Here is a 72,089-nt window from a genome sequence, read left to right as displayed (position 1 = left end):
TAAACTTCACAGGGATTGCATCCACGAAATTTCTCAAAAAGCAACATCTGCCTCCAAAGACCCTCGTATCACTGCTGCCAAAGTCATAATGGTAACAATAAACGTTTTAAACTTCACATGGATTGCATCCACGAAAATTCTGAAAGAGCAACATCCGCTACCCAATGCCCTCGAATCGCTGGTGCCAAAGTTATAATGGTAACAAGAGACGTTTTAAACTTCACAGGGATTGCATCCACCAAATTTCTCAAAAAGCAACACCTGCCTCCCAATACCCTGGTATCGCTCGTGCCAAAGTGATAATGGTAACAAGAAACCTTTTAAACTTTACAGGGATTTCATCGTCGAAAATTCTCAAAAAGCAACACCCGCCTCCCAATGCCCTCGTATCGCTAGTGCCAAAGTCATAATGATAACAAGAAACGTTTTAAACTTCATAGGGATTGCATCCACCAAATTTCTCAAAAAGCAACAGCTGCCTGCCAATGCCCTCGTATCGCTGGTGCCAAAGTGATAATGCTAACCAGAAACGTTTTAAACTTCATAGGGATTGCATCCACCAAATTTCTCAAAAAGCAACAGCCGCCTCCCAATGACCTCGTATCCCTGGTGCCAAAGTCATAATGGTAACAAGACACGTTTTAAACTTCATAGGGATTGCATACACCAAATTTCTCAAAAAGCAACATCCGCCTCCCAATGCCCTTGTATTGCTGGTGCCAAAGTCATCATGGTAACAAGAAACGTTTTAAACTTCATAGGGATTGCATACACCAAATTTCTCAAAAAAGCAACACCTGCCTTCGAATGCCCTCGTATCGCTCGTGCCAAAGTCATAATGGTAACAAGAAACGTTTTAAACTTCACAGGGATTGCATCCACGAAATTTCTCAAAAAGCAACATCTGCCTCCAAAGACCCTCGTATCGCTGCTGCCAAAGTCATAATGGTAACAAAAAACGTTTTAAACTTCACATGGATTGCATCCACGAAAATTCTGAAAGAGCAACATCCGCTATCCAATGCCCTCGAATCGCTGGTGTCAAAGTCATAATGGTAACAAGAAACGTTTGAAACTTCACAGAGATTGCATCCACCAAATTTCTCAAAAAGCAACATCCGCCTCCCAATGCCCTCGTATTGCTGGTGCCAAAGTCATAATGGTAACAAGAAACGTTTTAAACTTCACAGGGATTGCATCCACGAAATTTCTCAAAAAGCAACATCTGCCTCCAAACACCCTCGTATCGCTGCTGCCAAAGTCATAATGGTAACAAAAAACGTTTTAAACTTCACATGTATTGCATCCACGAAAATTCTGAAAGAGCAACATCCGCTACCCAATGCCCTCGAATCGCTGGTGTCAAAGTCATAATGGTAACAAGAAACATTTTAAACTTCACAGGGATTGCATCCACCAAATTTCTCAAAAAGCACCACCTGCCTCCCAATACCCTCGTATCGCTCGTGCCAAAGTCATAATGGTAACAAGAAACCTTTTAAACTTTACAGGGATTTCATCCTCGAAAATTCTCAAAAAGCAACACCCGTCTCCCAATGCCCTTGTATCGCTGGTGCCAAAGTCATAATGGTAACAAGAAACGTTTTAAACTTCATAGGAATTGCATCCACCAAATTTGTCAAAAAGCTGCAGCCGCCTCCCAATGCCCTCGTATCACTGGTGCCAATGTCATAATGGTAACAAGACACGTTTTAAACTTCATAGGGATTGCATACACCAAATTTCTCAAAAAGCAACACCTGCCTCCCAATGCCCTCGTATTGCGGGTGCCAAAGTCATAATGGTAACAAGAAACGTTTTAAACTTCATAGGGATTGCATACACCAAATTTCTCAAAAAGCGACACCGGCCTTCGAATGCCCTCGTATCGCTCGCGCCAAAGTCATAATGGTAACAAGAAACGTTTTAAACTTCACAGGGATTGCATCCACGAAATTTCTCAAAAAGCAACATCTGCCTCCAAAGACCCTTGTATCGCTGCTGCCAAAGTCATAATGGTAACAAAAAACGTTTTAAACTTCATATGGATTGCATCCACGAAAATTCTGAAAGAGCAACATTCGCTACCCAATACCCTCGAATCTGTGGTGTCAAAGTCATAATGGTAGCAAGAAATGTTTTAAACTTCACAGGGATTGCAGTAGCGGTGGTCGCAAATTCTCAAAAAGGAACACCGGACCCCTTTAATATGGACCAATGCCTTCGTATCGCTGGTGCCAAAGTCGTACTGACAACAAAACAAGTTATCAACTTCAGAGGGGTTGCAGCAGCGGTAACCGGAAAGATTATCAAAAAGCTGCACCAGAGACCCATTTCATACGGACCAATGCCCTTGTATCGCTGGTGCCAAAGTCATAACGGTGACAAAAACGTTTTAAACTTCGCAGGGTCTGCAGCTACGGTGGACGGAAAATTCGTAGAAGTAGCACCGGACCACTTTAATGTGGATCAGTGCCCTCGTATACCGCTCAAGTCAAGGTCATAATGATAACATAAATGTTTTAAACTTCACAGGATTTGCAGCAGTGGTGGCCACAGAATTCGCAAAAAGTAGCACAATGACTTCACCTTCAGAACCCATTGCCATTGCCTTCAGCTTCAAAGCCCATCACAGTAACTTCAACCTCAAAACACGTCATACTGAATTCTACTTCAAAACCCATCACATCACATCATAGCCCTTCATTCAACTTCAACCTCAACATCACATCACCTGATAGCCCACCTTACATCATTCTCCATGATGGGATGGTGAGCGAGGTCGGTGAAGGCCATCATGATGTATTCACCGACCTATATTCACCACGCCCTCCTGCTGCCCTCTCTTTATCTGACATTGCCTATAAAGCGCTCATAGCCACAGCTCCTTCGCAGTGGTGACACGCAATCACAAAGGAATGATAAAAAATGCCACACTGAATGCCACGGGTCGTACGTGCACAGCGAATCTTCACCCAAAGCAATCGTGATCAGCAAGGACGAGACATACGCTTGTGATGCTACTGCCTCTTCTAATTCTAGTTGTAAAAAGTTGTAAAAAGAGACAACACGACACGTTCTCAAGAGGACGTGTCGTGTTGGTTCTTTTTTCTGTTCCGGGTCTCGGGTTTTATCGTCGTTTTTATCGCCGTTTTTTTACAACTCACTGACAATTTTTCCTGACGGCTTAGAGTCAAGCTTCGCCCTTCAAGTCTGTTTCACGAGGTTCAGACAAGTTAGTCCCACGTAAAAGACGAATCAAGTAGGTATTCTACGTTACAAAATTCCGGCGAGATGACAGGTAACCCAGTGAACTGAAACAGTCTCAACAGAAGTCCTCTAAGGCTAACTAAGTCCTAAGGCTAACTGTCCTCTTCCAGGTAGGGGTGCATGCCTGCTAACACGCATGGTTTGCGTCAATCAGAGAGATATAACTCGGAACAGGGAGGAAGCAAGACAAACGCAACTTTCATCAACTGTTGGCATGACCGTCCTCGCATCGGCAATGTGCTCGCTCGTTCGTCATGCTTGAATCAGATTCGTTACTGAGAAGCGCTCTTCTTCACTATACGGCCAAGGGGGCGCACTGCTCTGTAGCGCCATCGACGTGTACGTCCATGTTTTATTGGATTGGACTGGGAAAAAAATAGGGAAAGGTTGACTTGTGACCCGGCGAATTCGAATTCATGTTTTTCATGTGCCTTAGCTGCTACATGACTTTTGGTAAAAGAGGAAGCAGTACTCGTCTTGAGCACACCGGTGCGAAGGTATGGTGAACTAGCGTACTGGACATGCGCAAAGTTACTGCACATGCTATGTGATTTGGAGCTACTTTCCAACAATACTTTTGCACTATTATAACGTGATTTGCCGAAACCGCGGCGATGTTACGAACGGAGGAGAGTGTTGCGCGTGCACATAGCAAGCCGCACAGTATACGCAGCGCAGAGTATGACGGCTCACCACAACTGTTGATGAGGTAACCGCCAATTATCCTGGCGGTTACCGTGACACAGGGAGCATCCTAATGAAGCTTATAGGTTACTGAAGGATGCTCACATGTTTTCGGTGGTGGGTAGTTCTTCTGGACTACCCGAATCTCAGGACAAGAGGGGCTGCACACCCTCTCCTTCTCCTATACCGCCGTCTTTCCCCCGTCACTTTTTCCCCTCCCTTGGTGCACCAAGCCGCCAACCCAGAGCAAGCTACCGCTCTTCCCCTCAAACATCATGCCCCCCGCCCCACACACACACCACCACCACCACCACAACCATAGCGAAACAGTTGACGAACGATAATGTTCACACGATTTCCTCTTTCTGATAATGTGAAGTAATGCTTCTCGCGGCCACTACCCATAACTGACCGCGTCCCCTCCACGTCCATCCTTCCTCTCTCGTCCACTTCTTGCTTATTGACTAATATGCGCGTGATCTGGGGCCTCTTGATACGTTGGGTCGCGCCAAGTCACTGGCGTACCACGCGGTGAGCGCTGACATCGTGATTGACGCACTCTCAACTCAACTCTCGCGCATCAACTCCATTTTTTTTCTTTTTTGGCTATAGTCGTGATGATGCCCACTCGTGTGCGATCAACAACGACAAGCTACTTCGACCCCCCTCCCGTGATTGACGTCATCGAGCACGGCGGTGACAGCGTCAAGTTTCTCCGCACGACACTTCAGCCGTTGCTTGCCGTGGCGCGTGGGCAGATGTATCAGTTTCATATAACTCAGTGCTTCGTTTAAATGATCTCGTGAGAAACCCGTTCACTTGCCGAACGCAAAGCTTCGCTTGTGTATTCAGGAATATGTCTTCTCTCAAACAAAAACCAGAGAATGTCGTTTCATAGTTCATATTGGAACGGACAGCTTCGACAGCTTCGAAATTGGGTAACGGTAGGGCATGGCCATGGGTTGTGCCGGACACAGGCCGGGCATGGCACCGTTTTTAAGGTTGCGCGTTGGGCCCGGCCGAAAAATGGTGGCCTTTGCCGAAACTCTAGTCTAGCTACTAATATCCAGGGTTGATGTTTCATTGATTTCGGTGATGTTTCACTGAAACCTGTCCCAGTTGCGGTTTCCTCATGGTGCGACGATCCAGCTCAATCGGTTTTCTGCCCTGGAGCCTCTTGAAACAGAGTGGGTGCGGCGCCATTATCGTGCAGCACTACGGACTAAATCCAGTGACTTCAGACTTCAGAGTCCTGCCGATTTTACACCATTGCAATCTACGTGTATCACACTGTGTATTCTCAAGTATACGTCAAGATACGTCGAAATATCATAAATTCATTATTTTCTGGTTTTGAGAAGTGTGACGTTATGGGGTGCCCAATCTGCAACGGGTCTGGCAACATTGCGCTTCGTAAGTGGATTTTCGTTCCCCCACTGCAGCTACCGGCAGTCATTCAACGTACAGTGGGGTGCAGAGACGCACGCTATTGCTAGAAGACAGAGGCTAACCCCTCGGTGACGTCACCTACTTTTGGAGAATTCGAAACTATTAAGTTCGCTGGTTCATTCGAAAAATCCTTGAAGCGCGTAGTGACGGCATTTATGTTTTGCGTACTGAGACTCTGAGTGAGGTTGATTTCTAGTACGAAATAGAACAACGTCACGTTTTCGTCCGTAGCGGCACTCCTGCTACCTCTATGGGTTCATAACTGAGGCTCCCGTTCCGTGCCTTTTTAATGCCCGTGCCCGTTCCGTGCCTTTTTAAACATTTTTTCCGTGCACTTTTAGTGCTTGATGATAAGTAGAGAGCGGATTTTAAGGCACTAAAAAGACGCGTTTTAGGCGCCTAAAAAGGCACTAAAAATGTCCCAAAAAGGCGTGAATTTTCTCGGAATAGGCACTATCAATATTGCACTATCGGCACTACAAGCGATGCCGCGCGCATTGGTTGCTTTACGGTAACATGTCACTCTATCATGTGCACTTCGGTGGCAATTGCTGCCCAGAAAAAGTAAGCTCCAATTATAAATTTTGATGTGATTCTTCGGTTGCACTGCAAAGATTCCATAAAGTCACAACAGAAATAGGAAGGACACTATTATGGAGATTTCAGTCCATTCAGCGTCCAGAAAACCGCTCTGATCGCATGACACTCTTTCTTTTGGAAAGCACCGTGCACGCATCTTCTTATTGAAAGCGTGAAGACAGTAGAAAACAAGCCCCAGTTCAACGTATTCCGGGGTAAAATTCTGTCTTCGAATTGTCCTGCATGCCTAAAACGGCCTCGCGACGTCGACCGATTTGACGATGCATGCCGGTACCAGCACGGGTACTCGTGAGGGATATCGCCGGGAGAAGGAGGAGCCTTACTACCAGAGCTGTAAAGTAACTCATTAAAGGCAATTGAGTTACTGTAAGTAACTACTTTTTGCGTAACTAATTATTGTAACCAAATACTTGCTGAAACATGTATTCGTAACTGTAACTTAATTACTTTTTCGAGTAACTCGTACACTTAGGGAAGTTGAGTTTCCATTTGTGTGTTAGGTCCTGGTGTGGAACGTGATTCCAATGATAACCTTAAAAATGTCCTGGTGTTAAGAACAAATTTATCAGCATTATCAGCGCGACTGCCAAGCACGTTGTGGGTCGTTCGAGAAGTTTGTTTTCAATATGTATTACGCATGATACACTGTATGTCAAAGTTTTACATATGGTCACCTTGAAAATGAGTAGCTGGAAATAACTGAAAAGTAACTCAATAACATTTCACGAGTAACTGACTAACTGAGGTGCATTTCTGTCTAAGTAACTTTTCCTGTAATTTCGTAACTTTTAGAGTCTTGTAACTGTCAGTTAATTACACTTTGTGAGTAGTTTATACAGCCATGCCCTGGTCACCACAAAGCACAGCTGCAAGGGCAGACGTGGTGTTGCACCGTGTACAAGGAATACAGGCGAAAAATAATCTATTTTCTGCCACAGGGGAAGACACTTGCATTCTGTGACGTAGCGCGGCAAAGCGTGTCCTTGTTTTTCGTTGCAAAAACTATTAAATAAACACGAAACAGCAAGTAAAGTGCCCATTTAGGCACTTATGGGTGTCCATTTTCAAAAAAGGCACTAATCGAAAAAAAAAAAGTCGAAAAAGGCATTACCATTGGGGTACTAATGGGTCCCCTTACACTCTAAATATTTTCACACCTTTAAAGGTGTAAAATTGGTGTTTCTCATGTATTACACCTATTTTACACCCTAGAACCTTGGCTTCAAAATTTTCGAGGGTGTAACTATGGTGAATTACACCCTTTTATGAGACATTGTCAGGAGGGTGTGATGAGGGTGCAACAGAGGGTGTATTTGGAGGTGGGACAGGCTCCATTTCACAGGCTAAATGTATTCCTGTTCCTGTGCAGTGTTGGAGTCCTTGTGGTACTCAGAACATAAGCTTGTGATACAAGTTGTGATATACAGACCAAATGCACAGTTACTCAACATTTGGTACACTGTCATATAACCCCTCGAGGTTAGATGACTGGAAAATATAAAATTACTACTATGTGATAAAGCTGTATTAAGTGATACGTTTGAATACCTTCATGCCTACGTAATGTAGGATATGTATGCTGCATGGCATAATGTCAACCTAATAAAAGCATAACTATTCAGTTCTTGTGATTGTGTCTGATATGTATGATGCCCGCATATACCCACATCAATAACCTATAACATGTGTGTGCTGTGCAACATGTGTCTGCAATGTCCTCTATTTTTGCTTCACACAGGGTACAGCTGAGTAGCGTACTTGAAAAGTATTACAAGTTCAGTGTGAGAAAAGTATATTCTTGACTTTTTAAAGAATATTTTGGCATGGCTGTGATCGAAGAGTGATGCCAAGATAGCCACAATGACACTCCAAACTACCAAGCATGTGCCTTCTGTAAAAACTAGAAACACTATATTTTCGCAGTGAAGCTATAATAATTTCCAGCTGCCTCTTCTATGGTCTGCAGGTTACATTACACCCTTCCATACAATTACACCCTTGATTTCTTGATGGTGTTCCGTTACACCTTAAAAGGTGTGCGCCATGCACATGTTCTTTTACACCCTTTAAGGTGTAAAATTATTTAGAGTGTAGACCTGATTCGTGCTTAGAACATCAAAAGGCATCATCTGTATGACTCCCAACGACAAGGCATATGCCTGAAAATCCGCTCTCTGATAAGTGACCTTTCGCAGTTTCTTCATCATCCTCTTCTGCTGGCGCCACTGCACTCCAGTGGTATAGCCATATATAGTGGTACGCCTTTTTGTGCCAATTATCATGTACCCAAATTGACACAAAAAGCGTACGTTCCCCTCTCTCTTGTAATCAATTTCAATAAAAACTCTCTGATGATCAACTTCTTCGTCAACTATACACTTTGTCACAACTGGAGAAACATACTACACTCTAAATCGTTTTACACCTTAAAAGGTGTGAATCAAAATGTTCATGGCGCACACCTTTTAAGGTGTATTTTGACACCCTCATGGCAGTTGGGGTGTAAAGGGTGTAACGCCGAATAAAACTGCTGGGTTCGTGGCAATGTGCTGGTAACTGTGTATTCACAATTACCAGCATATTGCATATAATCACATTGAGGTCCATATATGTATGCACAACAAGGTGATTAAATATGTGTGTAAACATGCACAGCCGACAAGTAGACAACCATGTATGGCATGGCACCTGTGCATGGCAATGAAGCATGGCAGCTGTATATAGCCTTTCGTGAAATTGTAGACCTTCTCATGAGCAGGCACCTCCCTCATATGCATGTTCATTACTTAGAACGTTGCATTTATTCGTTTCTTCAAGGTTTTGCAGTGTTGTACCCACAAATATCTAACCCATGTAAAATGCATTACATTGTTCATCATCCGCAACTCATCAGGGTGTCTGGTCCTCTCCTAGCTGTATGGTGTACGCGTTTCAAAGGGAAACACTCGCATTTTAAAGATGTTGCTAGAAAAACTCGAAATTTTAAGAACATAACCCTTTCATTAGCAAGAAGACATCAATTTTATCAAATGTATGCGTGGTCGCAGCCCTTCATCAGAAATGCCACATCTACTGATGGTTCCTAGGAGATACTACTTCAACATGCCCCAGAAGCAATTCAGAGTTACATTCATGACCGTGATATTCACGCAGAATCTATAGTCTATGTGAAAAGTGCAGTTGATAATGATAACACATTTGCTGTTGGCTGTGTTGTTGCCAAAGAATCTTCCGAGGAGGACTTACCCGTGTTCGTTGAGATTGCAGGCATATATGTTATTAACTCTGATACCATTTTTCTCATACAAACATTAACTGCAGTTGAGTATGATGAGCCCTATCATGTATTTGTTCTATCTTGCAATGAGGAACAACGCGTTTTAAGAAATTTAAGCACTATCTCAACAGATCTTCTAAATCTGCATACATTATCAGGTAGTAGACTTGTTGTAAATCCACGCCATGCACTTTTCTAATGTAACTTCCCGTTCCCTGTTGTTGTATATATTTACTTTTGTTCATGCGAGCGAAAGTAAACATACTCCTTTTATACACCCAGGCGACACACGTATTACCATATTTCACCTGAGGGTGTAGTACACCATTGTTACACCCTCAGGAACTTCCAAAACAAAGTTGTAGGGTGTGAAAGGGGTGTGATCTTTGTTAGTACACCTATTTTACACCTTTAAAGGTGTGAAACGATTTAGAGTGTAAGGCTCTTCAAACCCGTGCCAGGGAAGCCTGGAGGGTACCCCGTTGCCGAACACGATATGGGTCGCACATGCTACGCCACCAGCTGCCGTTCCTCTTAAACAAGCATGAGGAAATCTTTGTAAATCAGGATTTCAAAAACATCACAAACAGGCGTCTCCGGTTGTACTGGGTTGAAAACATGCAAGCATAAACAGTTACGATGTCATGGTATTTTAAATTAATTATTTTATTTAATTTAATTCAAAAATTGTAGCAAATTCTGTGCGATTTTTCTTTTACTCAGTGACCTGTATTGAGTACTTCTGTCTTATCTTTTTCTTTTTGTTCACTGTTCTTCTGTCTCAACATACTACAGGAAGTGTATGGGTAATGCCGTAAATTTTGCATGTTTGTTCTTTTTTCTTTTCTTCTTTTTTTTACTTACTGAGCTGCATTGAGTGCTTTTATTTGTACAATTTTTCTTTTCACTATTCTCCTGTGCCATATTTGTACTTACTATAGAAAGTTCATGTTTATGAGAATATGTAGCATAGGCTAATGTGTGTGATTTTTCGAGCATTATTTATCTCTACTGTGTACTGCATACTTCTGTATTGTGTACTGAATCTCTGCATAGTGCTGCCTAGTGTCAGTGCGGCCCCCGGATGTTCTCAAGCTACTTTGTTGTAGCTTTTTTTCAGGGGCCATCGCCATCTTTCCTTAGATGGAAGCGGGAACAATAAAAAAAAAATATCAGTTTATTTTTCCTCAATGGAGGGAGGAGGAGCAAAAAGCCACTCAGGCTTGACAAAAGCTCCTCCACCATTTGCATTGTGCAGCCATTATAGGAATAAAGAATTGGCATTCTTTTTATATTATACAGGGTGTCTCAGTTAAATCCCCGGGCTAAATAATTCGCGAACGGGTGCACTGACCGACGAATTTTCTGTTTTACAAGTATCTGTCCGATACTACAGCTTTTTCCGGCGTTATTAATCCTCTTGTCGTAATTTTAATCCTTATACCATGACATTTAATCCATTTGCCATCGGAATTAATCCTCTTTTCATTATTTTTAATCCTCATTTCACATATTTTAATCCGTTTCTCATGCAATTTAATCCAAGTGACTATGTGTGGGCTTCATGACTTTATTTTGTATTTTGGGACAATTCCCATGCGTACGCATATTGCACATGCTTTTCACTAATATTGTGGGTTTCTGCACTATAACGGGATACTGTGGGACTGTCAATCTGGATTACGGTGTTGTGGGACTGTTTCCATGTCTATGGGTATTACCCATGCTTTTCATTCAAAATGTAGGTTTCTGGAGTATAACGGGATACTGTGGGATTGTCTATCTGGTTTAGGATATTGTGGAACTATTCCCATGTGTGCGGGTATTACCCATGCTGTTCATTAAATATGTGGGTTTTTGCACTGTAATGGGATACTGTGGGACTGGCAATATTGATTACGATATCCTGGGACAATAAGCATGTCTATGGGTATTCCCCGTGCTCTTCATTAAAAACACGGGTTTTTGCACTAATGGGATACTGTGGGACGGTCAATCTGGATTGTGGTATTGTGGGACTATCCCCATGTCTACGGATTTTACCCATGGTTATCATTAAAAGTACGGGTTTCTGTACCGTAATGGGATACAGTGGGACTGTCAACCTTGCTTACGATATTGTGGGACTATTCCCATGTGTGCGGGTATTACCTATGCTTTTCATTAAATATGCGGGTTTCTGCACCTTAATGGGATACTGTGGGACTGTCGATCTTGATTACGATATCCTGGGGCTATATGCATGTCTACGGGTATTCCACTTCCTTTCCATTAAAAACGTGGTTATTTGCACTGTAACGGCATACTGCGGGTCTGTCAATCTGGATTACGATATTGTGGGAATATTTCCGTGTCTATGGGTATTACCCATGCTTTTCATTCAAAATGCAGGTTTCTGCAGTATAACGGGATACTGTGGGATTTTCTATCTGGTTTAGGATATTGTGGGACTATTCCCATGTGTGCGGGTATTACCCATGCTTTTCATTAAATATGTGCGTTTCTGCACTGTAATGGGATACTGTGGGACTGGCAATCTTGATTACGATATCCTTGGACTATAAGCATGTCTACGGGTATTCCCCGTGCTTTTAATTAAAAACGCGGGTTTTTGCGCTGCACTAGGATTCTGTGTGTCTGTCAATTTGGGTCACGATAGTGTGGGACTGTTTCCATGTCTACGGGTACTACCCATGCTTTTAATTCAAAATGAGGGTTTCTGCACTGTAATGGGGTACTATGGGACTGTCTATCTGGATCACAGTATCCCATTGCAGTGCAGATATTCGCATAATTAATGAAAAGCATGGGTAATACCCGCACACATGGGAGTAGTCCCACAATATCCTAAACCAGATAGACAGTCCCACAGTATCCCGTTATACTGCAGAAACGCGCATTTTGAATGAAAAGCATGGGTAATACCCATAGACACCGAAATAGTCCAAGAGTATCGTAATCCAGATTGACAGACCCGCAGTATCCCATTACAGTTCAAATAACCGCGTTTTTAATTGAAAGCAAGGGGAATACACATATACCCAGTAGTCCCATACAGTCCCAGGATATCGTAATCAAGATCGACAGTCCCGCAGTATCCCATTAAGGTGCAGAAACCCGCATATTTAATGAAAAGCATGGGTAATACCCGCACACATGTGAATATTCCCACAATATCGCAAGCAAGGTTGACGGTCCCACTGTTCCCCATTACGGTACAGAAACCTGTATTTTTAATCAAAACTATGGGTAAAATACGTAGACATGGGAATAGTCCCACGATACTGCAATCGAGATTGACCGTCCCACAGTATCCCATTATGGTGCAGAAACCCGCATTATTAATGAAAAGCATGTGCAATACCCGTAGACATGGGAATTGTCTCAAAATACCGTAATCAAGATTGACAGTCCCGCAGTATCCCATTAGTGCAAAAACCCGCGTTTTTAATTAAAAGCAGGGGGATAACCATAGACACGCTTATAGTCCCAGGATATCGTAATCAAGATTGCCAGTCCCAGAGTATCCCATTACAGTACAGAATCCCACATATTTAACGAAAAGCATGGGTAATACCCGCACACATGGGAATAGCCCCACAGTATCCCATTACAGTGCAGAATCCCACATATTTAACGAAGGTAATACCCGGACACATGGGAATAGTTCCACAATATCCTAAACCAGACAGACAATCGCACACTATCCAGTTATCCTCCAGAAACCTGCATTTTGAATGAAAAGTAGGGGTAATACCCATAGACATGGAAATAGTCCCACAGTATCTTATTACAGTGCAATAAACGCCTTTTTAATGGAAAGCACTGGGAATAACCGTAGACTTGCCTATAGTCCCAGGATATCGTAATGAAGATCGACAGTCCCACAGTATCCCATTATGGTAATATGGCAATATCCGTACGCCTGGCAATAGTCCCACAATATCGTAATTCATATACAGAGTCCCACAGTATCCCATTACAATGCAGAAACCCACGTTTGTAATGAAAACCATGGGTAATACTCGTAGACAAGGGAATAGTCCCACAACACCGTAATCCCGATTGACAGTCCCACAGTATTCCGTTATGGTGCAGAAACCCACAATATTAGTGAAAAGCATGAGCAATATGCGTACGCATGGGAATTGTCCCAAGATACAAAAAAAAGTCATGTAGCCCACACATAGTCACTTGGATTAAATTGCATGAGAAACGGATTAAATTATGTGAAATGAGGATTAAAAATAATGAAAGGAGGATTAATTCCGATGGCAAATGGATTAAATGTCATTGTATAAGGATTAAAATGTACGACAAGAGGATTAATAACGGCGGAAAAAGCTGTAGTCCAGACCTGTCAAAATTACTTTTCCAAAGTAATTGAATTACGATTACAATTACATGTTCACAAAAGTAATTAAATTACAGTTGCAATTACTCGTTTTCTATTGTAATTCAATTACGATTACAATTACTGAAAAGTAATTGCATTACACAGAATTACATTCACAAAGTTGACTGCAATGTGCAAGATTTGACGTTCACATTTATTGCACATGTTCTGAAAGATGGTGGTGGTTGTGCTTGTGGTAGAAAAATAAGTTAGAGAAGTCTTTCACAAGTTTTACACAAGGACAAGTCTCTTGCAATGTTAAATATATACTTATGTGTGTCACCACTTCACTTTGTACCTGAGGAAGCGTGGACCTCCACGCGAAAGCTTGTACAAATTAAACTTAAACAAAAATCTTCAGTGTCGGCTTCTGTATTTTCTTCAGGTATGTGAACAAAGTGCAGATCATGAATGCAGCTTGCAACGTCCATTGGCTTTCAAGAGTAAGGTATTCTCAAAGTTCTTGTCTGCAAGGCTGCCACGTCTCCTTATCATAACAAGACCACCAACCGAAAACAGACGCTCCACTGGTGCTCTGCTGGGCAGCCCAACATTGTACTTCATGAACACCTCGAGCACACAAGGAAGATCTTTCAAGCACTCTAACGACCCTGAAGTGCGGGTCAATACCCACAATTCGTACTCCTTTTCCTATGGTGCAAGAGCTTTGCTCCTTCCACATTCGAATGTAAAAAATCTGCACCGAAAAATGTACCGATCTGAATCGAGTCTTTGGGTAATCACTGTGAACAAAAAGAAAGAAAAAAAAAACGATGTGGAACTGACCCTAACTTTAAACATTGGGCCTTCCCAGATAGCATTCTAAGTAATTCCGAAAGTAATTCAAAATGTGTTACGCGTTACTTGTAAAAGTAATTCAATTACAGTTACAATTACATAAAACCTAATGTAGTTCCAGAAGTAATGAATTACTCAGACAGTAATTAATTACAGTAATTCAATTACTTGTAATTAATTACTTTACAGGTCTGGGTACTACCTACAAGCTACGCACCGCGCGAATGAGTGGGAGGCGCTCATTTAAATAAAAATTCAAATGAGTTTCGTAAAAAAACTAAAGCAGGGCGATTTCGGCATTAAAATGGGCACTACCCCTTTTGGGACCTTCAGTGGACACCCTTTGGAGAAAAATCTGCCACCGAAGCGGGTCATCTGTTGCAGTAATTAATTGGTTTCGGTTTACATATTTTTGTAGGAAAACTTTCACAGTCCGAACAAAATGTTCAGCCTGCCCTTCTGATGATACGCTGCCGTGGTGATATGTCAGATCTTCAGAAGCTCCAGCAATCTTTCGATATCGCACTAGCAAATTTAGGATCGTTGTCCGTAACGAGCACGACTGATGGAAGGCATTGAACTGTGAAAATATTGACGCAAATTTGCACAATAACCCAATGTCCTTGTCAGTTCTTGGTCACACTGCTCGCACTGGCAATATTCTCATTTTTGTCTGGCCTTTGCGACCGTCGTATACTAGACGGGAGACATCGTTGTGGTGCAGCGAAGGTACGATGACATTCACAACCCAGACGATGCCGCCGACCTCTCTTGTAGCTAAGAATCAAACTTCTTTGGACAGGGGTAGACGGGACAGTGATGAAACACCCCAATCATCAACATGAAAATGAAGTCGTTATCGTTCTTTACGCCAAAAATATTACGAGGGAGACCTTCTGAATGCGTGCATAATTCCTTTCCTTCTTTTCGGAAGACGTCAAAGTCTTCGTAGCGTGCGCCAGGGGCCTATTCTTGCTATTAATCTCTTGAGGATCATAGTTCCAGCGCCTATCGTGGACAAAGCATAAGCCGCAAAGTAGATAGTTTGGCTTCGGTCGAAATGTCGTTTGATCTCCTCGTACGCTTAGGCAAATGATGTTGACCATTTCCGACCGGCATCATTCCGCAGAAGCCGATCTAAAGGAGACCTGGTCGACAGAGCCTTGTCAAGTTGCCATTTGGTAACTTTTAGCTATGCCGTCCTACCATGTGAAATGATAAAGAAATAAATTGAATCGAATTTCATCTTGGACTACTATGCCATATTGTTCATACAACGAGACCTAGGGTGCCTGGAAGTTCCATAACGTTGCTCGTTGTGCCCTGCCATCTCTGTGGGGGCAGTCATTTTCTTTCGTGTCGGTTCGAAACGTTCTGTGGACGGCACTTGTCCAAGGTAATCGACCTCGAGGTAATCACGATTCATTTTCTTGGGGTGGAAGCAATTTCTCGAAGTCGGTGCAATACTTCTTGAAGATGAGTCATACATGTTCGGCCTCAGTTCTGAAGAGAGGACGATATCGCCACATAGGACACCATGCCGTCCAGTCCAGCAGTAACCTGCTCCATGGTCCTCGGGGAGATAGCGGGAGCAGTGTTGGGGGTAACTCCTTACTGCAACTAAGGTTTTTGGCAGTGATGGCCACTAACTACTTCTGCAGTAGTTTAACTATAACTACTAACTACTTCGCGAGGGAGTAGTTTAACTAGTAGTTCAACTACTTTTCAGGGGAGGTAGTTAGAACTACTTCTTTAACTACTGCAATGTATTTTAACTACATCTATAACCACTATAACTACTTATTAACGTTGTCCATCAACACCAATCCCATTCTATAGTGTTCTCGGGCGCCTAAATATGAATCACAAGCAGTCATAAAAGTGAAGATTTAGTACGCATGCACGGCACAATTGCTCTGCACCTCCGTTCTCATCAAACAAGTAGCTCAAGGTAAAAGTCGGAAGCACAGTCGTGCCGTAAAGCTTGCGGCAAAATCGGAAGTAGATGGGGCCTGCAGTAACCCAAATACTGTAGTTAACTACTCGAAATAGTAGTTTAACTAGTAGTTGCCACTACATTTCTGCAAGTAGTTGATAAGTACTTTTTAACCGCAATCAGGTAGTCTAGCCACTGGCCATCACTGGTTTTAGGTAATTTTTCGCTTAACTCGTTACTTACCTTTCTTAGGTAAGGACTTGTAATTTGGGGTTCCTGATGTAACTTGGGTGTATAAGTTCCAAGGTCCCGCTGCTCCCCCTGCTTCCCCGTTGAGTGGTGAACGCTAGGAATTTAGTTTTGGCTGTGTATTTGGACACTCAGGTATTGCTCATCACACCGGCGAGTAGCGTATTACTATTTTCTTATGACGAAGGGATACAATGTCACGCTCGGTTCTACCAAATATGCGCACAGGATAGCAACTCATCGAACACGAAATTCCGATGCCTGGTTTGTTCACCGTGAAGAAGTTTACTACTACACGAAACCCATCAAACGCCACCTAAGGAAGACCTAGCTGCTTCTTTGATGTTATGGAAGATTGGTATAATTTTGATATATCGAAACTATTGTAGAACGCCTTGCACCACCCATTGTGACATCAAGATGTGAACTATCTGCTCAAAGTTCAACTACTGAAGAGTACACGTTACGTAGCAAGTAACTTGAAAATACCCCGTTACTTTTACAATGTAACTTGACAACTTCAAGTTAATTTTTATAACGTGTAACTACATCAAGAATTTAACTATTCTTTCTCTTTTATTTTTGCACAGTAACAAGTTATAACGAATGCCTTTTGTCGAGTAGCTTCCTATCTCTGTGCGGGGATCATACCAAAGGCATCCCGGTGAACCGGAACAGACACTTGTGAATGTTCACTACTTCAACATCCTGGGCCTCTTCATCCAATTCCAGCTGTAGATATCCTTCCCAGAGGCTGAGCCTGACGTGCTTGGAGCTTGAGGTGCAAACAAGATTTCCACCGTTCAACTTTCTGAAGAACTCTTCCGGAGGAGGGTATACTCTGGATTTCCTGCAACGCCGAAGCCACCGCAAACCCTTACCGCCCCGTTCGGTTTTGTCACTACTACAATTGGTGTAGCCCGTTGCAAAAGTTCTACTGGTGTCGGAACTCCATTGTTGACCAGTTTTTCGACGTCTTTCTGTACCGTTTCACGAAGTGCGAACGGTATGGGCCTTGCCATATTTCGTTCTTGCTCCTGACTCAGACTGCGGATGAACCTTGACCTTGGAGCAATAGTCCAATCCTTCTTCAAACAGACCTTCCTACCTGTGAAAAACATCCTTGCGAATGCATTGCTCCATTGCATCCATGACCGTGGGTTTCTCCAGCAGTTACGTTCACCGAAGTACATTGAGCTGTTGAACAGCCGATTTTGGCTTCCCAAGCTCAAACCAGACATACGAGTAGCTTGCGAAGACTTGCAATAGCCCGTATCTATACTTGCAGTGGAGTCAGCGTTCCATCTATGATGCAAGTTAAGACATCTTCCACATCTCCAACAACCATGACACTTGTAACTGTCTCCACGTGTCGACGACCATTGGGCGTACGGGTAGTCGAGCTGTCGCTGGTAGTGAGATGACATTTCAGTCCTTTTATATCTCACCACTGACGACCAGTGGCGTATCTAGAGCTACCTGCGCCCATGGCAACATATGGTTAACATGATGTCCTTGGCGATGCGTTTTCGTGTGGTCCGCACTAGGTTCCACACTACAACCTCTCTAATGGCGGGTGCTTTAGATCATTTATGAATGTGCCAGGTTGAGCGCCCGACCTGACACATTAATTCACACCCGACCACTGTTCACCTGGCGCCCATGGCACCTGTCCACACCTGCCACACCCTAGATACGCCACTGCTGACGACAGCCCGACCTCCCTTGTTGACAGCATTTCAATAGCTTTTAAATCATGTACCAAGTTACTCAATTCTCCGCTGCTGGCACCATACAATTTTTAGATCTAGGTTTGGTTTTTGGTAGAGGTGATCATGTCTGTTGGACCTACATGCCGTAGATCAAGGAAAGCCCGTAGCCATTCGACTCCTCTCATCCGAAGCTGGTCAAGAGGGGGATAGCAGAGTCCAGCTTTAGGTATGCATTGCCTCAAAGCTTGCCCGCATATCATGTCCCAAGGTTTCAGCTTACAGGATAGGTACGCGCCACATTCCTGCCAGTCCAAAGTGTTGCCCTGTGTGCATACACTTTTAAAAATGAACTTCACCGCATACCACGCTCCTAGCCAACCATCATCTCGAATGATATCGTTATCAGCCTTGATTTGTCGAAAACGGGAGGCGTACGCCTTTTGTGTGACAATTATGAACAGCATAAGTGTCACAAAAAAGGCGTACGCCTCCCGTTTTCAACAAATAAGGGCGGATAACGATATCATTCGAGATTATAGTTGGCTAGGAGCGTGCTATGCTGTGAAGTTCATTTTTAAGAGTGTAGGGCTGCGCACAATATCAAAAAAGTTGCAGAGAAGTTCGGTGTAGATGTGGTTTTCTCGGGCCGCACAAGCTCGCCGCGCTGTGTGTGTTGTTAGCGAGGGTCCAGGGGAATGTGTGCTTACCACAAGAAACACACTCACATCAAGAAGTTTGTTCCCTGTGCAACAGCTGTCATCTACAGAACACCGCTTAGCTGTGGCCGAGTACAGATTGGACAGATTGGAAGGACGCGAAGTTTTATAGGAGGTGCACACCTACACTCTTAAAAATGAACTTCACCGCATAGCACGCAACTAGCCAACCATCACCTCGAATGATAATGTTATCTGCCCTGATTTGCTGAAAACGGGAGGCGTACGCCTTTTCTGTGACAATTATGAACAGCATAAGTGTCACAGAAAAGGCGTACGCCTCCCGTTTCCAACAAATCGGGGCAGATAACGATATCATTCGAGGTGATGGTTGGCTAGTTGCGTGCTATGCGGTGAAGTTCATTTTTAAGAGTGTACCTACCCACGCACTGCAGGACACGCGACGGTGCCCCTCAACTACACTCTTAAAACTGAACTTCACCGCATAGCACGCTCCTATCCAACCATCATCTCGAATGATTACGTTATCTGCCATGATTTGTTGAAAACGGGAGGCGTACGCCATTTTTGTGACAATTATGAACAGCATAAGTGTCACAAAAAAGGCGTACGCCTCCCGTTTTCAACAAATCATGGCAGATAACGTAATCATTCGAGATGATGGTTGGATAGGAGCGTGCAATGCGGTGAAGTTCAGTTTTAAGAGTGTATAGCTTGCAACCAAGTTATCGGAAGGAGCAAATATCATTTGGAAAGAGAGCACTCTTAGAAAAAAGGGTGGAGCAGTTACACCTTTTAGGAGGTAATAATCGTTGCATATGTTGTGCCTAAAAGGTTGCAAAGTTGTACCTGCTACCTACGAATGATAGGGTTACCGCTTCTGATTCAGTGAGTGAGGGGGCCGTACGCCTTTTTGTAGCAATTTGGATATATGATAATTGCTTTTACCACCCTTTTACACCCTTTATCAGACGCTATGTTGCCTTCGGTGCTAACCATAGAACTTGCCACCTTTTCACACCCTTTTTTCTGATAGTGAGATATAATCAGGGCGGCTTAAATTCGAAGAAGTGGATCACTCACGTTTATTCGCGGGGCTTCACTTCTGTTTCCCTTCTGGATAAAGAACTGGACTTTCTACTCGACTATAGTAGACGGAGGAATTCCTAATTCGTTTTGTTGTCCTACACGCTCGTTCTGGCATTGGTTAACGGTGTCCCTGAGATAGCGCTTGCGCACGTGGTAACCGCGGAAAAACCTGTCAATAAAACTTTAGTTGTAAATAACGTCCGTCCTGTCTATATCTGCTCTGTCTTGTGTCTTTTGTTACCTGCGCTACGTCATTCAAAAGTCATGTACCAACTAGCCCAACATCCTATACGCTTATAAGTTACAAGGTATACTTAACATGTATACCTTGTAAAGTACTTCTACTCGTTTTCTCATCATTTCTGTGTTCACGTTTGTGCGCATACTCGATGACATTGTACGACTAACTTTATGTGGCACGCACGCAACCATGCATTCACCAGAGGCTCGTTATATGGAAAAGGATTTCATGAACATTATTGATCAGGTGAAAGCACCTCACCTCTAGGTGACACTTGATGAAGTTTTCACTCCATTGGGCGCTTTTAATACTGCTTGTTTTCACTAGATGCTGCGTAGTCCACACACTCACAGCGAAGACGCCCTTTTCCGGCAAGCTGAAACCAATAGTAATTATTACATTTCGCACATAATCTAATTTGCAGCGTGCTATGCATGCGTACATATTTCTGCACGAGGGTCAGGAAGACTTTCTTCTCCTTCTTCTTCCTCACAGAGATACTTTTTTTTTTCGTGCGCCTTGGAACGCTAATTTCCTTTGCGCACCGTCAGCATATTATGACACATTACGTGACTATTCCAAATTGATCTATGCAACCGGCATCATGTGGAATTATTGGCCAATATATTGTACCACACGAAGAAGCGATAGCCTGAGACACAAATCTCGATCACACGACGAATTGAGGCTCAGAAGTAACACGAAACGTACCAGTGTCAGCTTTGGCTGAAAAGAATCCCATGTGGTCGAAATAATATCCGCAGTCCTACCCCGCGGCACGTGCAGCATGTCGGCACACTATAGGCTGATACACCTTACGTGTAAATCTACTCCAATTACTCAGACGTCTAATTGCTCAGCTTCAGTTCCATGAACCGTCCCCCACAAAAAAAATAAAAATAAAAATAAACAAAAGAACTCCTGTATACACGGTTAGTCCTGTTAATTATTAATCAATTATAGACCTCGCTAAGCCAAGTTTACATCCGAAGTATGCCTATACGTCACTGAAGAACTGTGGTACATTGGATACTCTGATCAGTGACGTAGCCAGGATGTGTGTGTATAGGGGGGGGGGGGAGCTCCCGAAATCGTACCTTTGGTAGAGCATTTGGGAGAGGGAAAACGAAAGTGAAATCCTCTCCCCATGTTAAGTTCCCTAGACTAGAACCCCTCCCGAAACACTTTTCTGGCGATGCTACTGACTCTGATCATTGACGATCACTTATCAAGGCAATGTATGCGAGGTGCAACAACAACAACAAATAAATTAATGATAATGAATGGGGAAATTCGCCACATAAGGTGCGGCCCACTACCCCAAGGCACAATGGGCAGGATAAGATGTGTCCTGATGATGAGGTGATGAACGATGCTAAATAGGGTCGATAGTCAGTGGAGTCAGTAAGACATCAGAACGGTAGGCAAAACCACAGCACACAAAAACGGTGCGAGGTGCAATCAGCAGCGTGAATCCTGAGAGCCTAGTGCATACTGTGATATCAGCATCCGCAGCAATGAAATTTTGCGTGCTGTACTCACCTGTTAGTTCCCCGAGGAGCAATGCGAAACGATGGAACCTCCAGCACGTCTCCGGCTAGCTGAAGCTCCACTGGTCTTTTGGCTGCGGCATGAACCGTGGTCCTCAAACGAGAGGCGGTATCGATCGAGGTTTAGCATCGTGGGTAGGGGCGAGCACCCGCCAATCAGCGTGGGAGGGCATGATGTGTCCTACCCATACATCGATCCGCAACTCTTCATCCGTCGTCCCCAGCACTCATTGGGTGATCTTCTGTGACGGCTACTACCCCGTAATGCTGCCATTTGTGTGCCGTACGATTTAACTGCAGTGGGCGTATTAGGGAAACTTACGGTGTCGGAAGTTCGAACATGCGACAGAGACACATATGCAGTGTACACTCCATGCAAAAATGAGGGATTTTATACCCTAGCCACACGGCAAACTTAATGCATTAAACAGAATGGGATTTACTTCATCTCCTAGCCAACCATCATCTCGACTGACATCGTCCTTTCCCCCAATTTGTTGAAAACAGGAGGTGTACGCCTTTTTTGTGACAATTATGCAGAACATAATTGTAACAGAAAAGGCGTACGCCACCTGTTTTTTTTTTATCACATCACATCGACAATTAAATCAGGGGAGAAAACGATGTCGGAGCGGCCCCCTGGTAGTTATCAGGAAGAAATCTAATAAGAAACAGCTCTCCGGCTCTTCTATCCATCTCTCGGTATATGTGTCCACTCCTGTTTCCGTCTAGGGTGTCGCTCCAATGGAGAAATGCGACACCCCGGTGTTCCGTAAACTTTTGTTCCCAAGCTGCACAACAGAATATTTCTTGGCACCTGTGGATTTCACGGGAGGAAATAAGTTTTAGCTCAGAATTTGGTCAGCTTGTGAACTGTGAAAGCTTGTCGTTTACAGCTTGAGAATCTCGCGAAGCGTTAATTCGTGTCTGGTATGTCCCCTAGATGAGGCCATCTCCTGCTTTTTCTTCTTTTTTTGTTTGTTTGTATTAGCACTTGTTGATAACGTGAGAAAAAAATTACCACACCGTCAGAAATGAGAATAAGGTAAAGGAGGACGTTGTGGCTGTCGATTAGACGTATACAAACTATATAGGTTGTACACAGCTGTAACGAAAACGAACAGTCGGTTGAAGACGTGCTGTGCAAAGGCATCCCAGAAGCCCTACCAGACGACTTGCCGACGTGCGCATGCAGGGCTCTGCCGTTTTGTCGAAGAGGACATGTACACATGTAGAGGACGATGGTATTCCTCTACTTGAGTCCTGACCGGCGATGATGGAATGTCCCAGCGGGCAGATGGACGTGGCCTCACGCTAGAACGGTGCCAGTAGAACTGGCTTGCATGCGCAGCGACACGCGCCAGCACAGGCGCGTCTTCATCGTCATCCACGAGCCGCCACATCACTCTCCCCCTCAGACGCGGAGCGGTGTTGGGCTAGCGGTTGAGGTCCGCGTCGATACGCGAAGAGGAGAAAGAGGGGCGACACGTGGAACAGGGACGGCTGGACTTGCGTCTTGTGCTGAGCGGGCAGAAGTGGCGGATGAATGGTGCGGACAAGAACTGATCGGACGGGTCCCAGTAGCGGGACGAAGTAGAGTGCAGGCAGGTAGGCCGAAGTGATCAAGAGAGTGAGGCGACAGAGCCGCGACCGGTTCGTGAGCGGTGAGCTCATAGTGTCGCCAAGGAGAGTGCCGGGGAGGACCATCGCGAAGCACGGGGAGACCGGGAGTAAAACTCACTGTGGCCTCCGTGCGTGTCCCCGGTGGAACGTTGGTCCCGGTTCCTTTTGGCCGCAACTGGATGGGCTGCCAGTGTCTTGTACAGAAGCCTGGTGGGAAGGCGAGGCGGGCAGGGTTCTTTGACGGCTGGCGTAGCAGATGCGGGTGGTGTACCGCGTACCGCGACCGCGTACAGCGGCGTACCGCGACCGGTATAGGAGCGTGAAGCTCGGGAAGGCGCTGCTGGTGGTAGCCTGAGGAGTCCCATCACGAAGCGTGTGGCGACTTGACGTGTGCGACCATGGCGACGTGAGCTGGGTAGATGGGTAAGGTGGGTAGAACCATGGTGTTGCGCGGCCGGGCGTTGCGATGAGTGGAACCGCAGTGGATTGACGTCGTCGCCTAGCGGTTTCTCGGTAGAACGATGCACCGTACCTTCGGAGATGGCTTCGGAGGTGGGCTTGCAGAAATTTGGGATGGTATTGGGCCGAATTACGCCGAACTTGATGTTCATCGTTCGGGTCACCAAATGTAGAGGACGATGATCTTCCTTTACATGAGTTCCACCGGCGCGGCCATGGAGATAGCCACCGTCATCGCCTCTCCGTGGCATTCCATCATCGCCGGTCGGGACTCATGTAGAGGAAGATCATCGTCCTCTACACACACACATTGCTCCCACCCTCGTGCAGAAAGGCAGACACACGGGACTGTGATCATGCATTTGCTGTTATACGGTCACTGAGACAGTCACTGAGCTATAGCTTTTATTATAGTATTTTTCTCTAATTTTAGCGATTGCATGCTGTATGAGGTGCATAGGGCAGTCGCTCGAGCGGTCGTGCGGACGCCGGGAATCTCGACTAACCAAGCAGTACCCGGATATCGGACGCGCGCACAACAAAACAGCTGGTAACGCCAACGCTTTTTTTGGCAAATGGTACGAAAGCAAAAGTGGTTGATTTCAATCCATCGTTAAATAGATCAAGTATAGCAGTGGATTATATCCAACCGCACGCCAGGGCAAATCTGTCGGAAGGGTTACGTCCCCTGCGTTGTACCAGGCCCTCGTGGACAAGTTCGACCAAACGCCACTGCAGCAGTGAGAAACAAATGGGGCCATCCAGATGATTCCCATTACTACATATACGCTTCGTGCATCTGCTTTGTACGTACGTCGGAATGCTAGTCCTGGAAAGGCCTACAGCTCCCTCAGCGCCAGCTGATGTAGCATAGCAACGCTTTTCTGCTGTGCAAAGCGTGTCACTGCTCCGGAGGAATACGCCTGGCATGCAGCCACAACCGAGCTGGAATGCAGCAGCCACATTAGTGTGTCTCCGTCACTGGTTTCGCTTTCTTACCAGAAGGTGATGGAGCGTCGCTGTTTGTCTTGTTTGGACAGTTGCCCGGCTGCTATTTATGACACCGCGAACTGGCAGTTGAAAGCCACGTGTCTCGACACCCACATTCGGGGCGCAGACAGATTGCTGACTGCCCTCCTAACACGCTTTCAACACACAACAATTTGCTACTTGCCTTTCAACACTTGAGTAAGAGAGTGCTGCACAAAACTATGATGAATAGGACTGAACGCGACAGCGGAAGTAAAATGGGGAAGGGACTCACACATCACCACCGCCCACAGATTAAAACTTCCTCGCATTAAATTGTATTCACTCTACTTGCAATAGCGTATTTCAAGGAAGAACCGTGCCTTAACAGACAACGATTATTGAATGCAGTTTTCTTGATCGGCGGTCAGCGACTTTTTAATCTGTTGAAACGATACTAGCAAGAATCGATGGGCAAGAGTTGGGGGTATCTGTTTACCCAGTTGTGGAATATGTGTCCGTAAAGAAAAAAGGAAGAAGAAAAGAAACAAAAGCAATTTTATTTTATATATTTTTTTTTGGGGGGGGGGGTAGTTTCATCGCCAGGGGCGATAGAACACAAGAAACTAAAGTGCAAAGTTCGGAAAAATTCAGTTGCAGTAGATCTACGTACGCCTACCGTTTTGAACAAATCAGGGCACACAGCGATATCATTCGAGTAGTTGGTTGGCTAGGAGCGTGCTATGCGGTGAAGTTCATTTTTAAGAGTGTAGGTTATAGTAAGTTACAAGTAATGTTTCGTAGAAGTTACACTGGCTGCGCGTTGGTAGTTGCCAAACATGAAGCGGGCAGCCCTGTTCTGAATGGTTTCAATGGCCTGAACAAGAACTGCTGAACTTGGGTCCCAGATCGAAACTGCATACTTAAGCTTCGGGCGAACAATGGATGTGTACAGGGCTAATTTGAGATGCTAAGGTGCCTGATGAAAGGTGCGTCTAACATATCCCAAAGTACGGTTAGCGTCGGTGATAATATACTCAATATGTGTTTTCCAAGACAAGTCTGATGAGATAAAAACTCCTAGGTATTTGCAGGAAAGAACAGAATCTAGCGTAGTGTTATCAAGAGTGTATGGCTGGCACTATCCATGGGTTCGTGTTATTCTCATGTGTTTACATTAGTTAACATTGACCTCCATGCCCCAGGTGTGGCACCGTGTTAGTACGATATTAAGATCGCACTGAAGAAGCTGGGGATCAGATTACTGTGAGATTTCTTTGTATAGAACACATTCGTCTGCGAATATGCAAATAGACGATGAAGAAATACATTGCGGCAAGTCGTTAATGTAGATTAAGAAAAGGAGAGGACCAAGCACGGAGCCCTGAGGCACACCGAATAAAACCCGGGCAAGACCAGAATAAATGTCGTTAACAGTTACGTACTGACTACGGTCAGAAAGGAAACAATGCAGCCATGATAGTACGTTAGTATCAATATTTAATGCACTGAGTTTATGGAGGAGGAGACGACGAGATGTCTTATCAAATGCCTTCGAGAAGTCAAGGAATATGCAGTGGGTCTGGGACCTCTTGTCAAGAGCAAGGCTCAAGTCATGTACGAATGATACCAGTTGAGTTTCGCAGGAGAATGATTTCCGAAATCCATGCTGACTGTGATGAAAAAAAAAAAAGGATTAGATTCAAGAAACAGAACCAAGTGGGAATATATGACGTGCTCAAGAACCTTGAATGAGATGCTGGTAAGAGATATTGGACGATAGTTAGCTGGAGAATGTTTGTCGCCGGACTTATGAAAGGGACCGACCTTTCCGGTTTTTCAATTGCTCGGTAGAAAGCCCTCTTCTAATGACTGTTTGAAAATCATCGATAAGATTAATGAAGAGTAACAAGAAGTATTTTTATTAACTTTGAATTGATACCGTCTGCACCGGAACTTGATGATAGATTAAACGACTGGATGACTTTTTTAACCCCGAAGGGGTCAATGGTAATGGGTCTCATAACAACGTAATTCGAAGCAGGAATGTGGGGTATGTAGGCTATTGCAGTGCGAGAAAATACAGCGGAAAACACATTATTAAACACCCTGCACACTCAGGAGGAGGAATGGTCTCCTCGGATGAGTCGGTTAGTGTTATGTAGGAGTTGCACTTCTGACGGCTATTCACTGTATTCCAAAACTGTTTCTGATTATTTTTAAGCATGTCTGGAAGTGAAAAGGCAAAAAAATGGGTTCTAGCTTCCTTTATGGCATCTTTGTATCGGGAAGCAGCTCCTCTCTTGTCTACTAGTATCTACTCCATTTGATTGCACATTGGGACGATTTAGCCGCTCTTAAAAGTACAGCTGCTGCTTCTTACAGAGCCGTAGAATATGTCTGCTGTACCACGGAGGCTTGTGCACCACGGTGACAAATGTGCCCCCGAATACACTGAGCTCATCGTTAATATGTGTTAAGTTAGCTCTGTTGTAATTCCTGATCGACTTCTTTGTCACGCGCCTCTGTATTGGAATGTTAGAATGACAGAAAGATCTCTAATCCCGTCTACGCAAGATAAATTAGTGACAAGTTCAGGTGCAGTTGTCTTGTGTATGCTATTCTCGTCGGGTACTGTACAAGTTGATACACATTGAAATCGTGGCACGTATTTGCAAAAGCGTTAAATTGCACAGGCGACTGGGCTGCCTGAGGCATGACATCATGCCAGTAATTATTCTGGTAGTTAAGGTTTCTCACTAATAGTCAGAAAATCTATTCACGAGAACATTTAATGCATCATGCAGCTCATTGAAAAAGGCACTTGTAACAGGTGTCGAGGCTATTTTGTTTAGTTCGTTCTCCTTTGACCGAAGAGCGTTGGGGAAGAAAAACAGTGATGACACCATCTGGACAAGTTTTGTCCTACAAGGAGCCTACTGGACCTTGCGTTTGGTTCTCCCCTGGTCATTGTGAACTATATAGGATGGGAAAACCAGGGATTTTCCAATTTTTAACTTTTGGTTTAGACAGTGCAAGCGCAACCAACCTGAGCAATGAGTAATGCCGTGACGCATTACTCGTTCAAAATGTAATGACATTACATTGTCATTACCTGATCCATAAATATAATGCATTACCATTAGTCATTAACTGCTTGCAAACCTGACCAAAGGCTACGACAGCCCTTCTGACGTTCGTTAACGAATCATGGAACACAGTCCATGTGCCTGCGTCTTGGAAGACCTCCGTCGTGGCTCCAGTGCTAAAGACATGGGTTTGGAATCATTCCGACCATAAGTCTGACGAGCTGTCTGTGTAAAATAGTTGAATGGATGGTGCTGAACCGCCTGCAATGGTTCCTGGAGACGCGTAAACTGCTTCCACAGGCTGCCTCGGGATTCAGGACGGGACGCAATGCCATGGATAACATCATCGACTTGGAGTCGTTCATTGAAGAAGAAAAATCAGGTGGTCGCGGCACAGCTGCAGTATTTCTGGACATAAAGCGGGCATATGATACCGGATGCCACAGGTATTTGTTGCATGACTTGTATGTGATAGTAATTCGCGGCCGGTGCCTGCGTTGGTTCTCTGAGCACATACAAAACAGAACAGTCTTCATACGAACATCTAATGGCAATGCCGACTGTCATGGTTTAACAGCCGGTGTACCTCAGGGAGGAGTTCTGAGTCCTCTCCTTTTCAGCGTTGTAATGGCTGGTATCCCTGCCATTTTGCCGAGGGGAGTACGATCGAGCAAATTACGCCGACGATATTTGCATTTCGTCCTCCGGTAAGCAGTGGCCTGACCTCCAACGAAGACTGCAGGATGCTATCGATAAGCTTTTCATGTACCTAACGCAACGGGTAAGGGCATTTCTATAGAAACGACTGTCTTCCTACCTTTCTCCCGTAAACTTCTGCCCCGCTTCACTGTGAACCTGAACGGGGAGGCCTTAGCACGAGTTTCCCACCACCGGTTTCTGGGGTTTGCACTCCACCGTTCTCTGTCCTCAAATGCCGAAGTGAAACAACTGATACAACAACAACAACAACAAATAAATCGTGACTATGACCTGGGGTGATTCACCACTGGAGAGCAGTACACTACCCCATTACATGCGAAACATTAGATGTGAGATATGACAGTGAAGTTAAGGTTATGTGCAAGAACAACAATTCAGCTCTCCTCCACTGACTGCGCAGCGCTACGCCACAAAAAGGAAGATGAAGAGAAAAAAAAACACACACATGAAAGAAGCACCAATGGTCATTGAGATACAGGGGAGGACCCTACCGAGTCTGGAGCAAACCGGTAGACAAGAGGAACTCCAAGAACATAAGAACACATCGACGGTGTTGCACATGGCTCTGACATGGGCCAAGAATTGCAGCAAGGTTGAACGTCTGTCGGCTAGCAGTACTCAGCTGAGCACAGAGTTGCCACCTCTCCGTTTCGTATAGCTCACATTCTGTTAGGATGTGCTCACGGGACGGAACGGGTAGGCTCACATACCAACGTTTTAAGGTATCTTTCGGGGTGCAGATTGGGCACGACATGCCACTCCATGTTTGGTCGTCATTCCTCTCTGGCGCGGAAAATCCTTGCGTACCACGTACCCATCCTTCATGGCGTATGTCCAACATCGGATACTTCCCTCTAACGTGCACTAGCAAAAAGTGTTAAGCTCTGCCTAGGCGTTCGACGGGGAACCGCCAAGCGCGCATGTATTACTGAAGCTATAAAGCCACCTATGTCTGCTTTGCGAGTGACCGAATCCATCCTGCATTATACACGTTTGATGTCTCGACATGTCAAGCACCCGTTGGCCCGCTGGATATCCGTACGCGAACAACGTCGAGAAGTCACCAAGCTCTGGCGCCCTTCCACCAAATATCTCGGATCAAGCCTCTGCATACAGCTCCCATTCCCTTCTTGATGCTGAAACTACCTACAGTGTCACGTCACCAGAGGTGCCAGGCCTCAAGTCGAAGAAGGGCACTTCAGGGCCTGTTGTAATGCAGCTCGCATGGGATGTGGTTGCTCAGTACTCCAAACTGCAGCAGATATTTACAGATGCGTCCACATCATAAGAGTCGTCGACATGCGCATTCGTCATTCCGTCCTCGGGAGAGCACTGTGCGATCCGTCTGTCTCATAGGACGTCCTCGACTGCTGTAGAGCTCTGCGCCATCGAGGAAGCTCTCCTACACATAGCGTCAAAAGAAACCCCGACTTCATGGGTTATTTTCTCTGACTCAAAATCTGGCCTCGAAGCAATGCTAGGTTCGACGACATCCTCATTTGCGCTGGTCGTCTACAGTGTTATCGCTGCGTACAACTCTGCAGAAACAAAGGGGGCACACGATCATCATCCAGTGGATCCCAGGGCACTGCGGTATCAGTGGAAATGAGAAGGCGGACCAGGCTGCTCGAAGTGCTCACCATAAAGGATCTACTCATAAAATCTGCTTCACGCAATCTGATGGAAAGCACTTGCTCGTCTCCCTACATAATCGCCTCTCTAAAACGATGTGGACAGGCGACGTCTTGAATCACTCGTTCCTCACGCGAATCGACCCCAACTACACCTACTGCCTCCCATCGAAGATGCAAAGGCCGCTAGAGTCCGTCATCCATCGCCTACGACTCAAGATCCCGTTCGCAGCAGCGTTCCTTCATAGGATAGGTGTCATTGGATCACCGAACTGTTGAACTTGCGGAACTGTGGAAAACACGGAGCACGTGCTGGTCACCTGCCGACGCTTCGACTCTATAGTCGGCGAACACTGAAGGACGCCCTTGCTGAACTTGATTGACTACCGACCTTTTAGCGACCTATACCGACCTATAACCTGCGCTTTTGCCCTGGCGAACTACCTCAAGGACATACGTGCTGACTGCTGAAATAATCTTTTAAATCATTCAGTGCTTTCACACAGCAAGCGTCATGGAACAGCTCGGGTACTTTATGGGGCAAGATGTCGACGGATGAGAGACAGGAGGAAGGCTTGCGACAAGGAGATACCCCGGAAGAAATATCAAGAGCACTTATTCGCTGGAAGAGATGACGGAAGATTTGTGAGAAAGGGCGCGAAGGCAGTGAAGGAGGGCGCTAAAAGCGGGTCTAGCAGCATGCCGAAACACGGAGACGAGTTGGGGAATGAGGAGTATCCTGGTGGCCTGAGGTTGAGGATCAGTGGCGTCTCCAAGGGTGGGGGTAGGGGGTGGAGGTTTCAGGGGTTCACACAGCCTTCTTCCCCCGAACCCGTACGTCGGGTAGTGCACTTGGGTGAGAGAAAACGTTGGTGAAATCCTCTCCTCCTTGTAAAAGTAGAACCCATAGAAGCATGGGAAGCCCAGGAGCAGGGGAACGCGGGAAACTGTGACGTAGAGGGTCTAGCTGGTCATGTTACGTGCAGTGCATTTCACTGTCACTGTCGTTGCTCCTTCAGCACTCACGTCTCCACCGGGAAAGCCGCTCATGCGGATACCCGTTTATGAGAGAGTGTACAGTAGGACTTCCGCGCATACGCATACGCGCATGTTTCCAGAAACACACAGGATTACACCATCGCCGACAGGAACAAGCAGGCTTTGCCGCGCAAGTTGTTACAATTGTTTGCGTACACAGTTGACGGTGGCGAACCTTCTACATGTAACCTCTTTTCTGTACACATGGAGCGTGATTCGTAGGTAGGTGTATTGTATGCACATTTTTCAAATTGTCTTATGAAGGGCACCCATCAGGAAATGCGAACTTCAAATACCCTGAGAGCACATACGTCGGCCTCGCGGAAGCTGCAGTGTCGATGCATTTTTCACATAGAATTTACTTCATTGCGATCGTTAACGTAGTTTATAGTAAAGAAATTCTATGTAACGTTTTGGCGTTACGAAGCGTAGCATGTGCGTTTCTGAGAGCATAGAACCAGAATTTCTGCTGAGCAACCTTTCGGCGTCTACGGCTGTTACACCAATTTCGTTAGCGCTCTCAAACATGCTGGATTACCAAGCAACGCCGTCAACCCTGTCTGTGGGAGGCTCTTCAGCTGTTTCAGAACCTAGCGCTGCAACTTATCTAAGTGATTAACTCATTAACACAATTAAATCATCAAGAATATCACCGAAGTAAATTCTACACACAAAACCTCGCAGACCTCTCCAACGGAGAGCCTCCCGATTTTCAAACGTCATTTATTGGTTAGTGAGTTATTATTGTTTGGTGACTGTGTTATAATGCTGCATGACGGGACTGAACATCTGACAACCTTGACGCGGTGATAATCGCTCCAGTAACTTTCGGGAGCTATACCTAATCACGGACGCAAGAATCTTTCCAAGAAGCATGATGTACGGAATGTTAAAGTAGCCTACATGAGGGGGCTGGGAGGTGTCTTAAAAGCACGCTGCCTCATTTCGCAGAACCGCCCGTGCAGAAAACAACCTTGATCTACTCGTCCGACCCTATGTACTCGCAATATCAGTACGTTGTGCTGCTTGGGTTCCACGGTAGCACCCCGATTCGTCCAAATGTTTGTTTGGTCCAAGTACTCACAACGTCCAAGTACTCAGTACGTCCGAAAAAAATTGGACGTAGTGGGCATTGGACGAGCTGAACCAAAGGGGGGAAACTTGCCCAACCCGTCCAAATAACCGTACCGTCCAAACGCTTGTTTCGTCCGAAAAGGGAGAGGGATCTCCGAATGGCGAGTGAACAATTGCTTCGTTTTTCGATTGAAGGTAGGATTTAAACATTCACACCGAAAGATGCTATGCCATACACCAAGTAATGCGCAGCCTGCTCTGTTTATCTATTTTCTTTTTTTCATTCCAACAACTGACGTTGAAGGTAAGATTTAAACATTCCCATTGAAAGATGTTATACACCGAGTAAAACGAGAAGAAATGCTCAGCCTGCTCTGTTTATTCGTTTTTTTGTTTTTGTTTTTTCAATTGAACACCTAATACCCCTGTCACACGGGCATTTCGATCCTTCTCGAATCCGATCTGCATCGAACTTCCCGAGCACGCTCGAGTTTTGACGCTGCTACACGGCCACTTTCAATGCGCATTGAATGGTGTGACCTGTGCAAATGAATAAACGGAACTCATTAATTTCGCGTTTCCTATATAACAGCGATATTAGTGGTAATTTATCGTATACCGATGTAAGCATCATTTGTAGCTTCGCGTGCATGTCCGTCTTAAGTTATGACAGTTCACCGGGGTCGAGGATGCAAATGGCGGCCGTCGAGCCGTCTTGAAATTCTCAATCCTGTTATGGGAACTGTCTTGAGTCAAGCAGGATCAAAGTTCGATCCTGCTTGGAAGCGGCCGTGTAGCACCATCCGATCTGCATTGGGTTCAAGCAGGTTCGGTCGAGCAGGATCGAAAATGCCCGTGTGACAGGGGTATTACTTATTAGTTAGCATGGCCCAGCAAGTGGAACATGCGCTGCAGGTATGCATTGATCACGTGAGCAAACTGCTCTGTTAGATCCCTGAAGGGTGCTTTGTTTCCCAACATCATTTGACCCGAGCTGTATCTTCCGTACGCCCATGGGAAGGAAGAGCGAGCCTCTTGTGTCGCCGCGTTGTTCTCCGCGAAATTGCGTCGTCTACTGTTTGACGAAGCCCCGTTCAGCAGCTGCCGAATGCGTCCCTGCAAATGGCGGTAAGAAGCATGAATACAAAGAGAGCAAGCACGGAAGTATATATGCTATATTCTATTATTTATAATGATGTTGTTCCCTCATTATTCGAATTTATTGCTTACCTGGTTGTACTTACATGGTGTATGGTTGACTGAAATTCGACAAGGAACTTCGAAAACATCATGGGGGGGTTGGCTCTTTCATGAAAAAAAAGAAGAAAAGAACAACTAAACAGAGCAGGCTAAGCATTTGTTTCTCGTTTTACTCGGTGTATAATATCTTTCAGTGGGAATGTTTAAATCTTACCTTCAACTAATAAGTCAGTTGTTGGAATGAAAAAAAAGAAAGAAAAATAAACAAACAGAGCAGGCTGAGCATTTGTTTTTCGTTTTACTTGGTGTATGGCATGGCATCTTTCAGTGTGAATGTTTAAATCCTACCTTCAATCGTAAACGAAGCAATTGTTCACTCGCATTCGGAGATCCCCCTCCCCTTTCGGACGAAACAAGCGTTTGGACGGTACGGTTATTTGGACGGGTTGGTCAAGTTTCCCCTCTTTGGTTCAGTTCGTCCAATGCCTACTATGTCCAATTTTTTTCGGACGTGCTGAGTACTTGGACGTTGTAAATACTTGGACGAAATAAACATTTTGACGAATCGGGGTGCTACCGTCAAAATGGCCTGTGCTTTCATGAATGCAGCCACGCAGTCGTCTGCCGAAAGGAGCAGAGCCTCTGGGCATTCCCCCCATTTGGACGAAATGGGCTATTGGATGGTACGGGTATTGGACGCGCTGGGCAAGTTTCTCCTCGCCTGTTCATTTCGTCCAAGTGTCCAGTGCGTCCGATTTTTTTCGGACGAATTAAATATTTGGACGTTGTGAGTACTTGGACGGAATAAACGTTTGGACGACAGACATTCCCAAAGCAATGCCACTCTAGTGCTTTCAAGTCAAGGCGAATAAAGCGATTGCAACCTTTGACGACCTGTGTTCTTGCTTGGATCATGACATCATGTCACGTGTTGCCTTGCACTCGACGTTTCAGTTCGGTGAACACTGGGGTTTCTACGAAATGGAAACAATCGCATAAGACCCAGGCGCGCTCAATGTCGAGAGAGGCGCTACGGGGGCGGAGCGCGAGGGAGGAGGGCTTATAGGTGCTGCAGAGACACTTTATTGATGCAGACGCTTTATTTTCCTTTCTTTTTTTTTTTTTACGTCGCCTCTCCGCACCCGAACCCCTCCTGAAAGTCTCAGCTCCCGCCGACAAAAGTTCCTGCCTGCCGCACTACGTTATCTTGCGATGGTGAAAAGAGGAAGAGCCTTTTGCTATGGCTTGCTTTGGACTTTTCAAGACTGATACGTACCATCTTCGACCGGCAGATCGCTCTAGAGCGCTCTGGAGCACGCGCTCTATCTTAGACTAGTGAAAACGGAGCGCTCTGACGATCGCTTCGGCTGTTGTTTCTTTCTTCCATCTTCTTTGTTCCTCCAGCTCGGAGAGCTCTGGCTTATAGAGCATTGGTACCGCCAGTCTTCGGGCACGTTAAGTAGCGGCTCTACCCAACGTGTACTCTTGCCTCGTACTTCGGTGCCTCTACTGAACGGTTCCTTCAGAGAGAACGAGCGTGATACGCGCCCCGGCGAAGTTTCCAAGGCATCTTATTGGTTTTCCGGCCTCCCTTTCCTCCATACGTCACGGAGCCAGAGCAGCACTTATACTGTCCGACCTGCAAGCTGGAACGTGAGAGTTCATCGAGAGCGCCCCGCTCCGGAAAATGAGTGACACCGTTTAGTAAAAAGGAGAGCGCCCTCTGCACTCTGGAGCCGCTACTTAACGCGACCATAAGTCAACGAGAAAGTCGAGAAATTGTACGTAAATCCGGTCGCAACAGCGAGACTGCATAAAATCGCTTGTATCTGCAGCTACTTGTCTAGGGATAGGGGTAGCATTCTGCTCAATGAGCGGAAGTCATCCCCATATCATCGTCATCATGTATTTCTCTCTCTCTCTCTAGGGATCTGCTTTATAGTGTGGGCCAGACTAAAGCCTACGGAAGGCAAGTAGGATAAGATTAATCCGGGTACTTACCATCAGTCTTTTTACAAGTTTGTTGTACTCTGCTTTACAAGTTTCCAAAACATTCATCTTTACAAACACTGCTCGCACTTCACCTTTTCCGTCAGACTTCTCGCTGACGTCAAAAGAATTATTCGTCGCACAGCCACGGCAACCATTTGGCAATATCAGGACAGTCTATAACTGTAGTAGAACCTCGTGTCCTCCGCATAACGTTGATCGAGGACTACGTTCAGCACAGTTCTTCAGATTAACTCAGCCAGTCGCGGTCACCCGGGACAAAAAAATAAAAATAAACAGAGTTGTTGTTCTGCTGGCTTGGCTTGGTGAGCTGTGTGGCTGTTTGGTTGTGGATGCTCGATTGATCAAGGTTGCCAACACAAATGCAGAGGCAAATGCAGAGGCAAAATGTGATTTGAGTTACAGCTACAACTACTTATCTTAGCAATTATTTAGATAGATATAATGACAGTGATTATTTAGTACTTTAAACGACGTTAGTAACTAAATTGCTTGTAGTTGATTATCTCACAGCACCGTGACGGAGCACTGTACAAAACACTGCGAGACCTGATAACGCCTCCCATCCCTGTGTAAACATAATAAACATCCTGCATTGCTACAGAACATAATTGTCAGTATTCCATTTTATTACTCGCTATCTGTGTACATCATGTAATGTCATTCCGGGAAGCACAATTCTATACCATGGCACAACGAGAGACAATAGCAAATAATGTAGACTTCTCCGAACTTTTATGTCTGACTCATGTGTTACGTTCTCACTGACTTTTTATGAATGTAAAACTTATAAGTAGTAACCACTTTCCGAATCGAATTTGCTGATGGGATATCACATTCAGCATATTAACCCAATCATAACTTATCGAATCATATTTCAGCACCAACACCGACGTTCGATGTCTCATCGGGCTCCGCAGTAAAAGCAACTGATGATTCTTGTCGTTTTCGTGAATACGTGCACAATATCCTGAGGAACTTCTCCGGCTCCTGGAAACATGCACGCGTCCTGAATATCCGCTCTCCTCAATGTACGGTGTAACTCTCCTTCGAGCCATTATAGACTTCGAAACTGTACACAGGTGAGTTGTAATACAGCGTTAGTGTGCCACCGATATGCCGGTTATTGCGAGGGCAGTTTACTTTTTGTCTGCATAAATATAAACATCAACGGAGATAATTTGGGGCGAGCACTCCTGTACTCTGCATATTTCAACGAACTAGATGATGATGAATTTATGATGCGATTGAGGAAAAGGCAGTGAAGGGAAATCAAAGCATCAAAAATTTCTCGCGGTGTAGTTTCATATCTATCTCGCGGACTCTGAAGATCCAACGCATTTCGAGCTCGATTAGACCTAAGCAAAATTGAATGCTCTCAGCTATGGGAAACAAAGAAAAGGGTGGTGAAATAAAGTCAACGTGACTATATGTGCGACTATGTTCTCGATGATGTTAGTAGTAAGTTTCTTGTTCGATCCATCCGCCAGGGTTACGACGGAGTAAGAAGCGACGGCATTCATCGTAGACGATGATCAACACCATGAATGGCATGGCTGGTAGCCACCAATTAATTCTGTAACAAAACAAGCAAAGTAGCACGATCAATTTAAAATGCCAAGTTGACGATAAATTATAGCGAGTCTCATAAGGTACACGGGCAATCCCTTATACTGTCTTTCTGACTAACGGATCCAAACCACTGATCGATGTGCCTAGTCATATTATACCTTTGTCACACAGGCAGTCTTACACACAGCTACGTTGAACCGCTGCTGCCCGACCAAACCCCGGTCATCGTGGACCACGGTTTTGTTGTTTTGTTGTTCACACGGCAGCTTATTGTGACGTGTTAGCAGTGACCACGTGATTGTGACACAAGCGCCAGGTATATTTTGGTTACGTTGTATATCACGAAAAGAAACCGGCATAATGTAAAGTAAAAAGCTTCACATTCTTTAAATACACGGTACGCACATGATTATTTGCGAGAAATGTAATTACACACGTATTGAGGTCAGGCAGTCGGAATCGCGAAACCCTGGTTACATCGCGAAACCGAAGTTGTCAAGCCCGGTTTCCCGTAACCGCGGTTAGCCGCGTAACCTCCATTCGGTCGGCCGTGTGGCTGCGGCGAAGAGCGATACCTGTAACCGCGGTTGCCTTAACCGCTGTTAACGCTAATCGTGTGACAAGGGTGTTATAAAGTAGCATGCATTAGTAGTAGTAGTAGTACGGCAGGCGCCTGGAACATATATTTTTCTACCGCGTGATATGAACGTGTACCAGCGGCGCACGGCCGAGCGGGTTAAGCCGTCCGTCTCGTTGGTGGTAGCCAAAGTCGTGCTGAGGACCGGGAGGCGGTGAGTTCGAATCCTACCACCGGCTGTGCTGTCTGAGGTTTCCCCTGGGTTTTCCGAAGACTGTCAAGACGAACGTCGGCACAGTTGCACCTGAAGTCGGCCCAGGACGCATACTAACCCCTCTGCCCCCACTCCTTCCTGTTGTCCTCTCTCTATCTGCCTATATCTGTACACCGCTCATATAGTCACAGTTGCTTTGCGACGTTAACACGAAAAAAAAAAATAATAATGTGAACATGCTACCTTCAGAAACTGTCACTTTGGGAAGCGCGCATTTTCCGGGAAAATTAGCTTCTCCTTCTGGCGTGTTGTGACGTCAGATCACCCGAGCACTTTTATTGGCTGCCGTGTATCGTCTGCTACGGTGAACGAGCAAGGCGACTAGTCGACTGTTCTCTGCGGCGCGCACCCCACTACTGGGCGGAAGACGTGGCGTCACATACTGGTAGCCGAGAAAAGCAGGTGCTCTGAACCACGAGATGGAAAAGCTCGCTTGCGCACCAGGATTGCGCTCTGCACTTACACTCTTTGTGCGCGTTCTAAATTCTGGGGTCCGTAACCCTAGTTACTACTCCTCCCGAAATATTTTTTTTTCGAGCCCTTCCATGCTCCTTCAACTTATCGGATTTCAATGCTTAAATCTGTTTATGCATGACAAAGACTAAAGGCGCAGATATAGTTCGACGTAACTGTGCTGCGCGTACGCGTGCTGCACAGTTGCGCTACGCCGTGGGAAATCACACCCTCTATGGTCTAGTGGCTAGCGCGGCCAGCGGCACTCAACACGCTAGGACGTCGCCCGCGCAGAATAGAACATGTTCTATTTTTCTCGCTCTATGTTCTATTTGCTCACGCAGTCAGATCAGCGCAGTCGCAGTCGCGCAGCTGCAGTCTAAGCGACTTTGCGCATGCGCAGCGGTCGCAGGCCACTGCTGACGCGCGTCTGACTATGAACGCATATTTCCCAGATCGCTTTGCTTGGCGTGTCTGACTCCGGCTGTCACTGACTGTGACGCAAAAAACGTTGGACTATATCTGCGCCTTAGGACTGATGAATTTTCGCATACGCACCATTCTATTGCTACTTCTATTGTTAAAGAGGCATTTCTTCCACGTTACCACAATGATGGATACAGCACATTGCACAAGTAATGGTCATACTCGGATTAGCTGGTGTTCTACGTCAGTCACATTGTATTGATAAACATTCTAAAGTAACAAAACAAGGACTTACTTGAGAGGATACATCCTGAGACCTTTGTCCATGCCTGGGCAGTATGAAAGGAATGCAGCAAGGGACGTCTCAAACACAAGTCCAAAGTTCAGAATGTGGTTCCTGAAAGTAAATACGGCCATTATGTCAAATGAATGGCCAGGAACAGTTGTGGGGCCAGTTGCACTAATAGGCTGTGTCTGTTTTGCGTGCGTTATCTTGTGACACAAAAGAATCCAGCACGACGAAACTGGGAGCCAGCAGCGCCTTGTCCGCTCAGGAAGTTTTCGCGACCATCTGGAAAGGCATTTCAACGTTTTCGGATGGGCTTCTTTGCTTTTTGCTTGCACTTTCTATTGCTTTCGGTATTGCTAGTTGAAGTCCTTAGATGCGGAATACGTGATGCGGTACTACAGAGTCAGCACTCCATTAAGCGTAGTCTTCTTGCAAGATAACTAGGATAAAAGAAATTAATGCTAGCACGCACTTCTGAACTATTAAGAAGTTACGCAGCTAATTTGAGATTCTGGAAACGCTTTACTGAGCACAGATGCCTCTCATCTAGAGCCACATCATCAGCGAACCACAAACGATACCACGCCGAACACGTTGATCCAAATTAATTGCTCACGAATTGTCGTTGAAACGGAAAATACGATCCCAGACACGACGGAATTGTCTCTAGTACCACTCTGCTTTTGTTGTACAGCAACATGCCCCGCATGTCTTCCCTTCTTTTCTATCGATAGGCCCACAACAAAGCAAGGCGTCGCCCTTGCTGCTTGTGAGTACAATTTTCTATCGCTGCGCTTTGGCATGTTTTCTGTTCTTCACTGAGTCACTTCACTTCACTGATTTTCTTGGTCGACCCATGACTACCCAATATAGTAAAACGCGGCACACATAACTGGTGTTATACTCTGCCAGCCTCCCCACAAACCACTGACGCGTAATCTGATACTGCGCCGCGATTCACGTCGCCAGCCGAAGATCCGGGCCCTCCTGCGCCGCGTATGAGCCGCTCCAGCGGGGCACCCCTGGTGCAATCTATCGCCGCTCAGCGCTGCTACTGAGTTTTCGCTCACATTGCACAGAATATCCTGGGGGTACCACAACAATGCTATTACACTTAAAAAAAGGAAGACAAATAAAAGCACGAATGAAAGCAATGATAAGAAACACGACGAATCAATTAGTGTACGAGTAATCACATCAGATCATTGTCATTCTTCCCTCGTTGTTCACTGTTATGACTCCTCATAGTTCACAAACAGGTCTCACTGAGGAAGTTCAGTAACGGTTCAGCCGCGCGTCACAGTGTAGGGCCAAGTAAGATCGATAGGGAAAGGTGATCATGTCCAAGGCGAGCTAAGCTGTGCCTGAGTGTCTCACGATGGTCTTCATATCGCCGGCAGTTGATGAGAAGTAGGTGTAGCGTGTCAGTTTCTACGTTGCACATGGAACAGATCGCAGCGTCAAGTTTAAACATTTTAGACAAAAGTGACAGAGAGAGAGAGAGAAATACATGATGACGATGATATGGGGATGACTTCCGCTCATTGAGCAGAGTGACAGAGTTCGTGCAACGTTGAGGCAAAACCGGTGGATGACTTTTTCTTCCCTCCGTGATAAACGCCTTTTCAGTGCATAGTCTATCGTCTAGTCAATGGACCGCAAGGAGGTATTAGCCCTCACATCATCTCCCGCCGAGTACTATACGCGCCCTGACTGTTCAGTTCTACTGGCAAAGCCCTTGACTGCAGCCACGAGATTAGAAACACCTCAGCACATCCGTCCCTTCGACCAGGGCTCGCCATTGACAAGGATTCATGCAGGGGAACATCATGTCCTTGACATAATAATGCTTATAAACTGTGACAGCAACTTGAAGAAAATTTAACAGTACCCGATTAACGTGACACCACTTGTGCCGTTCTGAAAGTTGGAAGACTGAAAACTTCACTCGTGAAACCCCATTTAGGTAGATTGGTAGATTAAATGACTCTCGAGTCGCGAGTAAGCAGTCGACTGACTGATTCCGGTTAGCAAAAGAAACAAAAGAAACCCTAAGACATAGCGTTTTCCTTGGCAAAGGGTCAATTTTGCAATCCACTTGTCCTCAGCTTAAGCGCTGCCAAAACCTGAAAATAAGGTATGTCTTGCTGTCCTATCGTTCTTTCCAGGGCCTTTGTCTTAATCAGCACTCAATGAAAACACTGTCAAAGCCAATGAAATGCCCTTCTTTTATCAACGTAGATTTCTATTCTTCACTTATCATTACCTACCCCTTTTCTGGCATAAAGCTTGGATACAACGCTTGTTTCCCTGTACCAGATCATTTTCTAAGGTTCCCTTCTGGCGTGCCTTCAGCCAAACAAACGTTTGAAAAGGAGTGAAAGGAAGTCTTCTCTTCTAGCTCATACTAGTACTACTGTCCCCTAGCCTGCACGGCCTCTTTTGAGTGTGAATTCGGGAAAAGCATACAGTGGACCTCGTGTTCTTCATACGTGGGCCTATCCTTGCACTCCACTTGCCCTTTGTATAAAACTGGAGCATAGCCCTAGTTAATCCTCTTCTTACTCAGCGTCTCATCCATAACTTTTGGTGCTTTGCTATTTGTGCCTTGTGATCTTGTACATATATTCTTGCCAATTGTATCCTATGGGATGTATCACGTGCCTGACTTTCACTTATGTTCATTTGTCTCTATTGTTCTGCTATGCTCCACTCCGTCGTGTTGTACCCGCTCTGCGGGCCTTTGACGTACATACAATAAATAAATAAATTGCTGGCGAATGCATGTTTCCCTCATTCAGCTCAAGATCGACTTACGTCATGCCTTGGTGGATGAGAGAGTTCTTTCGGGTTTTGCAAATGATCAGGTCGGTCCATTGGACAATGACGATGGAGACGAAAAATGCGGTGTGACAGGTGTGTTCCAGGACCTTTCTGCAGTTGTATGTCTGAAGGTAGTTGCATACACAAAATATTATTCAGCAAACAAACGTATTATCCATAAACGTTTCACATACCCATTCTTGCCCGTATGAATCCATCAAATCGTTGACGGCCTTGGAGTCCCAGTCTTTGCGTATACCAAGCAGTCTTTGAGGCCAGAAGCCACTCTCACCCATAATGACAAAATAAGTGAAGAACCCAGCCGACGCTTGCATCATGCCAATTTGTCCATAAGACATAGAAATTAGCCTGAAATAGGTGTAATAATCGTCACGACGGAACCACAATAAGTAATTTTGCGTGATATTTTTTAACTGCGCAGCACGTCTTCATCCGTAACAGTTGTGGGGGCAACAATGTTTTAAAGGGGTTGAGACACTTTCAGAGATGTGGTTCATTACATCATGAACCCATTGTATTACACGCAGGAATACAGAGGAAAAAAGAATTATTCTTCTACGCGTCGTACTTAGCGATATACAAGCCCTCGAACGCACTCCCAAGCAAAGCGGAGACGTCACAGACCTCAGAGATGCGCCCATTCCCATTTGCAGCCGTAAGGACGTCGCGGTGAGGTCTGTGATGTCGGAGCCGCGTGAGTTTCGGTATCCGCTGTGCCCATTTTCTTCGTTCATATTGCCCTCCTCGCCGTGAAACTTTCGATGGAGGTTCACATTGATGCAAAGCACCGTTTTTTACATTTGTCTGGGATACGCTGGAGTAGGTCTGAAAAGGTTTCTTGTTCTGGGAACATCGGCGTGTGCGACGCGTGGAGGGGTTGTATCCACGGGCTATCCACTTGAGGACTTATGAAGTGAGGCGCGTTACTCGACATAGTACACACCTGAGGAGTTTACTTTGAAATCTATACCGTATCTAGCAAACACTCTGAACGGTTTTATTGTGCATACATAATGATTTTTTACAATACGATGCAATGCATGTTGTTGTAATTTTTCAACTTAAAGGGCGACTTAGATAGTGAGGCCGAACGAATACCAGGTAGAAATAGACAGCGAAAACCACGGTCAATAAGTGGGTACAAGAAGGTGATCTAACGTTACCTCTCGTTTACTAATTTGTCGTGAATTGGGTCTCGAGGTTGACGCTTCATGATGTCGCTTTCAGCTTGTTCGTATGCGAGAGAAATGGCTGGGACCTGTCAATAGACGACGATTGTACTTCGTGGTCCACACGTAGCGTTCGCCACGTCACAAGCACGTACCATGTCAGTTCCTAAATCAATGCACAAGATGGTAACGGTGCCCAGAGGCAAGGGAACGTCCGCCAGGATGAATATCAGGAAGGGACTGATTTCAGGGATGTTACTGGTGAGAGTGTATGCGATGGACTTCTTCAGGTTGTCGAAGATGAGTCGTCCTGTGAGAAAAAGTGCGGACAAATTAGAAATTCCGTCGTGCAATATTCCAAACAAATTACGTCCACGGAGATAACAGCATATTTTGCTGCTAAGTTCAACGATCGTATAGGTAGTTATGCAAATATGCAATGAATGTCACGTACCTTCTTCGACACCCGTGACGATGGAAGCAAAGTTGTCGTCTAGCAGGATCATGTCGGCAGCTTGTTTACTGACATCACTTCCAGCGATGCCCATAGCCACACCTAGGAGACACAAGCAAGTGGCAAATGGTGGCTAATAGTTCATGGATGTCCGACGTGGAATCTAGTGACAACTATAGGTCCAGGGGGTAACGTTCCTGGTGGGACAACACCGTTTGACGCGCGGGGGCTGCCCGGCACGGTACGCCCCCACCCCGGATAGACAACAAGTCGACAGATCGGGCCAGTTGGTGAATGTCTAACATGATGAACCCGAGCTCTCAATAAACGTTGGGTTGGCAGTCCTAGCAGCTGTCCCGTCTACGTTTTCGTCTGAATTTCTAGCGCTGGCCCATCATGTTAGTCTTGCAAGCCTTGGTTAGTCTTGTGATCTTAGTTAGTCTTGTAAGTTACCTCCCGTGGGACGGTTTTAGATTTTCCCGAAATATTTTTAGTCCACTTTGCCCCAGACGATGTCGCCTGGTAAAAAAATACGTCCTCAATTTTTTCTTATCATCATCATCGGTACAAAAAAAAAAAAAAAAAAAAACGTAGGTCCCAGAATGTAATTATGACGTGTCAAGTGCTCCCTGCAACACGGCCATTAAAGAGCTGTGACGTGTATTTCTAACTACCTAGATGACAGCTCGGTTTACATGAGCTGCCCATGGGCCGGCACAGCTTCGGAGCTGAACGTTCTGAGCCTGCTATAAAGGTGTTCTAGAAAGAGTTTTGACGAAAATTGATTTAACGAATTTCGCATGTATCTTTTAGTGTTTCAGTTATGTGCTTCGCAATTTGAGTGTCAAACAACAACAACAAATAAATCATGACTATGGCCTGGGGTTATTTGAGTGTCAAATTTTGGTAACTTCCTTGCATTTGAGTAACGCCCCTATAGCTGTGCGAGTTACTAAAAAATAATAATTAAGTGACAAGTACATTTACATAACGCTGTAAGTAATAAAGCTACAGGAAAAAATGCTCAAACTAAAATGTTTTTCAGTTGCCGTCACTGCCACACTACTCATCAAAATGTAATTGAGTCACCCTTGAGTTACTCCACGCTATGTGTGTATAAAGTGGCCACACATTAGAGCGCTTTCCACAAAATAATTTGAAATAAGGTTTTTCATGCTACAAATTCAATATTTAGATAACGTACTAGACGACATAAGTGTGAATGTGAACATCGAAATTCATATATGTAGAAAACAGAATACCTAAACGGAACTCAGAAAAGAAAGCACAACCAACACTGTTGTTGTATTAGTAGTTATATTGCACTAGACGTATGGCATTAAACTGGTGCCTATAAATTAAATTTATGAGAACAGAACGTAAAACTCTACGTCGTTCACTAGGTAAGATGAGTTGTGCCACAGGAACAGTTAAAAACTTGTTTGAGTATGCTCTACTATAAGTATAAATAAACGCTAACACTTGTGCATGTCCAGTAGCTATAAACAAAATGGCACAAATTAAACGCAGTAGAAAGTCCTTAGTCTTGTGAAAGGGACAGTGTTGCAGACAGAAAACTTGGAACGAACTCGTTTAGACAATTGCAGAAAATAGCTCTCCCTCAAGAACAAGTTACAGAAAATGTAATTCGATTACAGCTGCAGTTATGCTAATTTCAGAAAGTTAGTTGCCTGGCGACGAAAAGCCACGAATAATCATTACAATTTTCGAAGGTATTTAACTATACCTTAAAACAACGAATTAGGGTAATTTAGTTACTAACACTGAATTACTTCACAGCCCTACTGGTAGTGTTGACACTCCTGTCGCACGGGAAATTGAATGCCATTTTCAGCTAATGACATTCACACTGAATGTCATTCGTTCGTACTGCGTAGAGCTACACAGCAAAAGAAAACGTCATTCGCAAATGGTCGCAATGACGAGTCGCAAAGTACAAGTTGTACAATGTAGTTGTACAACCTGCATTAGGACCGCATTATGCGAGGATGAATGCGCCTATATCTTATAATCGTTTTGCCTTTGAAAAGAATAAACGCCAATGTGGGAGCGAAATCTGTAGTTTTAACTGCTCGTGATCACATGTCAGACTCAAACTACGCTAAAAATAATAAATATGGCCCTCACGAAACTCGAGCTAGTTGTCTTTCCCGAATGCTGAAGTAGACTGGGAACAGGGATGGCAAATTGTGCGAAGTCGTCATTTTTAATGTAAAAGCTAGAGCAGAAGCGAACGTGTTCCCCAAACTCATTCGGTAAGTTAATGTCATTTTCCATGGAATGCCATTACATGTTATCGTGTGGTAGCGAACGAATGGCACTCAGCGCGAATGGCATTCGCTAGCAACAAAATTCAGTTTCTCGTGTGACAGAGACATTATATACCCATTACACGTGAATTTCGAAAAGCTGTTGATCAAGAGCGGTATCGTGATAGACGGTCCACTATGTACCGAAAAGGCAATGCGAGGTTTGGCCCATGGAAAAATTCATTGTGGAGATACAAGAACTGCTACGCGCTTTAATGAACACCCTTCTCCGCCATCCCCATTAACCACTCTTCTGGCACACTTTTAACCACTAGCTCATGCGAGGTTACGGTCGTGTGGAATTCCACGTTCATGGGTTGCCACGAGTAATGTGTCCATACCATCAAAGAGCCGGTGTGTACTGCTGCGGTACGTTTCTGCAAGTTTCTCGAAGCTCCTTCCTTGTTTTGAATGCAACTATTACGACCACCTGCCTATAGCATTTATGAATAAAGCTTCTGTATAATCTTGGAACCGGCCGGGTTATACGAAACTGTCCCTTCAATTCAGCGGAAAACAAATTTTCGTTGCAGGGCGCCACCTTTCTACTTGGCTTACGGTTCTGGAGGCACGATCTACGCCCAAGATTTGCAGCTCCACAGTACGTCCAACGTCCAGCGTCCACCGGAGCGAAAGTGCGAAAAAGCGTCCCCTTGAGAGTGGCGCCATCTGCATGAAACTTGTAGAACAGCGGCTCGTACAGCCTCACTCTCGTTCGGGGCGCATATTTTGAAGCCAGCTAAATTTCGAGGCGTCAAAAAGGCTTTGAAGACCGAGGAAGAAACGAATTTCAAAACGGAAGTAACAACATAGCAATAACGAAGACTACTATTCCTTAGCATTGATGTAAGTGTGAGATTATATTATAGGAGAATAATAAATAATAATTGGAGTAGATCTACGCGGAGAATGCTATGCTAATGTCCACTGTAACGTTTGTTTCTGGTCACTCTTGGATTTCTCTCGATGAGGCCAAGAAGCAAAATGGTTAGCATAGCCATGCTGATAAATAAGGAGGCCCTTTGGTTTCAGACTCGACTGGAAACTATTGGACTAAAGAGTACCGGTCCTAGGTAACCTTTGGGTGAGTGGGGGGATATATGGATGGGCCATGCAAGTGTTCAGCGGACTGCTTTTGCGAAAACATGCGAATCATGCGATTGGAGCCACACCAGAGTGGAACAGCGCAACAGGATTGCTATAAGTGGGTTGATTGTTGAAATAAATGTTGACTAGTTGGTGCCATTACTGAATGAAGGAAGATTATAAAGGGGGCTGAAGAGTCAATTAGAGCAGACGTTCTGGGGGCTGACCCCCTCCCGCGCAACCCAGGACCCCGCGGAAAAACAGCTGCTCAGCTATTTTTCTCACTTGCTTTTAATGGCAAGGGAGAAGGCGCGCTTCTCTTCTGGAGGAACGACGGAAATGAGCACCAAATCTCCGATTCAAATATTCGGTCAGTCTTATTTTTTTTAAACAGCGTCAGCGCATCAAAGGAGCAGACGTTGTTACTGCGCGGAACTTCCATCTTTCATAATTAAAAAGTTTACTAGTTAAAATTAATGAGGATAATGCCCCGGGAGGATGCTAGAGCAACCATAAGGTAGCCCGCTTGATATGGTTTGTATCGCCATTTAGTGCCATTGGCAAGTGGTATTTCCCTGCTTATAAAATTCTCATCATAGTTAGCGCGGACACGGCCTCTTTAAGTGTAAGGGAAACCGGGATGGCTTTGCTTCCTTTGTTTCTAATGGAAAGGGACGAAAGCAGCGGAAGGAAAGCCGCTGAAGCTCGTTTACTTCACCGAGAGCGACGCGAGCAGTATTATTCGCAGGCTCAGACAACAAATGTTCACAACCTCCTGGGCGTCTTCATTGTTATACAGAGTTGTCCCTGAACTCCGATTCCAAGCGCCTCCATCCCTACCTCGACCTGCTGCGTCCCTTGTGCGTAGGCTTCGACTGAACGTCCCGTATAGCGCTCGCTTGCTGCACAAACTGGGCAAGTGTACTTCCCCCAACTGCGGCCAGTGCAGTGTCCTAGAGGACTCGGAATACATCCTCATCGATTGTTCGAAGTACGCCGACAGTCGTAAGGCCCTAGAAGTGACTTTGGCTCGTCTGGATGCCCGCCCTTTCGACGCTGCGAAAATTTTAGGTCCTTGGCCAGCACACCACCAAGCGGTCGCATTGCAGGCTCTGCTGCGGTTTCTTGAGTCAACCAAGTTGATCAGTGTCCTGCAACTTGTGACTTCTATGCATTAGAACTACGGGACTATTGCGTTGACTGCGATCGACAACCGTGACACTATGTTGTGATTCACACAGTGTTTGACCCTCTGCTTGACTGTGGCTTTTCGTTTTCTTTTACCGACGGAACTCTTCTTCTTACCGCCATTCCCCTTTTCCTTTTCTTCTCTACGTAGGTGTACGGAGGTGGCCAGTCCGATTTAGTCGTGACTCAGCTCCCCATTTTTTTCTTCTATCCATCACCATCACCAGAGTCGCATTCAAAAATTTGTGCCTAACAGTGACTTACCAATGTCCGCTTTCTTCAGCGCGGGAGAGTCATTGACACCGTCCCCTGTGACGGCTACGATGGCTCCTAGACGTTGGCAACCTTCTACGATGATCAGTTTTTGTTGGGGAGATGTGCGAGCAAACACAATCTCAGAGTGATGCCGAAGGATGTCGTCGAGGTCTTCGGGGCTAATGTCTCTCAAGTCAGACCCGTGAACCACTGTAGCTTTGGCTTCTCTGCAGTACGCATGTTCATGATATCGAGTATTAGAAATTTCTTCGGCTACATTGATCAACTTTGTACTGTACGTGCAAGCATTTACGTGCAGTGCATGCATTTTCTAGGGTGTCCTAACTACAGTGTCTTCGCCAAAAACAGAAATGAACAAACTGTTAGAAAATAGTTTTTTTAAAAAATCGCGGCTATCTCCCCGATCTCCATACGATTCTCTTCGTATCGCAGTGTATCCGTCTCTCTCTCTCTGTCGCTTCCTCATCGCCTTCCGTGACACTACGCATCTCTTCTTCACCGTACGGCAGAACGTTGCGTTTACCCCAGTTATGAGGCAGCGCCTTGGCCGTGCACCATCGGACCTTTGTGCATCATGCAATGTGCGCGCTGACCTCCACCACTACTTATGGACTGCCCTGTCTACCAGCAGGAGCGCGAGATGTTGCAGCACGGAATGCATGCAAGAGACCACCGCCCCTTTACCATAGGCAAGGTGTTGGGCCCCTGGTCCAGTAGCGATCATATGCACCAAGGTCTCCGTCACCTTTGGGATTTCCTGTCATCAACAGGCCTCTCCACCCTGCTTTGATCACCTGAATCCTCATCTCCATCCTCATCTCTCACTATCTACAAATGGCACTGGGGCAGCGCCCAGCCTGCTGACCGGCATCAGCCCCATCTCATCATCGTCCCTTTATGTGATGTGTGTGTGTGTGTCTTCGTACCCCAATCGTAGCTTTTCTAGGCAAGTTCATAATTTTAACGTTTAAATGTGGATAAATGTGGATGAATAAACATATTCGAGGACGGAAGCTGCCAATCAAACTCATTTGTCCTGCGGCTACGTGTCTTTCTTGAATGTCACAGTAGCTTTACAAACCTTGGGTTCACTTGGCTTACAGCAACACATCGTCTCTCGGCGATGTCTTCGACAGTCTCATTTCCTTCTGAGATAATTCCTACCGCCCTGGCAATGGCTTTAGCAGTGATGGGATGGTCGCCCGTAACCATGATGACCTGCATGCAATGCAAATGGGACAATGTTGCGACTGATGCAATGGATACCCTTTCTCGCTGTCCTCATTTGATTAATAAGAAGTCTGCCATTCTCATTATGCTTTGAGCACTGCACTTGGAAGATCCACTCTTCACAGGGTATCTCTAACATCCACCATCTTCAACTCTTTTTTTTTTTTTTTTTTTTTACAGTATGCAGTATACCTTGCATGCACTCTCTATCCACACGGTGTTTCATTATTCAAGAGAGACCGAGAAAAACTAAACATAAGCGGTGACTGTGACGCAATTCGAAGTCTCAAAATCAGGGTCATGCATCGGGATCGATCAAGATGGCAAACAATCCTAAAAAAATCGTCCCGTTCTATGTGGGACGCTCAGGTCGTAGCGTGAGCTTGCAACCGGTAGGATTCGGGAAAGGAATGACTGCGCCAGGATCCGTCAGAGCGAGATGGGCTAAACTTGGACATCACGTGACCATGACAAATGTTGTGCCACAAGTAGCATCACTGTGCTCCATCCAGGGTAAACAGGGAGATAACTTGGCGTCCCGCATAGCGCTAAGAACAAGTGCTATTTTTGGCGATGAATTTCAGTTCAATAGCGCCCATTCAGTAGGTGTGTTCTTTTCTTTTTTTTTCAGCAGCTTCTCTTATTTATCTTTTGTTTTTATTAAGAAGAAATAGCATCACCTTGATTCCAGCACTTCGACACTTGGCTACTGCGTCAGGCACGGCGGCACGTGGAGGATCAATCATTGAGACGAGGCCTAGGAATCGGAGTCCGGTCAAAGGAAAGTTTTCTTCGTCTGCATCAAAAGGATAGCCGACAGGGAACTCGTCTGCTGGGAGCAGGTAGTCGCAGAAACCTTAATGTGAAGGACAATGAGCGCACAGGTTAAGCACCTTGGCAGATTGCTAGCGCTAACAACACCCTAACCGACTATGTATATTTACCAATGACACGTTCGCCGAGGCCTCCAAGTTCCATGTACGCGTTGTTAAAAGCTTCCCTCATTTGATCATCCATAGGTACGTCTTTCCCGCCAAGGTAGATAGTGGAGCAGCGTTCCAAAATTCTTTCAGGAGCTCCCTTCATGCAGATCAGATATCGCGGGTCGCTTGGATCCTCTGTTTTGTGTATCGTTACCTAGGTGCATGGGAACGTGCAGTAATTGATTGTTTTATGAGTCACGACAACAACAACAACAATAAATGAAGGAGAAGTGATGATGACATGGGATGCTTCCCCGTGGTAACTACAGGACCCTACCCCACTTCACAGCGGTTAATATGAGAGGATGAATTATGATGAACGCGAAGCCACGACAGGTCGGAGTCCTGTTCAGAGCTCTTCGAGGAGTCCAGTGGCTTGCATGAAAGCAAAAAGGGAGCGAAGAGCCCGGCACTGACGCAGGGGGGTGGGGGGATATGTTTATTAAAGAAGAAGAAAAAGGAAAGGAGGAAAGTACTTTGGACAAGCTGAATGGTCTATGGTAAGAAGCTCAAGCTTGCGTCGAATCGCGACGACGAATCACGACGTGCGCATTTAACGTGTACAGTACACAGTGAACAATTACCACGTGACAAGGTGCATCAAGACGGTTAAAGCCTGTTTATACTACTACGTAACTACGCGCTACGTTATGCCACGTGTTGACTTCCACACTCTATTCGGGAACGCAAGAGAACGTACGTACGGCGTGGACCAGGGTACTCTGGCACACTTCGCGCCGGAGTAGAACATGCTCTACTCTTGACAATGCGCAACAACACTCGCCGGTTTTCACGCTCTACTACAATCCCTATACCATACGCCACGCCACGCCTCTCGACTCTGCAGCTTCGGACAGCAGTCTCGCAGTATAAACAGGCCCGTAGAGAGACAGAGGGAACAAAGGCAGAGCAATACGTACATGATACTTGTTTGTTGAGTTGAACGGAACCTCGCAAACTTTGGGATTCCTTTTCCTGAAGGCCATGACATTCCCGAGAGCTAGCTCCATACATTTCAGGATAGCCGATTCGGAAGCATCGCCGGCACAGTCACTGGAGTTTGCAAATGACGAGATATTGAATATAATACGTGAATGTTACAGAAGCCAGCGCAATATGATTTACTACTTCGTAGTTATTTGTGATCGTAAAAATGATTCGCAGGGATAGCTGTGATGCTTGACACATACAATCCAAGTTTAGAGGAGTCTGGGCGGCTCGTACCGTTTGAGAATTGGTATGCTTTCTTGGCCGGCCTTAAACTCCGCACGGCTGCACAGGCTGCAGCAACGCGATAGCGCCTTCCACTCATCAGTCGTCTTGTCATATTGAGCACCTATAAAAGAAAGGGAAGCAATGTAAGGCAGAAAGGTGAGGTAAGACAAGGCGGAAAAGTTAAGGAACGTGGCTATTTGAGTAACCAGGGACAATTTATTTCTTGTAGTGCCTTTTTGTGAGTTTTCTCCAGGCGTGGTGGAATCTTCGTAAATACATCGAATAATGTTGCCATTTGTCACAAAATACGCAAGCGTACGGGCTGAGCATACAGCATTGGACATGTGTCACCTTCGACTTTGTCCTCCTGCACCTCACGCTGGTAACGCTTTCTACAGCATTATCTCAGTCCGTATATGTGATATGTGTAAACTGTCGATTATTGAACATTTTCTCAATCGCACAGCGTTGTTGAGACTAAACCGCATAACTGACCACTCTTTGATTATAAAGAAAAAGTTATTTGCATTGCTCTGCTCGCTTCCTCATCAGACCTATTGCGTCATTAACTAATTGGCTGCAAGGGGTATGGAAGCGCTGGGATGCTACATGCTGGAATGCATGACGTACAAAGAAGTCAGATATCGAAACGCAGGTTATGTAATATTCGTAAAGCATTGCCCTGCATGCTGCAGTCAAGTCTGTACAGTGCCTGCATCTTTAGATTATTCTTGTGGTGACGTGCGCAGGTGTCATCTACGATGAAAAGAGTTTCATTCTATCGTACAGACTACTGCAGGGCTTGTAGGTTCAGGTATGATATGATATGTAGGTTCAGGACTGATACCGTGTTCAAATAAAGAAGAAAAGTACAAAGAGCCGCGACGCGCGACCTGGTAGCATCGTTCAACAAAACATTCTCCGACACATTTTTATGTGTCGGAGACCGCGTCCCACGGCGCGCCCACCACGCGCGCGAGGCTTCTGTCTTTGTACACCAATTCAAAACCTCTCTACTCGTTGAAAGGGCGTGCAAGAGAACGAGAGAAGGAGTAGGGGATTTCATGACGTCGGGCGGGGTGACCATGTGACTCGTGACGTAGATCGGCGCAGCGAGCGCGGGTGTAAACGCGTGGCTTGAGAAGAATGAAAGAAGTTGCATGACGAACTAGCACTGGGAACGGGACAGAGAGAAGAGACGACAGGACAGGTGCTAGACTTCCAACAAAATAATTTATTGGCAACATAGTACCGTCTTTAAATATTACACTCAGATGGTTAATGCGTCATCCACACATTCGTCATCCTTTTTCTTGTCCCACATTTTTAGGAATTTGACTTCATTATCAAACAAAGTGATAGAAGCATGACTCACACACTGTTGCTCATTTTTCCTTATTTCGAATGCCTCTATTATTTCTCTGACGCATTAACCATCTGAGTGTAATATTTAAAGACGGTACTATGTTGCCAATAAATTATTTTGTTGGAAGTCTAGCACCTGTCCTGTCGTCTCCTCTCTCTGTCCCGTTCCCAGTGCTAGTTCGTCATGCAAGATCAACACCAACACGCCCGGTTTTTCACTTTGAATGAACGAAGAAAACAACGGGGAGTTGCCGACGTCACAGGAGGAGATTGGGCAGTCTGTCCGAGGCTGCTCTCTCCGAGTGTTGTTGTGTCGGCCAGCGATAATACGCTGCAGAGCGAAACTATTTTCCGTGGTGGCTCCTAATGAACAGAATGACGAATGAAACAGGGTTTCGAGCCATCTTAAATGACATCTCGCATCCCTGATTCTTTAATGTTAAAGGGGTTGTGCAATCATTTTCAAACTTTTGAAGAAATAGCGTTGTAAATATTGATTTACGTGTACTAAACATGCACATCAAAACGCTCTGTTTCTGCGATCCCGCGCTAGGAAGTTATTTCACTCCGAAGGTCACGCGCTGGGCGAGCTCCTCCGTCGCTCTCAACTCTTCAATCTCCTCGCCCGTTTTTGGAGTGACGTCTTGTCGTGGAGAAAGCAAATGCATGCTTTTCTGTTTCCATGACGACATAGGCGGTTGCAAAGAGGCAACCGGTCACAGGCCACCAGAGAACCGCCTTCAGTATTTTGGGCAAGCGTGCACGGATAAAAAGTCACGCGCTGTTCGGAGCCACCGTCGTCCGTGGCTTTAAAAAATCGCAGTTTTAAAAACCCAACAGTTAAAAAACCGTTCAAATGAGGAATGTGGGACTTTGCGTGTCAAATCCATGAACTACAACGTATGAAACGGGGCCATACACTTAGTAGGTTACCCAACAGTGGTTTCCCAACCCCTTTAACGACTTCCCGTTTCGTGGAAGAACTGCGCTGGCCAGAATGAACAGAAAGAAGACGCGTTACTTCTGAGCTGTAGGTTGACGGTACCTGACTGGTCTTCTGTAGTATCAGCTTCGATGACCTGGTTGTTGAACCACATATGTGCCACTGTCATACGGTTCTGTGTCAGAGTACCGGTTTTGTCGGAGCAAATGGTTGAAGTCGATCCCAAGGTTTCTACAGCCTCCAAGTTTTTCACGAGACAGTTCTTAGCAGCCATACGTTTCGCAGTCAGTGTCAAGCATACCTGTGACGAAGCACACGCATCTACTTGAATACCTTTTGCGCCGAACGAAAATTTAAAAATCTTACCGTCACGGTTGCCAGCAAACCTTCCGGGACGTTGGCCACAATGATACCAATAAGGAAGATGACGGCATCCAACCAGTTGTATCCCAAGATGAAAGCAATGATGAAGAAAGTAACGCCGAGGAAGACAGCCACGCCAGTGATCAGGTGAATGAAGTGCTCAATTTCGCGCGCGATTGGTGTCTCGCCCATCTCCAGTCCAGATGCCAGGTTTGCAATACGTCCCATAACGGTCCGGTCTCCCGTGTTGACAACAACACCCGTGCCAGTGCCTAATAAAAAGCCACGGGCATCAATTTCGCTGTCTGCTCTGCGAACTGGTGTGCATTTTGCATCTCCAATACAAGCACGAATAAAATATTGCCTATGGGAATTTCCTATATGGGCAGTTCTCTTAGAGACTTCGTAGCTCTCTCGACGTCGACAAAAATCTCGCGAATTTTCGACGCAGAATTTACGTCTTTCCGATCACTTACGCAATCACAAAACTTAATGTCATGTAACGTTTTGGCGTTACCGTTTGGTGCGGGGTTAAATTGGTTGAATTTAACGAAATTTTGACCGTTATTTAATTAGCGAGTGTAATAAAACAAAATCCCACGCACAAAAACTCGCGAACCTCTCCTATGGATTGAGCCCCACTGCTACTTTTTTTTTTTTACCTTCTACGCAGTTAGTGGAAAAGAAAGCCAAGTTCTTCGTTTCCACAGGATTTTCGTGGGAGTACTCGGGTGAGCGTGTTTGGGCTTCCGACTCTCCAGTGAGCGAGGAATTGTCTACTTTGAATCCCTGCGCAAGCGTGACGCGAATGTCCGCAGGAATTCTGTCGCCTCCCTTGACATCGACGATATCGCCCACCACTACTTCTTCCGCAGGGATTGTATGTTTCTGGCCGTCACGAGTCACCACGGCATACTGCAAGAAAGATGGACGTGTTTACGCTATGGACATGAGCTGAGCCAGCAAGGTACCCGAGAGGGACACGCACCTGTGGTACCATGTTTTTGAACGACTCCATAATTTTTGAGCTCCTGGCTTCTTGGTAGTAAGAGAAGCAGCCGGTGATAATAACTACGCCAGCCAACACGGCACCTAGGTACAACTGCAGGAAAACAAGAACATCATTTGTGGGAACATGCGACCACAAACTGAATCTCTGTCGGCACCAAGATTCGAATGTGAACCAGGGTTGTGGAACGGGGTCTTCCATTCTGTTCCAATTCCATTCCGAGGAATGGAGATTTGCGATAATTCCATTCCTTTCAATTCCTCGGAATGGAAAGGTATGGTAAGTTCCCACTCCTGGAATGGCTTGGCAACCCAATTCCATTCCGTTGATTCCCTCAATAAAAGAAAAGGACCGGTAACCAGACTGGAAAGTCCAGCAGTGCTAGAGGAGATTGACATTACCAAGCACGGAAAAAGCACAAAGACAAGGTTATTTGACTCTTGACCTTGTGCAGGTGTGGTGCAAAGGGTGGGAGGGCAGAAACCAGCACTTTGAAACCAAAACTGCCACCGGGGCACCCAGACCATTCCATTCCCATTCCTAGGACAGTTTCCGCCATTCCATTCCAATTCCATTCCGGGCACTGCTAAATCTCGAATGATTCCCGAATCATTCCAACTCCGGAGTGGCAACTCCGCAACCCTGATGTGAACCCTCCTATTTTTCGGTCGGAGGGGCTACCGATTGCAACACATCGCTAGTTTTTCATTTTATTTTATTTTATTATTTTTTGTCTTTAGTGCACATATGTGTGCAAGACAGATCGGCTTCTTGGTGAACCACTTAAATTTCTAAGGCTGTGCGCATAGTAATTTTTAAACCGAAAAGCGAATAGCCCTATATCCGAAGTGAATACAAAGCAAATTTTTATATATCTGAACCGAATACATACATATGCGGCACATGTACTTTATGTTCGTATGAAGAAGCAGTCGTTTGGTTTTGTACTCTTCCCTGGTGCGTTTGAGCTTACGAGTACCGCTTCGGAATTATTCGAATATATGTGGTCCGGAAAAGACATAGCTTCAATTCGAAATTCGAATACAGATGAGCGGGCTCACATCTCCATATTTTTTCTTCCGTCATCATCATCATCATCACCGTATACAGATTTCCACATTCGATTCTTATCGGATCTTTACCCTTCCCCCCAAGGAAGTTCTTTGTCCCGGTTGTTTGTACTCTGTCTTGGTGCTTGCCGGCATTTTTTTGCCAGCGCAAAACGATTCTACGAGCGTATTTCGCTGTTGCAAAATTCTATGGTGGTAAATTATTCGACATGGTAGCCTATTCTTCTGAAGTATGAGTGCCTCGCATCGACTAAGGAAGTCCTAGTACAGGCAGTGGCGTCACTAGGGGGTGCGGAGGCACGAGGGGTACAGTCCGCCGGGTGACGCGACGGAAGGGGGCGATGCGCCGCACCAGTGCCTCTCTATCATCTCTCTGGTGACATGAGGAGCCCTCTGTGGTATGATATTGTTACTCGTGTGGAAAGGGATCCATTATGGGACGGGGTGACGCGCACCTGCACCGGGGTGACGCGTACCCTAGTAACACCACTGACTACAGGTGTGGTTACGGCATCATTGGGAGTGGCCAGATGTACGAGGCCCGTTTCGCAAAGCTGCGGTCTTGCTGCGAGAACCTTGTGTAGCGCTAATTATTACTGGGGTCAAGACGACGCACAGAAATGGCAATCGCGTTGTTTACAAACGGTCTGACCGCCGACCGTGGGCGCCGCCATTTTTATGGTCACGTGTATATGCTGACGTTTGCAATGAGGTGCGACCAGGACATGTCCAGAATGCATTACGTTCGTCTTGCATGCTATCGTCTACGGACCGATATGTGGTATGGCACCTCGGTGCTACACACTCCGGACTTGGTCATGGTCACAATTGTATCACGGCGTAAAGAAATAGGTATAGGAGCGTCACAGTGATAACCAGTCACATACAATCACATACAACCCCATACAATTCGCACACATCACGTGGCTGCATGTTTTGCCAGGCATAGCAAATTCTTAAAGCACATACGTTATCGTCTACTACGTCTTCCATAGAAGTTGCCTGGATGGCGTACGCAATGAAGCAGAGTACAGCACCAATCCACAGTAGTAATGCGAATCCCCCGAAGAGCTGCTTGCAGAATTTAACCCATTCTGGCGTTGTCTTGGGCGGAGAAAGGGCATTGGGACCATCTCTTGCAAGGATGTCTTTAGCCTGTCTTGAAGTAAGACCCTGAGAAAGATATTGTTGCTCAGTCTGGATCTTATTCAGAACATATTTCATTCAGAGCCAAAATTTCTATTATGATCATAAACGCACGTTTGTTCATGTTTGAGGTGACTTTTCAGATTCCTCACTCCAGGAGAGCCGGGGGCTTGCATGGTTACCAAGCGGTATGAATATTGTCATCGTGCAATTCGAAACTTTCATTTTAACATGCATCGTTTTGTAGACGGCTAGATATCACGCGAGCTGTGTTTTTTTTTTATAAAAGAGCCCACAACCATTCTAGGTACCCTTATTATGCGTACGCGGAATTCTGTCCTAGGATTCGTGTGTATTGTCACGAAGCAAGAGAACTACCTATGGAGGTAGCCTTCTTTGAGCAGACACTATGACTCTACCTTATAGTCCTGCATGCACTCCCTATAGGAGACTTTTGCTGAGACTAATAGACATACCAAGGCATAGCCTACTAGCCATAGCCTAGGATTCGTGAAACGATGAAAGTACCCATATTGAACGAAAACACATTTAAAAGCGACAAGGGTTCAGTACCTTGTACACTAACATGCTTCACTATTCATGACGAGTGTTACATGCATCACGAATGCATGAATTATAAGTACAAACTAAGAGGCTTGCAAATTGAAGACTGAAACAACAAACGCCGTCCTGACAGTACAGATGACCCATAAATCACGCAAGGAGACTGAATTGCATACTCTGTTGGTTATACAAAAATGAAATTAATTTCATCCAAAATGTTGAAAATCTTCTTATCTCCTGTCAATTAAAATTCTCAGAAAATGTTGTACAGCTTGTGCACTGCATCGTGTCACTACCTATATTTTGCTCGCGGGGGGGGGGGGGGGGATATACGTTTATTTCGGAAAGGTCAGCCTCACCGAAGGTCGGCTTGCTATTCCTAAATCAAAATATATCATTAGTTTGCTCGCAGATACAGTAAAGCAACCGTAGGAAGCCCACTGCCATTTCAAGAAATGCTGCGCTGTCTCCTGCGGGTCACCTCAAACACTGTTATGTCATACTCATACATGACATCAATATTGCGCTCAAAACGTTTAGTGGCGTGGTTCGGAAAAGTTTGATGACACTGGAATATCCTTACTGTTGCTGGATTCGTCCCAAGGCGTGCATAGAGGTCTTCAATGGGAATCTTGTGTTCGTCCTGTGAATGAAAAAACAGAAAGAAAAAGAAAATGACAGAAAAATATAATACAACAAATACACCAATTCAGTGCACGACATTTTTTTTTTACGCCGAGACGCGCAAGTTAATATCGCACGTACCATAGATAACTCTTTCTTAAGATCGTCCATCTTTTCTTTCTTGGACCTCTTCTTTCCGGCTCTGGACTTGTCCCGTACTTCGCCATCTTCGTGACTGTTTGCCACGCGGTAGCTGTCGCTTTTCCCATACTGGAACAGAAATATCCTGCTATTACGTATCCACAGAAGTGGTACAGACGAGTACAAATTATCATTCACGAAAAAAACACGGAAAGTGCGCGAATAAACGCGCGGTTCAGACGTCAAACCTTCAAACTAGCGCAGGGCGCATTCTTCGCCGCACGGCGCAGATGCGTCGCGAAGGAGCATGCTTTCAGGGTGCCTTCGAAAATGTATACGGTTGCAGTTTGTGCCGAAAGCAGTTTTTCCTTGTGCGTGCGTTGGTGCTTGCGTGCGTGTGTGTGTATGTGTGTGTGTTGCCTAATTATAGATAAGTGTGGTAACCTAATTATAGATAAGAACGCTGCAGTTTACTGAATCCGTCTTTGACTGTTAAGAAAGCTAATACAGTAATCAGCAGCAGGGGAACGCGCACGCCGAAGTCCGTTGTTCAACTCAGCGTTTTTAGCGAGCTTTATCTCCTTATATCCTCCCGTTAGCCTTATCTCATATTGTACATATAATAATGATTCGGAGTCGATTCGCATATACCAGCTCCCGTGGCATAGTGGTTAGGATGATCGCTTTCCACGCCGAGACTGCGAGGTGACACGTATGGGTTCGAACCATGTCACCGGCTGTGCTGTCTGAGTTTTTTCCCTGGGTTTTCCGAAGACTTTCCATACGAATGTCGGCACAGTTCCCCCTCAAGTCGGCCCAGGACGCATACTAATCCCTCTGTCCCCTACTCCTTCCTGCTGTCCTCTCTCCATCTGTCCACGTCTGTACGCCGCTCATAGAAGAAAAGATTCGCATAGAAAAAAAGATTCGCATATATAAGAGAACAAGCAACCGTAAAGAGTACGGTGATAGGGTCACATCACAGTGACCGCGAAAGACATATTGGAAGAAGTATAGGAAGGAAGTATTGTGAAACAACTGAATTCATCCAGCCATCCTCAAGCAACATCTTACGACGAAGCAATACACTTATTAAATAAATTATAATTAAACACTAAAATAATCAGTTATACAGAATAAAAGCACCTACAACGTCTATTCTACTCTAGACTGTACAACAGCTAGTTCGCCTCAACCACTTCTACCATTGCAGTGGGTTCCTTGCAGGGATCGGAACCATTATTTTTTGCGGATCGGTTCGGATTCAAATTCAGGCATACTGGTACGGTTCGGGTTCAGCTCCGCAACAGCGCAAAATATCGGTTCGGGAAAGTTGTTCAGGAAAGTGAATTTTGAGCAGATTGCCATGGGTTAAAAACAAGCACATCCTTACGGTTTTCAAATAACACAAAATGTACTTTTGTTGTTGTTTTTGCCGACACAGCAGTGCTTCATGGCAACACATCTGCAGGTGCAATGACAAGGTAGTATTCTGTTCTCCCTATCTCTATGTTCACTCATCGTATGCACCCTGTTACATCCTGCTCAGGGACTGGCCGTTATTTTCACAGCCGAAAATGAAAACTTGGGGTTGCTGGACAACAAAAATTGCGGAACAAGGAAACCTACAACTACCAAAAGGAAGACCTCAAAACGAACTAACACAACTGAATGAACGCAATAGATGCTAGGAGGGAATACCTCGCGCACGTGAGTTGCGGTTTTGTTTTGTTCAGTTTCGATTTCGAATTTGTTTGGCAACGCGTCTCAATCCACTGTGCAAATCGTAGTTCAGATCTCTCACAACGCTGATTACGTCTGAACCGTTCCGCGAACCGGCAACCGCCTAAATTAATTTCGGTTCAGTTACGTTTCGGTTCAACACGAGAAAAAAATATTTTGGTTCGGTTCAGTTCCGGTTCAGCGAAAAATACGGGTTTTTAGCGGTTTTCGGTTCGGGTTCAGTTTCGGTTCCCATCCTTGGTTCCTTGAGGTCGTGCTGGCACGATCACGGGTTCCCTCGAATAACAGAAGTTGTTATTACACAACGTTAGGTAAATCGGTGTTTCACAACTACGCGATTGCACGTAATTGTATTTATTTTTATTTGTTGTATTTATTCGTATTATTGTTAATTATATTTACTTATTTATTTATTAAATGCGCGATTTACGCGAACATGCATCGTGGCACGCAAACGTTATTGTGTCACATAAGTCAGCATAGCATACTGCCGGCCCATTAGCATCTCCGAGTGGTCCGACAGGACTGTTAGCTGTCCGACAAATGCTGTCCCACAGTCCGTCAGGTGGACCGTATGGCCCCACAAGAAGGCGTGACGGTATGACAGGGCCCCTGGCTGTGCGACAAAGGGTATCTAACTGTCCATCAGGTGAGCTTAGTGGCCCCACAGGAGAACCCAATGGCCGTCAGCGAGGCTCGGCGGTCAAATAAATGACGCCTCATAGTAGATCAGGAGCCCCTGATGGGACATCAGAGATATGGCATAGCTTACAATCGCTAAAACCCTCAATGCAAGGAAAGTAAGGGACAGGACTACAAAAGACAAGCATCCTCTCCTGTCCTAGTCTTGTCCTTTGGTGTTTCCTTGCATTGAGAGTTCTAGCGATTATAAGAAATGAGCAACAAACTAGCCGACATTCTTACAGTATTCAATATGGCAGCTCGCACTGTCCTGTCGTACCAATAGACTGCCGACCGTCAAACTGCTAATGGCTTATGCCGTATGATTCGTTGCGACTCGGAACATTCCAATAATGCTTTAGGATCCCGTGAAATATGGTTCGTAATATGTGACACCCCACGAAACTGTTGGATTAGTGGGGGAGGGGGGATAGCTCGCCGTTGCTGGCCACACACGGGTGGGCATCGTCACGACTGTAGCAAAAAAAAAAAAAAAAGGAAGATGAGAGTTGAAGGATGAGGTATAGGCAGGATGAACGGTACTGATGAAACGGAAGTGCACTGTGGATGAGAGGTGTTCTAGAGGGGTCTTGGCACGAGGCCCGTTTCTTGGAGGAAACGCACGAGGTTGCGAGTTCTGGTTGTTCGTTCTGCAGAAGAACCTTCGGGAAATAGGACGTCTGTCACTATGCCAGGTCAGGAGGGTGGGAGGTGGGTCCTCCCCATAGTGGGGTGTGCGCGGCATTCTGTCTGTATTAGAGCTCAGCAACTGAAGGTGGGTGGTGGTGCTGGTGCTGGTGAACGGTCTCGCTGTTGTCGGCCTCGCAGAGGTGGACAACGTCACGACTGACGCGCTGGTGCCAACGCCCCAACGTGTAAAGACGATTGAGCATCGCGCGACGCTCGCAGCCTATAAGAGGCCACGTGCTATTCGCCATTAGAATAAGCATCCATAAAACGATTGGGAGCTTCACAGATGGACGTCCCTGGCCGTATATCCACTGTATGTTGCGTGTCGGTAGTTTAAAAAATTCTCAGAGTCCTGACATAATTATCTGATGGAATGGAGCATAAGCTGCGAGAGAGAAAGAAACGCGCGATAGCATTGCGGAAGTTCGATTGTCGATGGACCTACAGAATGTCTCAAACCAAAAGCAGTAAGAAACACAGACGTTGTGTTAGTCTCGAGTTAATACCCCAAGCAATTCCTCACTTCAGTGGAGCTGGTGTGAGTAAATGAAATAAATTTAGACACCTTACTCTTCTATTTGACCGAGGCAGCAAACAGGACTCTCGGATTCACCAAAGCACGGAAGAGAAGCTATATGTAGTATTTGTGCTAGCTGTATCCACTTCCACTTTGATGCCAATACATCAAAGGAAATGGACACTGCCTTTCTAAGTCAGCTTTTTTGAACTTCGGTTTCGGAGTTCGTTTTTTTATTATTATTATTCACTGTTTGCTTCTCGAAACGCTGTGCGCATTGCCTCTTATGAAAAGTCTGGGAAACAAAAAGAACAAAGAACTAAAGCAAGAGAAAATAAATTGTGTGGTGACAGAGGTTGAAAAAAGGCAGAAAGAAACAAATGCTAATTTTTACTAAAAACGTGCGTTTCGTATTGTGGAGCTCCCATCAAGCCATTGGACCCATAGGTCCCATCAAACCGCTAAACCGTTAGTCTTATTGGAAATGTCCGAAATTTCGATAGGCCTGTTGGCCTAATGGTTCCATTAGGATTGGCTCTGATGGATTTTTCGATCGGTCTGCGGACCGGAAGGTCTGGTCGGAAGTGCCTGCTGTTCTTTCCAGTGCTACATGTTATGTAAAAGTTCATTGCAGCTGACTTGCGATAGTCGAAACGGTACACGTGCGGTACACGGTAAAACACGGTAAAACGGTACACGGTAAACTGCGGTACACGTGCTTTAGTTTTGTTTATACATGGTGTTTATTTTTATAATTTACAAAACTTTTATTTAAAAAAGCGATGAGAGCAGCGCATATGTCGTTTTTGCTATACGGGCAGGCTGACATCCTCTGGAAGAGAGTATGTGTAACTACAGAATGACTAGGAAGGGAGTTGCCTCAGGACAGAAGCCGCCGATATTTCAAACAGAGACTGTTTTTCTTCTGGGAGAAGAAGAACAGTCTCTGTTTGAAAAATCGGCGGATTCTGTCCTGAGGCAACTCCCTTCCTACATCTCTACCGGTTCGCTGGATTTCTGCCCATCTACAGAATGACTAATTTCCTAAGACACATTAATCAACTCGTTAGTTAGAGAATTTTGGGCAAAAGCGAGATAGCAGAACGGGAGACACACCTCGTTGAAAGTCATTCTATCTATCATTTAAAAATCTAGAAAAGAGCGTGTGCCGTCAATCAATATCAAGCGTTGAATTTGGGTATGCAAATGAGTCGAAACCGAAAAAGCGCACCTCAAGCAAGAGCGCATCATGTACGCCGACGGAGGTTTATCTGAGTCGGAAAGCGATGGTGGTGATGGCGCGTATGAAAGAGCACACCGCTGTCAGCCTCGCAGAGGTGGGCAACGTCACGACTCTGGAGGAATGCGCGTCCTTAGCCGACTTCTAAGGGAACTTTGCCGACGTATGTCTGACAGCGTCTGAGGAAAACCCAGGAAGAACCCCAGGCAGCACAGCCGGCACCGGGATTCGAACCCGGGAACCTCCCAGTCCCAGTCCCGGAAAGCGGTTTATCTCGCCAGCAGATCGGCACCTACTCCAATGATCTCCATCGCTTCAAATCACGTGGCGTGAAATGGGCGCTGTACTCCATGTGTTCCCGGTCGCCGCGGTTTCGGTGTCGGCTCATTTGCATATCAAAACTAGGGGATGGAACGCACATGCGCGTTTCAGGATTTGTTCGCGTGGAATTGCTTTCAAAGAAGATAGAAGGGAGACTCTCTCATTCTGCTATCTCGCTTTTGTCTGAATTCCCTAATTAAAGAGATAAATAATGCATTTCAGGTAGTTGTCGTCTTGTGGTTGCATACTTTCTTCGAGAGGGTGTCCACCTGGCCGTATAACTCAACTGCAAAAACGATTGGTCTATTTGGTTTGGTGTAATGAAAATAAAATGGAGAATGTTGCACTCATGAGGAGAGCCGGCTACTCCAGTTCAATCAAATAAATACCGAGCGAAGTAAATAAAACGACAGTTGAGAAGAGAAGATAAAATGATAAAAACGGCATATGTGTTGCCCTCATAGCTTTTTATAAAAATTTGTACATTATAAAAATAAACACCCTGTATAGCGAAACGCTTAAAGACGTTCCATTTTTCCTTAAAACCAAACCAAACCAACGTATAGAAACGATAAAACGTTAAGGAATGACGTGCATGGCCATTTGTTACAGGTTATGTGTGTCATACGAAAGGCTTAGATGTACTAGCCTGATCGTTCAACCACAACATGACCAGTGTAGTTGGCCACACATCCAGTGGCAAATTTCCTCAGCCATCACCGCCGCATTAATTTCGCTGTTAGTTAAAAAAAAAAATTGTAACATTTACAGTTGTAAATGTGCTGTACTTTAAAAATACACTGTAATAGTTGTAGCATTGCCCCATCTCATCATCATTTCTTTATGTGTGTGTGTGTGTAGCATTGCTCTGCATTGTTGTGCCTTGGGGTAGTGGGCCGCACCTCATGTGGCTAATTTCCCTATTCATCATCATCAATGTATGTGTCGTTGTTGTAGCATTTATCGCAACAAATAGACGATTTCAGAAATTGCATGGATGGCCCGCCAGAGAGCGCCATGTTGCGAATGCCCCTCTGCACCTTGGGATTTAGTTTGAATGAGTCAGACAGAAGAAGAAGAGCGCAAACGGTTTCGGTGTTCCCTCCTTCCTTCGAGCAGCAGGCAGGCAAGCACGAATGTAAACCATTTCCCACGACGCTGAAATCAACCTACCTGAAATCAACAACGCTAACGCCCAGCGAACACATGCATGCTTTTACGCCGAATACTACACATGTATTTTACTACTGACGTCGCTCAGTGACGAACTGAATTGTTGTTCTCATACATTAACACCTGCTGGGTTTTGACAGGTTAATTCATTCCAACGCCCATAGACGTGTTAAAAAGACGTGCCAAGACGTCCCATTGTGTCAGACTATGCAGCCATCAGTCAGCATCCGTAGGTGTGGGATGGGCCACAACGCGAGGGCACACAGGACATCTAGGTTATATTACTGCGAAAGAAACTTAAGGTCGGAATCTAATCAATAAACTGTCGATATGCTAATGGGATCTCTAAATATTATTTTTTACAATTGGCAACATCGTGAGTTTCTTTTCCTTTCCTTCCATCGCCTTGAACTTCCTAGTTCTAGGCGTCACTCTAGAATGCACCAGCTCCCGTTTCATAGTGGTTAGGATGATCGCTTTCCACGCCGAGACTGGGCGGTGACACGAATGGGTTCGAATCCTGTCACCGGCCGTGCTGTCTGAGTTTTTCCCTGGGTTTTCCGAAGACTTTCCATACGAATGTCGGCACAGTTCCTCCTGAAGTCGGCCCAGGACGCATACTAACCCCCTGTCCCCCGCCCCTTCCTGCTGTCCTCTCTCCATCTGTCCACGTCTGTACGCCGCTCATAGCCACAGTTGCTTCGCGGCGCTAACACGGGATTTTAAAAAAAATGCACTAGAATGCGACTGAAAATGAGGGGTATATGTATAATGTCGTACCGGAACCGGTCGAAATGAGTGGTGAGAGTCACCCAAAATCGTGAGGCAGGCTTTACACCGTGAAATTGTTTCGCAATACCGACACTAGGCACAACCGAAATATTGGATCCTAACGAATTGAAATTCTGGGCGTTTGAGGCCTACGTGTCTGTGTCGTCCCTAACTGTGGTCTGCCTCGGCCAATTCTCAGTGTTCATTGGATCCTGTTACAAGAAACCGATTCACAACTCCTTTTGTACAAAAACTGTGTCGCCGAGATATACGAGGGGCGTCCCATAAGTTCTCGACCTTACACAGGAGGAGTGCGTCTACAGACGCAAAATCTTGACATAGAACATGGGCACTCTTCAAGATTGGCTCCACCAGAACTGATGCATGCGCGCTATACGGTTTTCCTGTGGCGGCCGCCAGCACGACGCAATCAGCGCAGTCTTGCTAAAATGGAGAAGGTGAAGGTACGTGAGGTCATCGAATACTTGGCTCGGAAGGGACCAACTCCGGTAGGCATCTACCAGGACATGGTAGCGACATACAGGGAGGATGCTCTATCCCACAGCACGGTGAAGAAATGGGGCGACAGTCGAATTCAAGCGACAGATTCGAACGCGACCCCCCTCTCGGAAGGCCTGCAGAGGTGACGGCACAAGAAAACGTCGATCGTGTGCACAATGGGGTCATAGCAGATTGCAGAGTCGACGTATCCAAAAACACAGTTCAGCGGCTCTTGATGCGATATTTCAACATACACAACGTCTCTGCCAGATGGGTCCTCAGGATTGCTCACGCCTGAAGAAAAACGCATGCGCTACATCACCTTCAGGGACGGTCTCCTGCTGTTCAGAGCAGATCCCGCTGGCTTCCGTGCACGGTTTGTGCCTGCATACGAAACAACCACTTCCAGCCCGGGAACAAAGCCCAGTCCAAATTGTGGAAACACCCTTATTTCCCACTGCCGAAGAAGGCTCGGCCTGTTCCATCCGCAGGCAAGGTGATGGCCGCGGTTTTCTCTGGTTCTGAGGGCGTGCTGCTGATCAGTTACCTTGAGAAATGGTAGACCATCCGGGGACTACCACGCGAGCCTGATTCGATCATCGCTGTCGGAAAGCCGAACAACAACAACAACAACAATAAATGAAGAAGTGATGATGACATGGGATGTTTCCCCGTGGTAGCCACAGGACCCTACCCCACTTCACAGTGGTTAACATGAGAGGATGAATTATGATGAAAGTGAAGCGACGACAGACTGTCGGAGTTCTGTTTAGAGCTCTTCGAGGAGTCCAGTGTCTTGCATGAAAGCAAAAAGGGAGCGAAGAGCCCGGCACTGATGCGGCGGAAAGCCGAAAAGACGCGGTATGTTCCGAAAATTGGGTCCTGTTCTATAAGGGTCTGTTTCACACCATGCTGCTGTGGCGATGGCTGTCACTCACTTTCGCGGCTTTTCTGTGACCAACCATTCACCACACTCGCCAGATCTCGTCCCATCGGACTTCCATCTGTTCCCTATAGGATGACTTACGAACTCTCCACTATTCCACGACGTCATTGACGCCATGACAATTTTTTTTTTCGTGTGTGTGAACCAAACTTTTTTCCTGTGGGGTTCCAAGCCCTGGGGCATCGTTGCGCGACGTGTGTGGACGTCGGCGGAGACTACGTAACATTAGTTCATCTACCTCGGACACTTCCCTCTGGGTCAGGCTGATAATTTATGCGACGCGTCTCGTACAGATGCAAGCGCATTACGTATCGATATATTATATTCCTCGCTACCCGATCCCGATACGCCGTACCCGTGCCCTTTACCGGCACAAATGTGTAGCTTTTTCCTTGGATGCGTCAACCGCAAACGCTTTTCTTTTTTCTTTTTCTAGTGTGCGTATTGCCCTGTATTATCCGAACAGGCACCTACAGGCATCGGAACAGATATAAGTACGAAACGTCTACACACACAAAAGTGTATCATAGTATGATACATCTTTTGCGTCTCACAAATACCGTGACCCATGGCGTCCGACACTCCTTGTTTTCATGGGGCGCATGGCAGGGCGAATGTTTTCCGTTCGCGTGACTAACGCGGCTTAATGGCACTCCAAGACGCGCAGGTGACCCGCCGTTTGAATCTGTGCAGCGGCTACCTCTCTGGGTGCCTTCCCTGGGTTATTCTGTGGCGCTCTAACGTAAATGTCGGTACACTTCCCTATGAAGCTGACCGCGGTCGTTGGCCCCCGAGCACCATGCAGACTTATCAGCCGGCGCAGATGGCTCGGCAGCAGAGCACCACAACCCACCATCAGCGAAAGCACGTGCGTGAAGAATCGCAGCGGTACAGATACGCAATAACGGAAGGGCACAGTACATGTTTGCTTGTGCGTCATGAGACCGACCCAGGCGTGCAGGCATTGGGGATAATGAAGGTGTATGACCCTGTTGCTCTTCACGTGTGGAGCGCAGAGCAGCGGTAATGGAAGCATAGCTCGCACGAGACCACACCGGTAAGGCTGGTTCGCACTGTCACGTTTGCGCTTACGGCTACGGGATACGGGCGCTTACGGTGGGGGTTGCCGTGACGACGAAGAGCGCGGCGCCCGCAAGATCGTTTCCGCAAGGAGTTGAGGCAACTTCAACTTTTCTCCCGCAAGCTCCGTAACCATAAGCGCACTGGCCAATAGGATCGCAGAAAAGTTCGGATGCCGCGCATGCGTTTTGTCTCACCCGTCTCCTTGCAAAGATGGCGCAAACATTTGCTGTCTTAGAAGCTCTTATTCTCCAAGTTGAGAAGTTTCCCTGGCTATACAATAGCAAAAGAAGTGATACAGGGATGCCACGAAAAAAGAGAACTCATGGATGACAATCAGCATAGCAGTGGGTCTGTCAGGTGATATCTTCACTCAATGAATCTGTCCGAAGTAGCGAGCTGTACGTTGCACTGTCGACGATGGCTTTAAGTTAAGAACATCGTCAAGGAATGTCTGATTGTCTTCCAAAGCAGCCGGCACCGGCGTGCTGGACGCCATGCTACCCTGTGGCTCTATTTCACTTTTCTTCGGAAGGATGGCGTTCTAGGAGGCCGCTCCTCATTGGAGGAACGGAGCGCCGAAACGTAGTAATGTAAACGATGGAGGAACGGTAGCCGGCAACGAGATGGGTACTACGTAAGCGCAACCCGTAGCCGGTAAGCGCGAACGTGGCAGTGTGAACCAGCCTTTAGTGTGGTTGCATTCCGTCGTGACTCACTCACTCTGCCCTCTAGGAATACCTGATGTTGTCTGGGCGTCTCGTGCTCTGCTGTTTCTCGGTAGCACAAGAGGCATTTGCAGACTCGCAGCAACGTATACGCGCTTTCTGCGAATAGTGATATGTACTCCAACTTCTAGGAACTTCATCGCTTCATCTGTCTCGCTTCTAAAAATATGCAGGCAGAAGCCTCCGGAGGCAGCTCACAGTCGGCAACCACCAGGGCCATCCACTGGTTACCAGCGATGTTTGTATGATTCACCTCTTCTTTGGATTTTTGTCGTTTAGGTAAAACGGCGCTGATAGAGGCGCGTCACTGAAGCGTCCTATATGTCATGCATATCGAGCACGCGGCGGATACAATGAGCACTTCTTTGTAATTGATTTTGATGGCCCAACGCAGGGAAGGTCATTCGTTCATAATATCCATTACCGGCTGCTTCAGGTTTCCCCCCGATTCTCCCGCTGGAGTCTTTCCGAGAAGTCGGCCTCAATACACAGGCAGAAAATGGTACCAACGTCCGTTAGCGGGTGTTCAGATATACGAACGAAAGAGTAAGCGTGGTAGGTAAGGTAGGACGAAGGATTAACAAACATTAGGAATGGTAAGTGAACGTTATCCCAAGTCACCACAAGGTGCATGCATAATCTAAGGCCAATGGTTTTATGTATCACATTCCAAGACTTTTTGTAAACCTAGGTACAAAAATGATAAATAAGGCGCAACCGAGGTCTCGTGATCGCAGTGCCATCATGCCAGTGCGCATGCCCTATTGGAGGGGGTCGTCTATAAATTGTACGCTGTTTTATCTGGGGTGTGGAATCAGCAGATGGCACTTCAAAGGAACTGGCAAAATGGATTCATGTGATCCTAGAGGGAGCTCGATTTGAAAGTAAAAGAAACTGCGGGTAGGACATGGAAGGATGCTCGCCCATGTGGGCAACATGCTGTTTCATGAGTGCAGCAATAGCACACGATCCCCTTTCTACGTTACTCTTTCTTTGCCTCCAGGTAGAATTTAGAAGTAGCTTATCTTGGGAAGTAGGGTGGTATCGAATTGATGTGTTTGCTTAGAGAGCTACGAAGAAAGAGTCACCAATACAATAATATACGGTTGCTTCAACTGCCGCTACATGTTTGAGAATTGAGTGATTTATTTATTTTTATTCTCTTGACGGCTCTAGGCCGTACTTTACGCAATACCACCGATTATGGTCGAGCGACAGCCATTGCAGACGACGCATCAAGTTGCTTGCTTTCAGTCAGTGGCGTTGCCAGAAAGGGGAGGGGATTTCGGGGATCCGAAGTCGTACCTTTCATAGTTCATTTTGAGAGAGGAAAAACAAGGGTGAAATCCTCTCCCCCGTGTAAAGTTCCCGTAGAACCCCCCCGAAGTGTTTTGCTGACTATGCTACTGCTTTCAGTTCTTGTGCCTTCTACCGTACTTATGCGCTCAGCTCTCCCACGATGTCGTACTGGGTTGGGTTGAAAAGAAGATGATGGAGGAATTTATGTCGCCCGATAAATTTTGCTACCCCCACACTAAACTTCCGTCCATCCCAACAAGAAAATCGAAAGAGCATGAAGTTACCCTGTAATTCTTCCTTTCCTCACAGCTGCGACGAAACGCCACAATGAGAACTACGGGAAACAAAAAGCGCGATGTCTTAAAGCCGTATATAATTTGCAGTTCTATATGTGGACTTCTCATAATAATTAGTCGCAGGCCGCTATATATCTCAGTTTATAGGGTTTCGCACAGTGGACCTTGATCGTATAGCGTTAGCGCTGCAGTAAACAACTTTCAAGCGGTGAATGTAACGGTGAATGCGAGCAGAAATAAAGCTTCCCACTTACCACCATGGTTGCCGAGTTAGCGCACACTCGCACTGAGGAATGGAAGTGCGCTCAATAATAGAGCGACTGCACCTCTGTCTATGAACGGCACGGAGCAGCACAGCCACGCAATGCTTGAGGGAGGAGCATAGGCAGTACAGCTACAGTGTCACAGTTACTGCGATTGTGCAGACGTCACCGTGACAGCACTACGCCAGTCCCAGCAGGAGACAAAAAGTTCCCCTGAGATCGGGCAGAAGACGCCTTCAACGCCTATGTCTGTGCCTCAAGACAAAAGAGTGACAGGCGTCACATACACGACGACAAAACCTTTCCGATGAATGGAATCACCGTTGGAAGTATATGTACAATACACGAACAGACACACATGGTTCCATATCCGCACTCAGGGGCACTATACTGTAGCAAGACTTCAAAGTGAGTTCTTCGGTGGCACTTCGCACGTTATCCGAGACGACTGTGGGTGACCATAGCGCAGCATTTGTGAGATCGTGCTTGGACATGTTCTGCAAACTCC

The 72,089-nt window shown here is 45.8% G+C and overlaps 1 protein-coding gene and 1 long non-coding RNA gene across 2 annotated transcripts; both read right to left on the bottom strand.

The window, feature by feature from the left end:
* Window positions 1-20,138: 20,138 nt before the first annotated feature.
* LOC135383379 (uncharacterized) lies at window positions 20,139-21,069 on the bottom strand. Its single transcript, XR_010419839.1, has 3 exons — window positions 20,821-21,069; window positions 20,640-20,754; window positions 20,139-20,306 (listed from the first exon to the last, which is right to left on the bottom strand). It is a non-coding gene; the product is annotated as an uncharacterized LOC135383379 (long non-coding RNA).
* Window positions 21,070-36,349: 15,280 nt separating this feature from the next.
* On the bottom strand, window positions 36,350-71,674 carry LOC135385298 (sodium/potassium-transporting ATPase subunit alpha-B-like). Its single transcript, XM_064614524.1, has 21 exons — window positions 71,573-71,674; window positions 59,333-59,461; window positions 59,151-59,210; window positions 57,827-58,030; window positions 55,767-55,880; window positions 55,441-55,693; window positions 54,782-55,050; window positions 54,518-54,716; window positions 52,117-52,228; window positions 51,813-51,945; window positions 50,854-51,046; window positions 50,590-50,765; window positions 49,761-49,897; window positions 48,668-48,885; window positions 43,800-43,901; window positions 43,501-43,655; window positions 43,340-43,434; window positions 42,350-42,524; window positions 42,150-42,280; window positions 39,339-39,440; window positions 36,350-37,317 (listed from the first exon to the last, which is right to left on the bottom strand). Exons 1-21 carry the CDS (start codon window positions 71,576-71,578, stop codon window positions 37,197-37,199), a joined length of 3,084 nt encoding a protein of 1,027 aa, XP_064470594.1. The 5' UTR covers window positions 71,579-71,674; the 3' UTR covers window positions 36,350-37,196.
* Window positions 71,675-72,089: the final 415 nt, after the last annotated feature.

Source organism: Ornithodoros turicata, chromosome 2 (genome assembly GCF_037126465.1).
Source record: "Ornithodoros turicata isolate Travis chromosome 2, ASM3712646v1, whole genome shotgun sequence".
NCBI lineage: Eukaryota > Metazoa > Arthropoda > Arachnida > Ixodida > Argasidae > Ornithodoros > Ornithodoros turicata.
This window is presented reverse-complemented; position numbering and strand designations above follow the sequence as displayed.

Bases quoted from the DNA above. Each gene is read 5' to 3' on its own strand.
- LOC135385298 (XM_064614524.1), bottom strand. The intron at 50,766-50,853 runs GTAAATATACAT...CTTCACATTAAG, and splicing joins CCTCGGCGAACGTGTCATTG to GTTTCTGCGACTACCTGCTC. The intron at 43,435-43,500 runs GTACGTGCTTGT...GTCTATTGACAG, and splicing joins TTGATTTAGGAACTGACATG to GTCCCAGCCATTTCTCTCGC.